The 72,089-nt window shown below is 34.4% G+C and overlaps 1 protein-coding gene across 2 annotated transcripts; it reads left to right on the top strand.

Moving 5' to 3' along the window:
• Window positions 1-12,936: 12,936 nt before the first annotated feature.
• LOC145681388 (uncharacterized) lies at window positions 12,937-66,380 on the top strand. Of its 2 annotated transcripts, XM_081753039.1 has the most exons (5): window positions 12,937-13,056; window positions 13,395-13,484; window positions 25,117-25,169; window positions 58,454-58,505; window positions 66,259-66,379. In XM_081753039.1, the coding sequence occupies exons 1-4, from the start codon at window positions 12,958-12,960 to the stop codon at window positions 58,473-58,475; spliced, it is 264 nt and encodes an 87-aa protein (XP_081609165.1). In that variant the 5' UTR covers window positions 12,937-12,957; the 3' UTR covers window positions 58,476-58,505; window positions 66,259-66,379. The 2 variants fall into 2 exon arrangements, with proteins under 2 accessions (XP_081609165.1, XP_081609164.1); XM_081753038.1 differs by lacking the exon at window positions 58,454-58,505 and having other exon boundaries at window positions 66,259-66,380.
• Window positions 66,381-72,089: the final 5,709 nt, after the last annotated feature.

Here is a 72,089-nt window from a genome sequence, read left to right as displayed (position 1 = left end):
TACCCTTTAGTAACATGACAGTGTATTTCAGTACTTTTTGGTAAGGGCATTAAGTAAGAAATTAGACACAATAGCTCCTAATTGAAGAATGGAACACATGTTTGAATAGCGTCTTGCAGCGCAAGACATACTTCGGATACACTGTTTCAACAGTATATATTGTGGTGGTACAGAACATATTATGGATACACTGTTTAAACAATTTATACCTTGGGTGGTACAGGACATATTATGGATATACTGTTTAAACAAATTATAGCGTTTGCAGCACAGAGCGTATTATTGATTTGATGTTTTATTACATTGCATATACCTATTGATACTTCTATTATATAGCCATGTTACAAACTAAAATCAACCAATTTTGTGCAACATGCTATAGGGAAAGTATACTTAGTTAGACAAGAGATGCATTTAGACAGTACATGAATTTACTTTATATATACGAAATTGGGAACTGCCATGGTTGGTGGATATGGATATAGAGTTATGACTCATTTTAGTAATAAAGATTTGTTATATTTAATGTTGAATATAGTATTTGGTAGTACAGATGCATATATTGCTAAAGCACACAGAACTTTTTTATTGAATATATATATATATATATATGCATACATAGTTTGATCATATTTTAATTATTAAACTTTATATTTACAACAGAGAATGCATTACAGAATGTGCGAAAGATATATGAACACAACTTTAATTTATTATGATTAATAATAGTTTAAATTTATTTATTTATTTGGTTGCATGAAATTAACATTAACAAATTTTTTATCGACAAACGTATATAGATGCACTTTTGAAAAACTAATTTCGTTTATTTATATAGGGAAATTTTATATATTTATGACTATTTGAAAAGTTTGATACTATACAGAGCAGAATAATTGATTATTGTAGGACAGTTATTGTTTGATATCTGAATAGTATACCAGCACAGAAGGAATAAATCACTTTTACAAAAATATTTACTTGCAGATAGCTTCATCAAGAATTAAAGATTGAATTTAATGTATCAGTACTAGAGTTGATCAATTAATAAAATTATTGAGTTTAGCGTTACAGGAACATGTTTAGGCGAAACGGAGGTGAATGATGATGGAATAAGTGTTGAAATGAAAAAAAATAAATAATCATAATATTGTCAGCTTCAAATTAACTTCGGAACTAACATTGAATTAGGGACCACATATGCAGCCGAATCGAGTGCTTACCACCCAATTATAAGTAAGAATAGAGAGTTTCAACTGCTGAAAAGAATTCAGTGAGAAACTAGTGATAATAGTATTTATCATTTTTATTTGGATGGATATAAACTACATTGACGGTAATTTTAGATATTTCCCTCAAGATTTTGTTATTGTAATCAAAATGTTTTGACTATGGCGCATTTTTTGACGATACAGATTGTTTAAATATTATGAAAATAAGAAACTTTATGAAATACTACTAAACACAAAATGCAGTAGTATTAGTACAACCAGTGTTACTATTTACGGAATGTCATATTGCGAATATGTATACATGGAACCAGACATTGGAGAGAACACAGTAAGCTTGTACCATAACATGTACTTTGAACATTTTTTTTTTTTGACAAACAAGCATTATTTTTTATACATTGTTTTTCCTAGAAAAATCCAAGAACATAGCTTCCTGGCAATGGTAAAGTTTTTTATTTAGATACTGCTAAGTCATTTTATAAATTCTGTTGACGGCATAATTTTATTGGTTACTACCCATTAACTCTAACTTGTGAAAGAACTAATTGAACTGTCATTGAATGAAGTATAATTTCAATAACATAGGACATTTTAATAACTCAGCGTTTTGTATTATGATATTTGAACACTTTATAGTTACCAGCATGCCTGTTCCCTGAAAACCTTTATTATACGTTTGAAGATTAGGTATGTGACGCATACAGTCCGAACTACTTTTGCAGGAAACAAGATATTGCAAATACCTTTAGAATGATGTTTTATGAAGTGTCATTCTTTAACAGGAACTTTTCATGGAAGATACACATGTCTATAAATATGACATATTTATACTATTTTATGACATCACAATTGTTTTACAATTTATCATTTCATTGATACTGTATATGATGGAAACCTTATGTGTTTTCACTTATTAATGTGATATTGAACAGAATCAGTCATTTATAATTACTGTTACTAAATTTATTAGGCAGTGTAATTGTATAGCGGAAACTTATCCACTTTATATGATAGACTGAGCTGTGGAATTAATTATAATAATTGAACTTTAAACTTAGAATGATTGCGGTAGTATGATTATTATTTTAGACATATATAATACCCATTGAATTTATAGAAAGGTTTGTGGTTATAGTTTATTGAGGATGAAAACATTGCCACAATTACGAATTAATATATCAAGGATATTTAAACATCTTCATAAGTATGACAAGATTTATTAGTTTTACAATTATTAGCTGTGCACATTACTTGAATATTTATTCTTATTATACTTACCAGTATTGTATTACATATGCTTGAGTACTTTTATAATCATTTAAAACGTTTTACTAGAATAACAACAGGTAAAATTGTATTTTGTTTGAAACAGTTATGATATTTGCTGCGATTGTTGGAAATGATATGCCATATGTTTGCTTGCATTGACACAAATCATAAGGGTTAATACTAAAGAGATTATAATTATGTTAGATAACTCATGCGTTTAGTTGAAATGAAGACAAAGATTGACATAGTAGGAAACATTATATAACAATTACCAGATTGAAGTAGTTTATTTATATATTTAAAGATTGGGTAATATAACATTTATAAACATATTATTTAGATTTGTGTGGGGGGGGAGGCATTACACCTAATTATTGTTAGCTACTAAGTTTGCGATTGGTACTTTGATACATTTTGGCAGTTAAACTTAGGACTTGACATCACGAAAGATATAGTAGAGAATTTTATTATTGATAGATGCAGCACATTATAATTAACAATAAACATTGATATTTTATGAAATATGGAAAGTTAATTGACATGCTAATGTGTTTGGGTTATAATAAGAATTATTTGATTTATAATACTACAGAACAATATATGATTGATATATTAGTGTTATTCATTTTGCAATAGATATAGCATATCATAGCTAGTATCAATAACTATATTATTTGAAATATGACAAGTACACATTATAATTACTAATTTAACTTCTATAATAAGATATGGTTTATGAATTCTTACAGATTAATATATGATTACTACAGTACAATTATGTATTAACATTAATTATGAAGCATCGCAACAAATGACAAATATTATCATATTTGAATTTTTTAATTGTATGATTGGCAGATTGAAATGTTTAGCTACATAAAAGTTATTTGTATTACATATTAAATAAGAAGTAAACAATATTATACAAACTTAACACAAAAAATGTAAAAACTGAAAATGAAAAAGTGCAAACTAAAATTAAAACTGTAACTTGAAAACAAAAAATGTAGAACTGAAATAAAAATGCAGAAACAAAATTTAAAGTACAAGTAAAAAAAAAAAAAAAACAAAAAAGTGTAAAGTGAAAATGAAAAAGTGCAGAAGTAAAATTAAAAAAGTGCAACTTGAAACCAAAAAATGTAATACTGAAAATGAAAAAGTGCAGAAGTAGAATTAAAAAAGTGCAACTTGAAACAAAGAAAAATGTAAAATTGAAAATGAAAAAACACAAACTAAAATTTAAAGTGCAACTGGAAATACAAAAAATGTAAACTGAAAATGAAAAAACACAAACTAAAATTAAAAGTGCAACTTGAAAACAAAAATACGTCAACTTGAAAATGAAAAACTGCAAACGAATATTTAAAAGTGCAGCGTGAAACAAAAACAAAAAATGTAAAAGTGAAAATGAGAAACGCAAACTAAAATTACAAGTGCAACTTGAGAAAACAAAAATGTAGAATTGAAAATTAAAAAAAATGCAGAAATAAATTAAAACTTTGAAAATCAAAAATGTAAAATTCGAAAATAAAAATTGAATCATTATTCAATATTGCAAGACGTGCATTTTGAATATTGTTTCAGTTTTTATTTCCGATTTTACATTTTTGATTTTCAAAGTTTTAATTTATTTCTGCATTTTTTTAAATTTTCAATTCTACATTTTTGTTTTCTCAAGTTGCACTTGTAATTTTAGTTTGCGTTTCTCATTTTCACTTTTACATTTTTTGTTTTTGTTTCACGCTGCACTTTTAAATATTCGTTTGCAGTTTTTCATTTTCAAGTTGACGTATTTTTGTTTTCAAGTTGCACTTTTAATTTTAGTTTGTGTTTTTTCATTTTCAGTTTACATTTTTTGTATTTCCAGTTGCACTTTAAATTTTAGTTTGTGTTTTTTCATTTTCAATTTTACATTTTTCTTTGTTTCAAGTTGCACTTTTTTAATTCTACTTCTGCACTTTTTCATTTTCAGTATTACATTTTTTGGTTTCAAGTTGCACTTTTTTAATTTTACTTCTGCACTTTTTCATTTTCACTTTACACTTTTTTGTTTTTTTTTTTTTTTACTTGTACTTTAAATTTTGTTTCTGCATTTTTATTTCAGTTCTACATTTTTTGTTTTCAAGTTACAGTTTTAATTTTAGTTTGCACTTTTTCATTTTCAGTTTTTACATTTTTTGTGTTAAGTTTGTATAATATTGTTTACTTCTTATTTAATATGTAATACAAATAACTTTTATGTAGCTAAACATTTCAATCTGCCAATCATACAATTAAAAAATTCAAATATGATAATATTTGTCATTTGTTGCGATGCTTCATAATTAATGTTAATACATAATTGTACTGTAGTAATCATATATTAATCTGTAAGAATTCATAAACCATATCTTATTATAGAAGTTAAATTAGTAATTATAATGTGTACTTGTCATATTTCAAATAATATAGTTATTGATACTAGCTATGATATGCTATATCTATTGCAAAATGAATAACACTAATATATCAATCATATATTGTTCTGTAGTATTATAAATCAAATAATTCTTATTATAACCCAAACACATTAGCATGTCAATTAACTTTCCATATTTCATAAAATATCAATGTTTATTGTTAATTATAATGTGCTGCATCTATCAATAATAAAATTCTCTACTATATCTTTCGTGATGTCAAGTCCTAAGTTTAACTGCCAAAATGTATCAAAGTACCAATCGCAAACTTAGTAGCTAACAATAATTAGGTGTAATGCCTCCCCCCCCACACAAATCTAAATAATATGTTTATAAATGTTATATTACCCAATCTTTAAATATATAAATAAACTACTTCAATCTGGTAATTGTTATATAATGTTTCCTACTATGTCAATCTTTGTCTTCATTTCAACTAAACGCATGAGTTATCTAACATAATTATAATCTCTTTAGTATTAACCCTTATGATTTGTGTCAATGCAAGCAAACATATGGCATATCATTTCCAACAATCGCAGCAAATATCATAACTGTTTCAAACAAAATACAATTTTACCTGTTGTTATTCTAGTAAAACGTTTTAAATGATTATAAAAGTACTCAAGCATATGTAATACAATACTGGTAAGTATAATAAGAATAAATATTCAAGTAATGTGCACAGCTAATAATTGTAAAACTAATAAATCTTGTCATACTTATGAAGATGTTTAAATATCCTTGATATATTAATTCGTAATTGTGGCAATGTTTTCATCCTCAATAAACTATAACCACAAACCTTTCTATAAATTCAATGGGTATTATATATGTCTAAAATAATAATCATACTACCGCAATCATTCTAAGTTTAAAGTTCAATTATTATAATTAATTCCACAGCTCAGTCTATCATATAAAGTGGATAAGTTTCCGCTATACAATTACACTGCCTAATAAATTTAGTAACAGTAATTATAAATGACTGATTCTGTTCAATATCACATTAATAAGTGAAAACACATAAGGTTTCCATCATATACAGTATCAATGAAATGATAAATTGTAAAACAATTGTGATGTCATAAAATAGTATAAATATGTCATATTTATAGACATGTGTATCTTCCATGAAAAGTTCCTGTTAAAGAATGACACTTCATAAAACATCATTCTAAAGGTATTTGCAATATCTTGTTTCCTGCAAAAGTAGTTCGGACTGTATGCGTCACATACCTAATCTTCAAACGTATAATAAAGGTTTTCAGGGAACAGGCATGCTGGTAACTATAAAGTGTTCAAATATCATAATACAAAACGCTGAGTTTTTAAAATGTCCTATGTTATTGAAATTATACTTCATTCAATGACAGTTCAATTAGTTCTTTCACAAGTTAGAGTTAATGGGTAGTAACCAATAAAATTATGCCGTCAACAGAATTTATAAAATGACTTAGCAGTATCTAAATAAAAAACTTTACCATTGCCAGGAAGCTATGTTCTTGGATTTTTCTAGGAAAAACAATGTATAAAAAATAATGCTTGTTTGTCAAAAAAAAAATGTTCAAAGTACATGTTATGGTACAAGCTTACTGTGTTCTCTCCAATGTCTGGTTCCATGTATACATATTCGCAATATGACATTCCGTAAATAGTAACACTGGTTGTACTAATACTACTGCATTTTGTGTTTAGTAGTATTTCATAAAGTTTCTTATTTTCATAATATTTAAACAATCTGTATCGTCAAAAAATGCGCCATAGTCAAAACATTTTGATTACAATAACAAAATCTTGAGGGAAATATCTAAAATTACCGTCAATGTAGTTTATATCCATCCAAATAAAAATGATAAATACTATTATCACTAGTTTCTCACTGAATTCTTTTCAGCAGTTGAAACTCTCTATTCTTACTTATAATTGGGTGGTAAGCACTCGATTCGGCTGCATATGTGGTCCCTAATTCAATGTTAGTTCCGAAGTTAATTTGAAGCTGACAATATTATGATTATTTATTTTTTTTCATTTCAACACTTATTCCATCATCATTCACCTCCGTTTCGCCTAAACATGTTCCTGTAACGCTAAACTCAATAATTTTATTAATTGATCAACTCTAGTACTGATACATTAAATTCAATCTTTAATTCTTGATGAAGCTATCTGCAAGTAAATATTTTTGTAAAAGTGATTTATTCCTTCTGTGCTGGTATACTATTCAGATATCAAACAATAACTGTCCTACAATAATCAATTATTCTGCTCTGTATAGTATCAAACTTTTCAAATAGTCATAAATATATAAAATTTCCCTATATAAATAAACGAAATTAGTTTTTCAAAAGTGCATCTATATACGTTTGTCGATAAAAAATTTGTTAATGTTAATTTCATGCAACCAAATAAATAAATAAATTTAAACTATTATTAATCATAATAAATTAAAGTTGTGTTCATATATCTTTCGCACATTCTGTAATGCATTCTCTGTTGTAAATATAAAGTTTAATAATTAAAATATGATCAAACTATGTATGCATATATATATATATATATATATATATATATATATATTCAATAAAAAAGTTCTGTGTGCTTTAGCAATATATGCATCTGTACTACCAAATACTATATTCAACATTAAATATAACAAATCTTTATTACTAAAATGAGTCATAACTCTATATCCATATCCACCAACCATGGCAGTTCCCAATTTCGTATATATAAAGTAAATTCATGTACTGTCTAAATGCATCTCTTGTCTAACTAAGTATACTTTCCCTATAGCATGTTGCACAAAATTGGTTGATTTTAGTTTGTAACATGGCTATATAATAGAAGTATCAATAGGTATATGCAATGTAATAAAACATCAAATCAATAATACGCTCTGTGCTGCAAACGCTATAATTTGTTTAAACAGTATATCCATAATATGTCCTGTACCACCCAAGGTATAAATTGTTTAAACAGTGTATCCATAATATGTTCTGTACCACCACAATATATACTGTTGAAACAGTGTATCCGAAGTATGTCTTGCGCTGCAAGACGCTATTCAAACATGTGTTCCATTCTTCAATTAGGAGCTATTGTGTCTAATTTCTTACTTAATGCCCTTACCAAAAAGTACTGAAATACACTGTCATGTTACTAAAGGGTATTTGTTCGTAGTCATAATCAACCTTCATTAGTTCTGTTTATTGTATGTTGGTAAAATATATCTCAATACATTTTTTATGTAAAATGTGGGTAAAATAAGTTTAACTAGTCAATTCTATGTGGTATAAATCCTCAAAGGTTCATAACATCATTCAGGAAAACTCTCCACTACCTACCATAATCAAATTAATGTAATTCCAAAATTTACCCTACTTAGTAAACTAAAATATAATGCAAACAGTAGTGGGTACTGGCTATCAATGTCTCATAACTAGGTATAAAAGTGTCAAAAAACAACCCATGGCAGTACTCAAAGTATTTACAAGTCAAAGTGCTTAGGTAATATTAACAAAAACAGAAAATGTATAAATAGGGGTTAGTCTGTTCATAAAATAATAACTATTGTAAAATCACCTGTTGTACTGTAATAGGCCTCCCAGAAAATAATATATATACACAATTTCACAGTAAAATCAATGTTTGCATCATGTTCATAGTTATTAATGTTAAGTGTGGTTTCAAATAATGAGCAATGTTACCCAAGTAACACGTCAGTATTAAATCTTCAATATGTCTAATCAAATAAAACTTTGAGTAAATAAAATTTCTATATATAATGAGTTATATTAGTTTAATAGACATCTTCAAATAATTTCAAGGTTTCTTCATTATATTATTAGTCAAATTAAAAGCATAATTATAGTTTCATAAATATATGTGCCTGAAATATGTGATGCTTTGAAATCTAAACAATTATTTGATAGTTGTTAATAAAAAATATCGCCTGAATCATATCATTGTAAATATCCAGAGTTCATTATCCATAGATATTACGGTTATTGTGTGCCAGCTACATGTACACTATATATAATTGTGTATTAAACAAAATACTGTCACCAGTAGTTGTAATATTTTCAGCTATTATCGAAATCTTATAAATTTCGCAAATTCTTATATCATAATTGTAATCCGAAATTATATATATCCGATAATTTAGTTTAGTTTAATATATAATAGAAATAATGAGTAACTCGTAGTTTTTATATAAAATAATATGGCTAAAACCAAATGTCTGTAAAAAAAAAAATCAATGCAAAATTCTTACATTCCGTACACCTATATAGACATTCGATGTTCATTTAAATCCAAATAAAAAATGTGGTAGTTCAATTAAATGCTTATTTCTAGTGTAAAGTATTTCTATATAAACATAATACTATAACCAAATACATATGTATATTCTCTGTAAGTAAGTAAAATAAGCATTGTATCTATATTGCAAACCATGTATTTCATATTGTACAATAAATAGCTCCATATATTTACATAAAAAAATCGTTATTACTATCGTTTCACCACAAATAATTAAAATATTATATCTAGTAATTCATAAGCAAAATAAAAAATAGTATCAGAAATTCTCTCTTGTAACTATACAGCAATTTTAAATAAGTAAAAAATAGTTCTGTCTACAATATTTTTTTGCGGTACGTTCTCATAGATCTCATATTTTAAGTATCTCCAAGTATGTCCAATATTAAAATCTATATTGTGTAAATCCATTCAAAATACTGATGCAAGTTTTCCTACGATCGTGCATTTCTGTTTTTCCACAACTAAAGCATGTGTAAGGTTCTTCTCTTTGACATATAAAAACTAAAAATAATTTAGTTTGTATTATTATTATTAAACTAAAATATGTACACATATATCCTAATAAAAAGATGTAAATCTTATATACTTTCACGTTGTAATACACGCGCCAGCATTATTTAAATCAATTCGATATGTGTTTCCAAATAAGTATAATACATGTAATATATACATAGATATATCTGACCATTTTCTATTCACCAGTTCAACAAGTTCTAATCCTGATATTATTTCGTTGTAAATCTCTTCATCATTACACTTCATACATAATATCTATAATTAATATATAGTAATGTATTACATAAATTATAAATACTAAAAGTCTCTATGTATTCTCTTGTTTAAACCATACAAATGATAAAAAAAAACCTTATATCTGCCAAAATGCGGCACATTTTTTAAATTCAGTAAAATGTATCAAAGATTTGTAATAATCAAGTATAGTACATGTACAACCATAAAAAAAATATATCCTAATAACCCATAGAAACCTTACCTGTAAAATTTTAGCTCTATATTATATTATTACCCTAAGCTCAATAAAAATTACTGCAACTAATTCCATACCGCTTAAATACACATAATATTCAAAGTGGTACGCACATTGTCGTATTCTGTCATACAATTATACCACATTATTTGTTTTCCTTGTACGATATATCCAATAGCATCTTCTTGTATACAATATTATTCCAAAAAATACGAAAAAATACAATCTTTCCATTATCTTAATCAACACCATGGTAAGAAACCTTATACCTGCTAAATATGCGGCACGATTTTAATTCAGTAAAATGTATCAAATTTTGTAATAAACAAGTATAGTACACGCACAGTTATAAAAATATATCTTAATAAGACACGCACCCATACCTGTAAGATTTTAGCTCTATATTATCACCCTAGGTTCAATAAAAAATACTGCAACTAATTCCATACCGATTAAATGCACATAATATTCAAACTGGTACTCATATTGTTCTATTCTGTCATACAATTACAGCACATTATTTGTTTTCCTTGTAGAATATATCCCATAGCATCTTCTTGTATACAATATTATTCCAAAAAAAAAAAAATACGAAAAAATGCGAGCTTTCCATTATCTTAATCAGCACCCTGGTAAGAAACCTTATACCTGATGAAAATGCGGCACAATTTTAATTCAGTAAAATGTATCAAAGATTTGTAATAAACAATTATAGTATATGCACAGTTATAAAAATATATCCTAGTAAAACGCCCAAACCTTACCTGTAAGATTTTAGCTCTATATTATCGCCTGAGTTCAATAAAAAATTACTGCAACTAATTCCATACCATTTAAATGCGGATAATATTCAAAGTGGTACGCACATTGTCCTATTTTGCCATACAATTACAGCACAATATTTGTTTTCCTTGTACAATATATCCAATAGCATCTTCTTGTATACAATATTATTCCAAAAAATACGAAAAAATACAATCTTTCCATTATCTTAATCAACAGCATGGTAAGAAACCTTATACCTGCTAAATATGCGGCACAATTTTAATTCAGTAAAATGTATCAAATTTTGTAATAAACAAGTATAGTACACGCACAGTTATAAAAATATATCTTAATAAGACACGCAACCATACCTGTAAGATTTTAGCTCTATATTATCACCCTAGGTTCAATAAAAAATACTGCAACTAATTCCATACCAATTAAATGCACATAATATTCAAACTGGTACTCATATTGTTCTATTCTGTCATACAATTACAGCACATTGGTTGTTTCTCTTGTAGAATATATCCAAAACACCTTCTTCTGTAAAATATTATTTCCTAAATAGCAAAATTTATCAAATAGTCCTTGTCGTGTTTCCATATGTAACATAAAGCATGTATTCCGTAACGTCTTTGTGTATTCGTTAATTTTTTCTAAAAATCGCAGGGTCTGTAATAAGACGCTATGGGGCCTACATTCATATATAACAATTCTATTTTACAAAAATAAATATTTTACATACATAAAACATTTTATACCCATTTCAATGCTTGCAAATACATCAAATATTTGTCAAATGTATTTGTTGTTGCTTCAAATTAAATCAATTCCCCCCACGAAAAAATCAATCAGCATATAACACTTCTCAGCACTTAAACCAAACATTATAAGTACTATATTCTTATAATCCAGCACACAATAAATGGTAGCTAATGCATTTATCTCTGGTACTTGTTAATTCCATAGTAGCAATTACATATATATTTTCCGGTTCTCAATTATAACAAATACAATATAGTTAAATATTATGCTTCATACCGTAATCCATTTTAAATATTTTCAAGCTATTATTTATCTAATTCTTTCAAATGGAAATCGTAGTGCCAATTAGCATAAAAACAATCTTCAGCATTTCGTCAATCTATGCGACATATATATTCATCAATGCAAAACCGTAGTACCAAAATCCTCCAACAGATACAATGTTGTAATACTCCGCCCGCTCCAAATCCATCATGTGCCGTTCCGCACATTCAAATACGCTAACGCAAACCAATACTAAAACTGCACCCTTGTATAAACATAGGTGCATCTATACAAATAAAGTATAAGTTTGTTCTATTTTTATAGCAATTCAATATACTTCTACAAACCATATTATTAAATAAAAATCCTAAATAAATAATAAACAACCCTACAGAGTACATACGTATCCAGTTAAACCTAATTTAATAACCTCATTGCAAACTACTATATTACGCTTAAATGTTGCTTCAATTCAATAAACAATAATATTTTCTCTATTTATTTTATTCTGTTCTCTTCCTTGTACATCTAAATCTCATGTAATTCACCTTAAGTCTCCCCCTTCATTCTGTATCAGTCTCCCATATAACGTGCCTGTTAAATGGAGTTGTAATTATTGCCAATAGATGGCAGCACAGTTGTACATATCGTAGTACTGTGGGGTTCCGCTTTCTTTATCAAAATGTATCGTTATCTATTATTATTATTTCAATTTTATAATAATTAAGCACACGATAAAACAAAATTTAATATAAATTAAACATATATTGTAGTAATGTAATAAACTATGCAACTTCGCCCATCCAAATTCGTCACAAATTTAATTAGCATCAATCTATACGGAAATGCAAGCAAAATGCGCGTATTCCCATTTCACACTCCTACTATGGAGGAACCTCTGTTCAACAATCACGCAACGCCGCCATATTGGAAAACCAAATCCATCCATCAAAAACCACAAGTGGCAAAGCTCAATTCTTCATACGTAAGTATATACATATGGTAAGTATTATAGGTTAATTAATATTGACCATTTTCAATTATATAAATAAAAAAGTGCAAGGTAAATTCATAATTAATCTAATAGATAGTAAAAGTATAATTCATAATTAGGGTTTGGTCTCATTACGTAAAAATATATTATAGGTAACTATACGTAGTCTAATCACTGTACGTAAAAGGAAACACTCAATAGCTTACATACAAATTATCGAAAATCTAGTTACCCTTTTTCGCTGCAACACTACAAAAAAAAATCCCTAAAAAAGGAAATTTTACCTATTTAGGGTAAAAAAAAAATCACTGTAATTATTCTCATTACAGACAACACTGCGATATGGCCATAAATTATATACAACTGCTACAGCAAACAACCAGGAAATATCCAGCAAAATAGTGGGCGTGTCATCAATGGTATGTAAACTTTCTCTTCTTACTTAAGTCACAATATTGTATAAATATACAAGTGTGCCAAAATACCATTAGTGTCCACAATTACCGAGCGGCATATATACAAAGCGGGCGGGCTGAAAAAACTCGCGACGGTAATGGCGCCAGTGCAAAGCTAACGTTCAATACAACGCGGCAGTCGATAATATACAAAGTGAACGGGCGGGGAAAGTATAAAGGAAAGTCGCGCTGCGGTCAGACAGTAATGGCGCCAGCGGCACCATCTGCCATGCGTTATCAATCCAAAATAATTACAGTCATTACTTCAATTGAAAAAACTAATTATCCTATATACATCATACTATATGATAAAATGTCGCCTTTTAACAAAAGTTCCGGCTTAATTTCACTTTAATCTCTTGGTTACTTAGCGTAATAAATACATAAATCACTGTAATCATAGTGTAATCCCTTAGCATACGTGGGCCAGGTAAAAAAGATAAACCATGCTTAATTCATGTAGTATACGTGGAAGGAGACGTTTGATGCATGTTCCTACTTTGTAGAATGATGATGCTTCTTACCTTCAGCACATAATCTTTACGTTAGAGAGTCAGACAGAGAAAAATCTTGGTTTTTCCTCCTCTATGACCACCCATCTTAAACCTCTACATATCATTGTTCGTCTCACAAAATTTCGGTGCTCCAAAAACATTCAAATAATAATAATAATAATAATAATAATAATAATAATAATAATAATAATAATAATAATAATCCTGAATATGCCATCCTTACATAATGTAGGATATCTTAGATTCTTAGTTTAAATCTTAAATATCTTAGTTTAAAATGCTTTCTTTAGTACTTATTTGAGCAACCATGTAGGAGGGGGTACGACTTTTTATTTTGCCCCTCTCATTTCAGTAGCCTTCCAACAGAAAGTAATTTTTGATAAGCAGGACAGACAAAATGAATAAGAAATATATTTACAGCATCCTCTCCCCTTTCATGATTGGAATATCACGTAATATTTTTTATTCTACGAAAGATGGCCCTGTGCTGTTAGGGGTAGGTAACTAAAAAAATACCTAATATATAGCGCCCCTTGATTGTAATATTACCGCTTCTTTATTTGTACGAGGGAGCCCCTACACAATCAAGGGTGACAAAAAGAATAGGAAGAGTGTCTATTGATTCCAGTGGTGGATCCAGCACGAACTCCTGGGGGAGGGGAAGGGAAGTGAAACATTCTTTTGATGATGTGAAGCTGTCACAAATTACCACTTAACTAAACTAAACAATAGTGGGGGGAACTGGAAACCAGTCAGTTTAAATTGATGTAAAAGTTTAATTTTTGGATTCATATTAAAGTTTTGGTTTCAAATGAGAATTTCAGTCCAAGTGGTCAATGATCAAATCTCGTGGGGCTCTTCAGTGTAGGCTAATACGGCCCCCTTATGAGAAAAGGCAAAATTATTAACATGTTTATAACTTTCGAATTTTTCGTCTATTTTAAAGAAATATTATGCTTCGTATTAAAGTGTTGGTTCCAAATGACAAACTCAGTCCGAGTGGACAATGATCAAATCTCCGGGGGGGTCTTCAGTATAGGGGGCTACGGCTCCCTTATGGGAAAAGGCAAAAATATGAAAATGCTTATAACTTCCGAATTTTCCGTCTATTTTAAAGAAATTATTAGCTTCATATTAAAGTCTTGGCTTCAAATGACAATTTCAGTCCGTGTGGACAATGATCAAATCTCGGAGGGCTCTTCGGTGTAGGGGTTTCGGCTTCTTTATGGGACAAGATTCACGTAGTTGATATTGCAAAATTGTTTTGTATATATAAGTGGAAACTTGCACCATTTGGTTAATTTTACCTCTTATGTTTTGCAGATTCATATTCCAAGCAATAGTTACTTCGCAGAGCTAAAAGAAGGCACTTACTAGTTTCATTAAAATGAAATGTCTTTTATGAGAGGAGCAGACGAACGAACAGGCACCCAAACGTTGGTTGAGTCGTACGGTTGAAACTCGTTAAGCTCGCTTCAATTATTATTATTATTATTATTATTAATATTATTATTATTATTATTAATAATAATAATAATAATAATAATAATAATAATAAAGAATTGCAGGGACCTTTGGTGCAGGGGGTCCGTGGCTCGATTCCACTTCGTGCCAAGTGAAATTTGAGGTGGACAAATACCGTGTGCATGGGTATGTGTTTTCTTGAGATTTTCCATTTTCCTCCCACTTTCTTCATTTCACCATTTCATTCATCATCATTCTCCCTTAGCGTAGGTGCATAATCGTCCAACGTTAAACTAGATATTGTAATTTCAATAATAATAATAATAAAAATTAATTCAACTGAAAGGACTGTAATTTATGTGGACAGCAATTATCATAAATATGCAACCATTATAAAAACAATGCTTTGAGTAGAAAGATAATCCTTCCCAAGTGTTAACGAATGCGCACGAGATAAGACATGTCTCGAGAAAGAGACAAGACGCGCTTTGTGACATCCAAGATAATACGAGGCAAATGTTTTGGACACGAGATAGCTTGTAAAATGTCTCGTCTTGTCTGGAATGTCTCGAAAACAAAAGTCTAAGTTTTAAAATTATTTTTCAAGATCTATTCTCTCAGAAGTAGTTCTCTGCCTTAAAATTAATAACGACATTTGTGATTTAAAAAAAGATAAACAATGCCTAAAGTTAATAGTTAACTTTTCGAAAAGAAGCTTCATTAAGGGTGAACCTGAAAGATGTCCACAAACTTCGGGAGGTGATTCGTGACATCAAAAGGAGACAAATGGTCCTCTTGCAGTTTTCGAATTCAGCTTCGTTGTCGAGATACAGGGTTGCCAACTAGTCGTGTTTGAGAAACTCACTGGGAATAAATTCAAGTCCAAGAATAAACTACTACTCATATATTTTTCAGGTCAATTGACTTATACCATGTTGTAAGGTCAAATATTTATTTATGAAGTGTGTACAAAATTCGCCAGGGTCTTTTCTGAGAAAATCGTCGAGAAAAAGTCACCTCCAAGAATAAACTACCCCTCGTAAATTTTTCTAAGATAAATATCTGATACTGCAATATAGGATTGTTAATTAAATATTGATTAATGAAAAATAAACAAAATTGTTAAAACCATTTTTGAGAAAATAGCGTTTTTCGATTTTCGGCTGTTTGTAAACCACACTTATTTTTAAGTGGTAGGAAAAAATGGAAAAGCTCCTGTAAGAATACTAAGTAAACCCTAAGTTTAAAATTTGGTGTAGATAAGTTGAACGGTATGGCCTCTAGGCGAGTGCATATAAAAGTGTGCCGAACGGACGGACCGGAAGGACGGGTGTCGAAAAGTCACATTTTCGGTATGTAGACGCCATGAAACATGTAAATCCGTTGAAATCTGAATTTGATATTATTTTCACAATCACTATATTTTCTTCTCTCTTTTGTCGCTCGAAAAAGAAAAGCCTGAGTTTACCACAAAAAGCTAGGGAGTTTCTCAAAAAATATTCAATTACAGGGCCACCGCACTAAACTTTTTCAATTCAATTTCTTAACTGTGTTAGGCCGCAGTTGTTACTGAAGTGTGTATTTGGATAATACGAATAAAATTATTGTATTATTCAAATACATCGAATGTCAGATTATCGAATAAAAAACTTCGATTGAAGAAAATCCATTATACAAAACTAACTCACACTTTGAGCACATTTTCATTAGACATATAATAGACCAATTAATGCAATCATTGTTTATGAAATATGAAAAAAATCAAATGAGTCACTTTGGGAAAGTCGTTCAAAAAGAACACGTCAGGAGTAACCTACCTCTTGTGAATTGTTTCGAACAATGAGTTAAGATATACTTTTGGTTATTAATGAAATATTTATTTGCGAAATTTGAACAAAATCGCCTGTCGTTCGAGAAAATTATCGGGGAAAAAACCTTGACCCCAAAAATAAATTATCCGTTGTAATTGTTTTTCATAGAAATGACATACTAAAATATAGGGTTATTAATGAAATACTTATTTATGAATTATCAATAAAATTGTCCGAGTAATTTTTGAGAAAATCGTGAGGGAAAAATAACTCCCCGAAGAAACTATCTCTTGAGGATTCTTTCAGGGTAAGCGAGTTATTCCATATTACTAGGTTTTTAATGAAATATTTATTTCTGAGTACGAACAAAATTGCTTGACTCATTTTTGAGAAAACCGTGGAGGAAAAACACCCCCAAGAGTAAACTACCCCTCGCATATTTTTTCAGGACAAACGAGTTTTGCCATATTGTTCGGTTATTAACGAAATATTTATTTTTGAAATATGAATAAACTCTTTTGAGTCGTTTTTGAGAAAATCGCCCAGACAACACTCCACCAAGAATAAACTACCCCTCGCATTTTTTTTAGGACAAACGAGTTATGCCATATTGATAAGTTATTAATGAAATCTTTATTTATGAAATATGAACGAAAGCATTTGAGTCCATTTTGAGAAAATCACTGAGAAAAAACTCACCCCCTTAGTATAAACTACCCCTTGTAGATTTTTCTCAGATAAATGCCTTATACCACAAAATAGGGTTGCTAATTAAATATTGATTTATAAAAAAAGAAAGAAAACAAGATCGTTAGAGCCAGTTATGAGAAAATATCTTTTTTTATTTTCATCGTACAGGAAACTACCCTTGTTTTGGGAGTAGGAGGGAAATAAAAAAAAACTATAGGAAATACTATGAAAATCTTAAACTAAAATTTGGTGCAGATAAGTTGAACATACCGTAAATTTTTCAACTAATTTACGGTATGTTCAAGTATGGCTTCTAGGCGAGGTATAGCTTCAGGTATGGCTTCTAGGCGAGTGCACAGAAAAGTGTAGCGAACGGACGGACGAACTGATGGACATGTATCGAAAAATAACTTTTTCGGTGTTAGGGGCTATAATACGTGTAATTCGTTGAAATCTCAAATTTGATTTTTTTTTCGAACACCATACTTTCTTCTCTCATTTGTCACTTCAAAGTAAAAGGAACTCAGAACTACAGATAAAAAACACCTACTTTTACACATAGACATTTATTGATTTAAAACTTTTTTAGTTTGTGTCATTTCACTTCCAATTGAAAGGTTTTACAATGATTAACGGCATACCAAAGACGAGACGGAACTTTTCAGGAAGTAAATGCATTCAGAAGTCTAGACTGCATTATAGCCTGTTTTTATTTCTGCAATTGTTAACAGCTGTAATTTCGTCCAAACGCTACATGAAATAATTTTTGGTTGACGTCATTGTATTACTATTTTAGTATTGTTCTCTTCAGACTTGGTTGAAGTTTTGTCTTAACGGTTATACATTATTTCTTTCTTATTTCATCGTTACACATAAGAACAAAATGTTATGGTGAGTGGATAGATTCGAACCTACGAACATTGAGTTTATATTCTTCCAACACTTTACAAATGGACCAAGCTTTGTCTTCACGTTAACGCCCGGTTACAGGGATTACTACGATTTAAATAAAATGGCTGGCTGTTAGAATTCCCTGCTCATATATTTCGATAAATAATTTTCATTGCTTCGAAGATACGTAGAGCAATGTTTAGATACACATTTTAGGAGAGTGAATTTTGGTGTATATAATAATTTCATGCCAGGTAAAAGCTAGATAAGTTTTGATAAAATGTTTCATATGTAGTTCTCAATAATAAGCTTGCTGTTCGGAGTGAAGTTCCAAGGTTCAGCATTGCCTAGCAGTTTTTGCTATTAATATCCCTTCTAACAATATTGGCAGTGGACAAAAGTTAGCCCGTGTTGAAGCTTTTTGCTCCTAATTTAGTTATTTTACTTATTTAAGGAATATATTGAAAATTGTCAGCAGGCACGTATGCAGTAATTTATTTCGGGAGAAGTCCGACTTCAATATTAGGATAAATTATAATAAAATTTAAAAGATAATCCTTAAATTTAGGCTAAATTTACAGAGAAGTTGGGATTTCAGAGGGGAGTCCGGACCACCTGAACCCACCCCTAAACGCATCCTTGTTTGTCAGTAACGTTTCCTCATTTTGAAACCCTCAAAAACTTCGGATATATAAAGGAAAACGAGTTATTTTCGATAAAATATCACTTCAGAAGACGCGACAGTTTTATTGCACATTGTGGTATCCCAAGTTCACAAGGGCAAGAATTCATTAATTTTGATTCTCTGTCATTGTGCTCTATCCAAAGGTTAGGTTTGTAACATATTACTCCTACGAACAAGCATGACTGGCAGATAGGAATACTGAACACAACTCCAGAGAAATGCATGCTGAACTTACGTTTATAGCTACGCTTTGGTGATTTGCCCTCAAGGTCAATCGAGTGGTAATTCAGTTCCGTCTCTGTTCTTAAGCCATGTTCGTATTACTTCGAACAGTTTTGATAATGAAAAGCATGCCTCTTAATATAACAGACTTCTTTCGCGTAAGAAATCGAAACTCAGTTGGTCAGAGCAACTAGTCTGTAAGAATTAGGTTGTTAGTTAGTTAAAAGCCCAGTACGAGTAAGGGTTTTTATTACTATTGTTTTTATCTTTTTTATGTGAGGAAAAATCAAATTGTGACATCGCGATATCAAATGTATTTGATTAGGTAGCTTTGTCTTAGCTAAACTTTAAACATCAGTAACCGTCGAAATTATTTCACCAACTGATCACTTACTGAACATTTCAAACACGTCAAACCACTGGCATAACATGAAGGTTAACCTCTCCTCCGCAGTCCTTAGTTATGCGTCCGTACTTTTAAGGGCGGACTAAGGGCCGGGTGACTGCCCGGGGCGCCAGAGAAAGAGGGGCACCAAAACGAGCCTCAAAAAGTAAATTTTATAATGTGCTTTCTACTGACGTTTTTGGTTTATATTCTTGTAAAGTAGTGGCAATTATATGATCTTTTTCCATTTCACTATGGAAGAAGAGAGTTTCATAGTACTAAGGGGGCTGTATCGAAAAATTGAGAGATGGCATGTAGAATAAAGAGTGCCGGAAATTAAGTATTGTTTGTTTGTTTGCTTGAGTTTAGCGTTCCACGGTTATGCCTTAATGGGCAAGGGAGATGTGGATACTAATTATAGTGGAATCCGAACCACTTTTATCGTTCAACAGTAATCCACCGGGAATTGGACCCGGTACCACAGAAGGCAGGCGTGCTAGCCACTAGACCAGGGGGGGTGGAGTTGGTATTGTTTATAGCGGGCCATATTCTTTGTGAACTTTTCCTAGGTAATGGATTTCTTTTTGAAAATGGGTTTAAAACAGGGGCGTCATTTAGGGAGGGCAGGGAGGGGCATTTGCCCCCCGTGAGTTTGAGATGTATATAGATTTTATCATTAGAATAGTAGTAAATCAGTGAAAAACGTGAAATTTTACTTATATCAAGAGGTCTTTCCCCCCCCCCCAAAGCAAAATCTGAAATGACGCTCCTGGTTTAAACTATTAAAAACACTATGATAAAATGTAAAATATAGGCTACTACTAGGGGAAGGGCGCCAAAAAGTCACTTTGCCCGTGTGAAAATTTGGCCTGCTCCGCCCCTGCGTACTTTCTGTATATTTTTTGGCCTTGCAGCTTGTGCGGTCCCCACGCCACATTGTTGCGGGGGCGCTATTTACGCCTACTCTTCGAACGTAATTCAATAACTGTTTAAGAAATTCTATCATCAGCGTGAAAACGGGAATATATTTTTCTAATAGTCTCATAGAACTTTCACTCAGAATGCCAGATGCAATTTTTCAGAGTGGGCTCTGGCTAAGTAGAAGGAAGATCTGTTTCCTAAGTAAGTTCCTTTCAGAAAGTTTGCTATTTCTTTAACAGTGTTGTAAATAAATATACTTATCGTTATTAGCTCGACACCAAACCATCCTGGACAAATCCCTCTAGAACAATGATCGGCAAAAGTTATTCTGCATAATTTTATAAGCGACTCAAGGGTGAAACACTTGTTAACGAAAGCAATGTCGTGTATATACTGCCTTGTTTCTGACAAAATATAAAGTCTTTTGTAATCTTTAGACACTTTTCCTATTCTTTTTGTCACCCTTGGTTGTGTAAGGAAGCCTCGAACAAATAAAGAAGAGGTAATATTACAGATAAGGGGCGCTATAAATATATTAGGTATTTCTTTTGTTACCTAACCATAACGGCCTAGGGTCGTCTTCAGTAGAATAAAAAATGCTACGTGATATTACATTCACGAAGAAGGAAAGGATGCTCTAAATATATTTCTTATTCATTTTGTTTGCCCTGCTTCTCAGAAATTATATACCTTCTGTTGGAGGGTGCTGAAAAGAAAGGAGGGGAAATAAATCGTCGTGCCCCCTCATACACTTTAAATTTTGTGACGTGGTTGCTCAAATTATTACTAAAGAAAGCACTTTAAACTAAGATGTGTAAAGTTACAACATTATGTAAGGGTGGCATATTCATTAATAATAATAATAATAATAATAATAATAATAATAATAATAATAATAATAATAATAATAATAATAATAATAATAATAAATATGAATGTCTTTGGAGAGCCGAAATTATGTGAGACGAACAATGATATGTAGAGGTTTAAGATGGGTGGTCATAGAGGAGGAAAAACCAGGATTTTTCTCTCTCTGACTCTCTAACGTTAAGATTATGTGCTGAAGGTAAGAAGCATCATCATTCTACAATAGGTTGCTTTTACGTAGAATATCTATTACTTGAGCTCCCCTCCTTCGGGCAACTTTGCTTATGTAGCAAATTCAAAACAATTTCAATTTAAGACAAATATTTATAGAGAAAATTAAACATTTAATAGGGAAATCTGTTATCAAAATATCCAAACACGTAGATAGAAGACTATGTAGTGAGAAACATTGTGAAACTATAAAATTCTCCAAATTAGAATTAACATTTACTGGAAAACATTCGTTATGCATCAGTGAGCACAGGGGAAATAATTACGAATCTGTTTGCAAACAAAAATTAGACACACTAATGCAAATGCGACGATATTTTCTTTCTTTTTTTTTTTTTTTTTTTTTTGGTATCGTCATGAGTTTTTCACATATGTTACAATTTGATTCTTTCCCAAATAAAAAATAAATAAAATAACCTTAGTGATAAAAATGACAACAGTACTTCCACGGGATTCGAACCGTCTACTTTCGGTATACAAACTCGTTGCTTTACCTAACTGCGCTATTTGCTCTCTTACGTAAGCTGAACCTGTTCTACAGTAAAGACGATTTTTCATTACGATTGGGCTAACAATTCCTCTTTTTCCATAGGTAATTTCCACTATTTGCACTATCTATACGTTAATACTTAGCATAGATTCATATATTTGGAGTTCGCTGATAATGCATATAATAAGACATACTAGAAATATTTCGTTAAAATTTTCGTTTGTAGATCTAATCCACGCTTCTCTCAATGACATAGATGTCGCTGCTTCGTGTTGAACTGCAGAATTCCCTCGCGTTCTTGAAAATTTCCCACTTTAGCAGAGTTGGTAATTCTCGAGATTTCTGTCGATTTAATGTTTTTTGTTTCTAATTTCTTTATTTTAAGCTAATATCTAACACAAATATTAAAAACGGGTTTGTTATTAACCTGTCCTGCTGGGGAAACCTTCCGAAATTTCGAACATATAAAGAAAACGGAGATATTTTCAAAAAACTTCAAAATAAAGAGACGCGTCATTTATTTTGCTCATGGTAGTACATCATTAATAAATTATCAGGACAAGAAACAAATAATTTCTACCTGTTTGATGAGATTACGAATGTAAAAAAGTATATTACTTCTGAAAAAAATAAAGAACAGGTCCCTGTTGAAGTGAGAAGAGATTTAAGATGTCGTGAATTACCCAAGCATTTTGAAGTAAATTCCGGTCCATATTCTTAAGTACGTGATATTATGGAGTTCAGTAAGTGCGTAACTACCACAAATGCTCCGAAAGGAGAGGGCATTTTCTATAATAAATAATGTATGAACTAATGAGAAATCTGAATTGAAAACTGAAATTTTTGAACATCTAATAATAATCAATTGTATCTATAATTGTACCTGTAATAAATTCCATGACGTGATTTTGCAAAACAGTAAGTTACTGCGCGCTGTTCATTCAAACGAAAAATGTCATCCAGCAATGTACTGATGTTAAATTGGTAAACAGATGTCACATATTAATGGAATTAATTTGTAAACATTTTTGGAAAAAGTTTTTCAAAGTAGTGGACAAATAACCGTTAAGATGAACCGCATTTTTATGTTTCATTAAAATTTTATGCTTCAATATACTTGTTTTCTTTTTCATTAAACTTACTCCTTTATGTTATTTTATCAAATTGTTTTAAATTGTTTCATCAATATTGTATTTATCATTCATGAAAGTATTTTGATTTGTGGTCAATATTTTTGTTGAGTACTTCAAAACGAATGATAAATTAAGGTTAACGGTAAATGAAATAAGAACATGCATATTGCCGCCATCATTTCCTTGTCCTAATTTTCGCTTGTCAGAATCTGGTCACCCTAGAATATAACCTCTTCTTTTTTTCTGTGAATCGTAAAAACATTTTTCTTTTTACAAATCTGGCAACCGTGGCCCCAGGCAACACAACGTTAGAATAATAAGACAGTCTAATAACTTATCATTAACGTTATGAATTTCAACGTAGTGGAAATGGCTGCTAATACAAGAGTCATCCAGAAAGTAAAGGACGCTTTTCTGGTATGGTTAAATGGAAACAAAAGATATCAACTCAAAACTTTATTTAGAAAGCCACAGGACCTTACTCTAATTTTTTATGTAATCGCCATAGTTGTCAAGACACTTGTTATAACGTGGGATCAGTTTTTCAATGTCGATGTTATACTCATATACCAAAAAAGATTTGAGACAGGCTGTTACTGCTTGCTTGAGTTCCTCATCGTTTTCGTTTATGTTTTCCATTCAAAAATTCCTTCTTAAGTTTCGGAAATAAGTGAAAATATATCATACTAGATATTTTCGGGAATTATTCTTAGACTTTTCGTTCAGTCCTTCCCTGACAAGTAATGGCCTCTCACTCTAATCTTCATCATGCACGTTGGTCCTTCCTTGATTAAACATAATTCACCATTTCCTCACTAATGACTCATTCATTGCGCTATCACCATAAGCATTCTTTATTTGCCTATAAATTTCAATAGATTTAACTTTTTGCGCGTTCAGAAAACGAATGACACTCTGTACTTCACATTTGGAGCTACTTTCGATTGGCGCCGCCATTTTGAATCGCTGCAAACAAAAACAAGTAGCGTGACCGCACAGCATTGAGACTCGGCTCACACCGAGGTGAAGGACGTAGCTAGCTGCCGAGTACGCGATCGTAATATTGGGAGGTCGGCACTGCTCGCAATCCATAATCGTTCTGTATTTTCTGGGCGGCCCTCGTATTTACAAAGAAAAACTGTATACAGTAGAGCTTGAAAACATGCAGATTTTTGATCTTATAGTTTTCGGTTTAAAAAGGAGATTGGATTAATTTCATTTATTGTCTGAAACGTAACACTGATGTTTGGATCCAAATCTATTTTTATACTTTATTATTTTCTCCTTTCAGAGTTCAAGAAAGAAGCATACTTCCGTGATACCGACTTCAGCGGTGCAGATCCTGTAAGTGAAGACTGGCATCTGGCTTGCTTGAAATTTTCTCTAGTGGTTTCAGAAGGAAATAATTTCTACACCAAACATAATGATGCAGTTTCTACTGAAACCGAACATACAATTGTTCTAGAAAATTACATCTTCAATGCATCAGCATCTAAGGACATGAAAGTCCATGAAAAATCGGTGGACGGTGAATAGCCCAAATCACAAAAGAAGCTGTTCTAGAAGTGTCCAATTTTCCCGTTTGCGTTGCGCGCATACAATTTGGTGTGGAAATAGGTCGTGGCCTTCACATATAAATAATGGTGGCCATAGCTCAGCGGGAACATGGTCAAAAATGGGTCAACAATACAATGGAAATGCCGATAAGACGCGCATTTGTTTGATATATTTTGTTTATATTGCCCAAAAGAGGGGGGGAGTTTCACCACAATCGAGCCTGCAGAACAGGGAAACAAATCGGGTCAAAGTCAGAGACGTACCATTTCCGATTCTCAGACTGGCTTGATATGAGGCAAACACCTTACCTTATTCGTGCATATATCCACTCAAGGGACAGTCGATCTTGCTCGAGAAGGGGACGATTGCATTATAGGATACGTTTGTCAATGTGCAAATGGAGCACGGATCGGTGGATATTGTGTTCATGTCATTCTCATTATTTGGTATTTAGGCATAGGCAAAGCAATTGCACCACGTATGAAGACATCTGCATTCTTGGATGATCTATTTTATTCACAAGAAAACGTATCTAGGCTCTTGGGCGATAACGATGAACCATTCCTGTCAGAGGATGAGAAAATCGACAATTGAACCATTTTCCATACTTATGTATAACACATTGCATTGTACATAATAATCACCTCAACTGCCTAAGCGGTACTGGGTGTAAGGGAAGCCTTGTAGTTCAGCTCAGATAACAAATCAATCATTTTGTACCTTTCTATACCATGTGTTACGCTAGTGCAATGATCAGTTTTTTTCTACGAACATCCCTGAAATCCTAGCTACCATTCAATTCCACTTATTTCATCTATAGCAATAGAACTCAGGGGAAATACGACACCCGGTTACGGCATTCTCTTCTGAGAGGTTTGCCTTATATCAAGTCAGTCTGAGAATGGAGATGGTACGTCCCTGACTTTGACCCGATTTGTTTCTCTGCTCCTGTGGCTCGAGTGCGATGAAACAAATAGTGCTTGTAGAGCTCAATGTGTAATCTCACTTTAATGAAACCTCAACGGAGCGCGCTCCCTCTTTTGGGCAATATAAACAAAATATATCAAACAAATGCGCGTCTTATGGGCATTTCCATTCTATTGTTGACCCATTTTTGACCATGTTTCCGCTGAGCTATAGCCACCATTATTTATACGTGAAGGCCTTAGGCCACGACCTATTTACACACCAAACTGTATGCGCGCGACGCAAACGAAAAAATTGGGCACTTCTGGAACAGCTCCTTTAAGTAGCAATTCTAGTATCCCAAATGGTGTGAGTTCATAAATAACCACATCGACGATTAGATTAAATATCAATTGATCAAATCTTCCTGAGTTCCAGCAAAATCTTATGAGTAATCCTATTCGGAAAAGATGAATAGAGTATCAGAAACGTACCGATACTTGTAACGTCCTCATTTACAATTGTATGAATGGGTCTCTACTCGCCGTTACGTGTTGGACTATTTTGTAATTACTGTCCCTAGTTCGTAGTATATCATGCTAGTGACAACCACGAAACAATGTAACTTACGATACGATTGTCACACAGTCGCTGAAATCTTTCAAAACATTTACAGAGGAAGATGGGGTTCTTCCAATAAACAATCAGAACCAGTACCATAGACAAAATGTTCAGGCCGGAGATGACTTTTTTGACATCCCTAAAAATCCGGAAAATAACATTATTTGCAGAATCAACCACTAACATTGAGTCAAAAATAAAAAGAAAGCATAGAGTTTTAAGCCAATTGCAGAAAGAATATTTTTAGACAAGATATCCCACTGAGAGATCAGAGAGACGACGGACGTTTGTTTCTAAAAGAAGACACTCATATTGATCAGAATTGTGAACGTGAGGTTTCCAACGACGGGAACTTGGGATCACTTCTACGGTTTCGAGTTAATTATGGCGACACAAAGATAGAAAGTCACCTGAAGACGAACCTCTTTCATGAGCTACTTATATATGTAAGACTACTCAGAGTGAATTTATTTCCATTTATAGAGAGAAAATAAATTAGGAAATTTCAAGATGTTTTGCAAAAGATAACATATATTCAGTCGGGTTTTACAAAACTTGAGCTGTTACGGGATTCCTCAAATCAACTTAGTTTTACCCTACATTTACCGTCAAGCTGTACGCGAAAACTTCATGCAATCCATCGGCATATTTGAGTGTCTTGCTGCAGCTAAGTAAGACAAAAAAAGTCCTATCTTTGCGATGAAGAAGAATATGAAGCCATTTGCAATGAGGTAATCAAAGCAAGAAAGATTAAAGACGTTTCAAAATGATAGCTGGTCTAATCAGCTTGATTATGAGTTGTCCCTAACTGGAAAAACTCCTGATCAAATTGTCTTGTGAAAACTTACGAAGATAAGGTTGCTAGCCGATAAATGCATTGACAACGGTGCCGATGAACTGCGCCGTTGTGGTTTCCAAACTACGAGGAATTCAAGGAAATTCACTTGGAGGCTCAAATGCATTTCGAACGCCATGTTTTAATCATTAGCTAAGACAATTTCCAATGTTCTTCAAACAAAGTACCCCAAATGAGAAATGGGTATCTATCGAGGCAGGCCCGTATCCAGGGAAATCTAGCCCACCCTAAATTTTTGCTGGCCCTCTTAAAATTTTCACGGTAGGGTTGCAAATGAAGTACCGTATAATATGGTGATGAACTATCATATTGACAACCTCCCTGGTTCGTTTCTAATTTGGGGATGATTTAAGTGAACTCACAGAAGTTACCTTCCACTCACTATCTGAAATAAGTGGGAATACAAATTATAACAAAGCGAGAGGTAAAATTCTACTCATGTCAATGCGGGGATTTCTGTGGTTAAATGAAAACTTGAAATTTCGAGTATGAACTAATGCTGTATTTTCTATGGCTTGTGTAAGAGTGTGTAAAATGTTGTGTATGAATTCGGGTATTTAGAAGTGCCAGTTCAAACTCTGCATATCCAAACATTGAGCCTTCGACAAATGTTTAAGAAAGTAGCACATACCTCTGGGTGTCCGGTTCTGCCTCTCCTAGAAATGCTGGTCCAATAGGTTCCTCCCAATGCCAAGTCACAGGCTGGATATTATCCCGCTGGCAGGTCACTCCAAGGGGTAGATTACAACAATGGTGTAGCTTGATGTCGCTGCAGTTATTCAAATGATCAGCAACATAATAATATCTCCACGGTACTACACTGTAAATCTCTAAGTCCGTATAACGAAGTGCTGACTCGCTCAAATAAAAGAAAAGTACCGTTTCTCTATCATAATCGAAGATCAACTTTTAAAGACTTTACTTGTTCGATCTTTGGTTTCGTTCTCTGGTTCGTCGTCGTTCTTCCTTCTCTCCAACTCTGTTCGACTCTCCGCGACTCTCCCTGTGACCTCTGGTCCTTTGGTTTTTGTTGAATTTCCTTGCAACCTGGAATTTGCCGCTTCTGCATGACGTCAGAGGCGTGTGCTCTTTCTCATCTAGGAAACGAGAAGGTTTCCTCATTGTAGCCGACGACTGGCAATCCTTGGTATGCCTAGACTCACAATTCCTGGCAATTCTAACATACCCGAGAAGAGTGTCTTGTGTTTACAAGCATCTTACAAATTTACTTACATAAAATTTTACCCATTCTTTCCAGTCATACATTAATTAAATTCTGATTCCAATTTCCTGTAATTAAAATAATTTGCTAATCAAGACGTACTAAATACCAACATTACATAATTGTTTCTACACTCGAGAGCAATGTCCCTTGTTTATGTAATTCGTTTTCTTGTATTATTATTTCCTAATATTTCACTGTCTTCTGTGATTCTAATAATCTTTATTAAAAATACGATCAACTGAAAATAAAACATAGATAAATAATAAAATATATAGGCTCTGCCACAATATGATCGGGCCCCCCTACATTTTTGGGCTGGCTACGGGCCTGTATCAAGGCTACAGAAGGTTTTTTGGGAAAGGAGAGAGAGAAACATTTCAAACGCTAAACTCTCCTGCTGTCGAACTTAGGTGCTCCTCTGACGTCTGTGTATAAACAAGGGTGGGTAGAGCCTCATAAAGCCGTGTATCAATTCGCTGAAGACATAGATGTAGTGATGGAAGTCTTAGACCAAATAGCCACTCGGAGAGACATATAGATGGTTAGCAAAGCATCGTGTTTACCTCTTACATTAACGGATTGTCAGTCAATAATACCGCTATTCTTTTTGGTTGAATTGTTATGTTTGTCGCTGCCTCTAAGTAAGGTGGTGGAAAAAAATCGAACGACCTGAACGTTGCTCGAGAGCTGTGTCGTCTTTCATCTCAATTCTGACTGCTAGACTCGAAAATGCAGAATTTTTTCCCAATGTATATGTAGCAGAGCAGAAAGAAAGGTTTTAACTCTCGGAGAGTTGTTATCACCCTTAACTCGTTGCTACAATCATCAGACTCAGAGGACCAACCATTCAACTGTACTGCTCATTTTTCCATGTCAGTATTTCCAAGTACAACGAGTATTGGCATGTCGAATCGAACTTGGACCTGCAAGATAGTGATTTATTGCAGATGATCCCCGAAGAGAAAGAAATTTTATTATTGTAAAATCCAAATACAACAGCCTAGGGAAAAACGCTTTATTTTATGCTCACTATTCCTCTACGATCCACTCTACTATAATTTGGTTAAAAGGTGAATCACAGAAATGAACACATTTTAAACGCTAACTACGTTCAGTTATCATCAGCATGAAACAGCAGTAGTAAGCAGTCAGCTCAAGAACAACAAAATCATTCATAAACCCAGTTAAATAAGTTTCAAACAAGATTACATTAAGCTATCCATACATAGGAACATCTTTTGAATATAATAGCTGTATTAACATGCACACAATGGTGTGGCAGCACAATGGTGTGTTCAGCTTTGGTGTGGCAACAGAAGCCTAATTACATTCAGTATCAATGCATCATTCTTTAATATAAATAAATAACAATGCTCATTCAATTTCATCATAGCATTTATAAAATCTTCATTATTTTATTTTATTTCTCTAGATCATTATATTTGTCAGTGAAACTCCGATTAACAAATAGGTAATTCGTTGATAGAAGCGAACGAGATAGCTTCAATATCTACCGACGTTTCTACTCTTGTACATATGAGTTGTCTGTGAGATATTCCTTCACAAAAATAACCCTATGTCTTGACATTATAGAATAATTTTTGGAGCAGGAATAACATAACAGATAGCACATTTAATTTCTAGACAGTATGAAGTAAAGCCAGCATTGATTTAGCGTAGACGGGACTTTGGAGTTGAGCTGGTCTTTATATTAGACCTCACGTCCATTGTTAACAATATTATTATAAACATTTACGCTTAGACATTTATAAGGTAATTTATTTGTTTTACCTATATATTACGCTAAACTATAGATTTTGAAGATTGAAGTTTTGCAGCTATTTTTTCCCCTTTCCTTTTAGTTTTTGGATCAGAGGCCACACAATTTTTGAACGGTCCCTAAATCGAGTTTTCGTATTTTCTACGGAATAAGTACATCATACTGAGTTAAGTGATAGTTTGGGTTTGGCTACACTAAGTTCTTCACATATAAGGACCACAAAAAAAGATTTGATTGAAATATATCAGATCTGTTGATCCAGAAACATTAAATGGCTGTGGATAGGTATTTTGTTTTAACTGTCAATCAACTTCAATTGCTCTAAGTATAATTAACTTATATTAATATCATTAAAGTTTGATAATGAACTATATGATACGCGGCCATTTACATAAAGATGTCAGTGATTCTTGAAAAATAAAGTTTTAAGTTATTCCTTACTATTAGTATTTTGTCGGCACGAACATAATGTCAAATCGCCTTGAAGTTAAGTAGATATAACAGTATCTGAGCGTGAATATAGATATAACAGTATCTGAGCGTGAATATAGATACAACAGTATCTGAGCGTGAATATAGATACAACAGTATCTGAGCGTGAATATAGATATAACGGTATCTGAGCGTGAATATAGATATAACAGTATCTGAGCGTGAATATAGATATAACAGTATCTGAGCGTGAATATAGATATAACGGTATCTGAGCGTGAATATAGATATAACAGTATCTGAGCGTGAATATAGATATAACAGTATCTGAGTGTGAATATAGATATAACGGTATCTGAGCGTGAATATAGATATAACAGTATCTGAGCGTGAATATAGATATAACAGTATCTGAGCGTGAATATAGATATAACGGTATCTGAGCGTGAATATAGATATAACAGTATCTGAGCGTGAATATAGATATAACAGTATCTATATTTTCTTCGACTTTAGTCCATTTTATATTTTTTTCGCATATAGTGATTAAATCAAACAAATGGTCTTCTTAAAACAACTTCCCTTTTTTATTATGAATAGTTTATTAGTACAACCTGTGATTGTAATTTTGCAGTTTCAAAAACCCGTGCTGGAAATAATAATAATAATAATAATAATAATAATAATTATTATTATTATTATTATTATTATTATTATTATTATTATTATTATTATTATTATTATTATTATTATTATTATTATTATATATGTAACATTTGTGCAGTCTATGAACGATAACTTATTAATGCTTCACATTTTGGAACAAGATTATCCATTCGCCTTTAGTATGTAAAGTCTGGCCCCACCAAGAAAAAGTCATTAGGCCCCACCAAGAAAAAAGTTTCTGTTCACACCCTAGCATTTGCTTACCTTCAATATTTTTTATTAGCTGTTTCGGTAGACGATCATTAGGAAAACCTACACGCAAATGGGGAGGGGGGACAATATTAGGATGGGTCTTACAGAAATAGGAATACAAAGTAGAAACTGGATCTAGTTGAGTAAGTACAGAAGTGAAAGGAGAGCGTTTGTGAACGTGGTAATTAAACCTCCGGGCTCAAAGGCCATGGAGTTAGTTAGTCAAAGGCCATGTTATTTGAATAAAATTTAGACGAGGGAGATTTTACTTAAAATTGCAGTAATAGTGGAATAATAACGTGGGTGATTGTTGAGTTTAGACTAGCTCAAGATTCTTGCCAGAAAAAGATTAAAAAAGGAAAAAAGTGATAACTAAACTTGCTAAGAATAACCGAGGAAAAAATAGAAAACGTTTAATTTGAATTTCGCTTTTTTAATTATGTCTCAAGATGAATTTATCCTGTTGGAAATCTTTTATTCTTATTGGTAGATAGTATTTACCCGGGAAAAAGATATAATAAATCGACATCTTATTTAGATTTCCTTGTGAACAGTTATACTACGTTTGGATATGATTGAGGTCTTTTGAAGGAAAGAGAGTTCAATTAATGTTTTTATTCTAGTATGAGTAGCACGTTAGCCGTCGTTTACATCTAATATTGGAGTTTCAAAACACAATCAATAACTAATTTTCTAGCTCTACAATTACCGAAGCAGTTCTGTTGCAAAATACAAGCTTTCTCTGTTCCAACATGCCAATTAGCACTTGTTCGTTAACAACTCTGTTCCAACATGCCAATTAGCACTTGTTCGTTAACAACTCTGTTCCAACATGCCAATTAGCACTTGTTCGTTAACAACTCTGTTCCAACATGCCAATTAGCACTTGTTCGTTAACAACTCTGTTCCAACATGCCAATTAGCACTTGTTCGTTAACAAACTGTATCATACAACAAAATGACCTAAAAACTTGTAAGTTATGAAATTGTACTTATATTACCAACGTGTTGGACGTTTTTTCGAGGCAGAATATATGATAACATTGTAAAATCTGTGATACAGATCAAAATTTAAATGTAATACATCGTAGAACTCTTAACTGAGATTTTGAAAACTGTGCCAGATTTATAGCTTATAAAGGAAAATTTTAAAAATCATGTAAATAACATATTTTTAGTTAACATCGAATAACCAGATATAATCTAATATCGTAAATTCTAACATTCTCTGGCATAGAAATCAGGGGCGTAAAGGACACCCCCTGAATGAGAGCATATGTAAGTTGCATGCGTAGTTTAATGCTAGAGGTCTGTGCGGATCTATACAATGTCATCCGCAACCGCGATATTTCTATCTGCACTCACATTCGCAAAATTTTGACTCCCATCTTCACTCGCTTCAGCAGGTAAGACTACAAATATCCAAGACGTTTCAAAACAACATCCACAACGTTTAGGAGGTGATTCCTGACGCCAAGATAAGGCAAAAAGTATAGACCAACCTGGGTGCACAGATGCTTCCTTTCGGAGTTATAGGCTGCCACAAACATGAAAAAATGAATTTTAAAGGTCCACTAGCGGCGTTCACCCCGCTTCGCTGCGGTCACCCCGGAACGCAATAAACTTTGTTACTTAGATAATTTTTACTTTTTCGCTTTCAAGTGATATGATAAAAACCATAGAAGATTGCAGTAAATGTTAACATTATATCGCCTGTCATTTATGTTAACCCGCCCCGCTTCGCTGCGGTCACCCCCGAACGCAATAAACTTTGTTACTTAGATAATTTTTACTTTTTCGCTTTCAAGTGATATAATAAAAACCATTATAACGCCTGTCATTTATGTTAACCCGCCGAGTGACACGGTCATGCGGGTTGCATATAAATACGTTTATTTTTATACCTATGATGAACTAACAAAGGATTTGTACGTAATGGACACCTGAATGGTCAATTATCTCAAGACACTGGTAATTGAAAATTAAAGTGATATGATAAAAACCATCTAGGGTCCAAATCCTAATAACCCCCCAAAAATAAAAGAAATTGGTTCAGCCGTATTAGCGTGATGAGCGGACAAAGGATTTGTACGTTCTCTTTTATATATATAGATAGCTCCAATACTTTGGGACCTATCATAGTCGGGTCAAGACTTCACTTGAGAACTAATATGTTCCCCATCCAAATATCCAAGTTTCAGAATCAGGTGGTATTTTAGCAACAAGTTTTATAGAGGTAGTTGGTGAGTACCTCAGATTATATGCCCGTAGCCAAACTTCCTCTTTAAAAAATGTTGCGTGAGTACCTTATGATTCTGAAACGTGGATATTTGGATAAGGCACATAGTAGTTCCTACGTAAAGTCTTGACCCGACTGCGGTAGGTCCCAAAGTTTTGGAGCTATGGGCCTTTAAAGTTAATTTTTTTATGTTCTCGACAGCTTATATTAAGGTAATCTAGAAAGTTATGTCGTATTTTGTGGTCCTCGCACCGTCGTGTGTACAGTTGGCCCTCGCACCATAAGTTTAATGAGAATGGAGATGAGGCGAAACTCAGTTCTTGGTGTGGGTATATCCAATATACTATTTGGTTGTGGCAGTTCAGTTACACTGTGAACTTACGTAAGGACAGCGTTCCTCCACATAAGGTCATGTATGCTGTACGAGTTCAAACTGGGGTCAAACGACGCTGCAGCGGGGCGAAAGGTATGTCAGGCCTTTGTGAGGGTGTCGTGACTACACGGACATTGCAGCGGTACTTTAACAAGTTTAAGGACGGTGACGAAACACTCAAAGACGTACTACGTGCCAGAAGATCAACACATGTACACAATGAATGTCTTCAGGCAGTAATTGAGACGAACAGTTGCCAGACATGTGAGGAATTGGGGCTACAATTCAGTGTGACTGGAGAAACTATTCGGCAGCACCTCTATCAACTTGGGAAGCACTACAAGTTGGTTCGATGGGTCCCGCATGATTTGACTCCGTTCCGGAAGGCAACGCAAGCAGATACCTGTCTTTCTTTGCTGTCTCGTCTGAGGAGAAGCCTTTTCTGGACAGGATGTTGACATGTGATGAGAAGTGGATCCTGTACATAGCTCCACGATGCCGTAACATTGGTTAGCATCCCATAAACCGGTTCCAAAGCAGCCGAAACCAGCACTGAACCAGAAGAAGGACCTCCTGTGTGTTTGGTGTACTGCTCGCAGCATCGTGCATCGTGAACTGGTACCAAATGGTCAGAGCATCAATGTAGCTGTGTGCTGTCCGCAGTTGCATCTACCATACTCCCTGTACATTGTGCTATCCAGTTATCACCTGTTTCATTCTTTGGACAATCACCTTAGTGGACGTCAGTTCAAATTCCTAGCAGAGGTGCAAAATGCACTTGATATCTTGTTCGCTTCATGGCTCACCAATTTCTACCGCGATTGAATCCATGCCCTTCCAGAACGTTGGTAGCATTTCGCCGATGCTGATTGGGAGAATGTGTTTAGTCTTCCAGGTACCTTCCAAGTGACATATCGATGTTCGAAAGTGGTGGGCGAAAAAGCGACAGGAGTTTGCTGATTGCTTTTATAACTCCGAAAGGGAGCATTTGTGCACGCAGGTTTTTTTGTCTTATCTTGATGTCAAGAATCACCTCCGAAACGTTGTCGGTTTTGTTTTGAAAACCCTGTATAAACCTTGTTTCTTCTATGACAATTACACTAATAAGTTTCTAGTATAAAAATTCTAAATACCTCCTTTATAGTTTTGAGAATCTTACTATATAATATCAATAAAATTCAAGCTACAGATGAAATACTATGTCTTCCTATTGTAAGTCAATTACATCGAATGAAATTCTTAAAAACAGAAATAAAAAAAATTGACGGAAAACATATCTGCTAAGTTAAAATTGCTTCAAATATAGATTTCTAACGACGAAATTATCAATTTTGCAATACCTTACTTGTCAAATACTTTTTCTTTGTTTTTCCTAACTGATAATACATAAGTGTTTTTGCTTAGGACGCACGTATAAAATGGAGATAAATGACCCCTCAGAAGTGAGAATAAGCCACCTCTCACCAAGGTATATAAAATAACAGGTAGCTCCAGTTGACGTTTATCATTTTGATTAACTCCTTGTCCATGATGTCATTTGCCCTTCTTGAAACAGCATACCAACTAGCGTAATTGCGTATGAAATGTTTCACTTGTTCTCTTGAACGACACCTCGCGATACTCAAAGATGTTATAAAATAGAGGATCTGCCCATATGTATCTTCATCCTATTAAATGAATGAAGCCAAAAAAAACCTAGTATTGGTACGTCTGATTGGCTACTCTCGTTTCCGCCATATATGTTGGCTCAAAACATTGCCATCTTTATATGCAGACATGTACACAGTGTCTGTCTTATTTTTATTTAAGTCATTGCTTCGGATTTAATTATACAATATTTACATGCTGCACGTATGGGTGTACAAACAGGAGTAAGAAGAAATTACCCGGAATAACCTTTCAAGGCAAGAAAATCACCAATCATAGGATACGTATGACTTCACGATTTTGTGGTATGGGCAGATCCTCTATTTTATAACATCTTTGGCGATACCTCTACGTGACGTCACCGATCGCAAAGTATCCTGGGAAAAATGAGAGCAGAAAGGCTGAATCGAGAGTCCCCTGACCTCTTACAAACTGCTATACAAGCAGATTAGCATGTCATATAACTGGCGTCTCTGGCATGTAAAATTTTGGGGGGAACATCAAAGAAAGTGATTTAAATGGTACTACCTAGCCCAACCCATTTATTAACTAAGATTCCATTTGTTACCTTTCTGCTTACCTTCACGGACCCCCTAAAGTATATCAAGAACTCGATTACATTCGTTTCATAGCCTGAATATTATATACCAAATAAATATTATTATTATTATTATTATTATTATTATTATTATTATTATTATTATTATTATTATTATTATTATTATTATTATTATTATTATTATTATTATTATTATTTATATGATATTCTGTCGTTGGTAAATAAATTAAATTAGAGTAAAATATTGAATATTTTGTACTTCAAAACATTGGGGGGACGCGTCCCCCTCCCGCCAGAGACGCCGTGTGTCATATTGAGTATAGAATTAGAAGCCTAGGAAAAGATAAAATAATTAAAGAAACTCAATTTTATTCTGGTGGTTGCTCGGAATGAGTAACTACACTTTATTACAAGATGTAAATGATTAATAGTGTTTAGAAAAACGATCACTAAAATTCTTGTCTTTTTGAGAACATCCGCATTTTTATCAGCCATTCCCACATGAAGTTTTAAAAAAATATATCTGCAAAAAGTTACAATGGTGCGGATATCCGCATTTGTGCAGAGCACTTATATCAGAATGCCACGAATGCATAATGTATATCGAGTTGGTTTTTCCGCTTATTGCACTCCGGGAAACGCACATAGAATCATGGTTCCGAAGAAAACACATTTGGAATGGCCAAATCCGAATTCTGGATAGTAAAATCGCAGAAATTTGAATTTAGGAGAAAATCTGGTTATTGGAAGAATCCACATTTCAGAGAAAAAAACTGATATCGAAGGAATGCGGACATTTGAGAGTAAAGTGTTAAATACTCGGTAGGGTTCCTTCTTGTCACAATCCTTACTCTTAATTTTAGTGTAAGTGAAGCCCACTATTATATGTACCTTTTTTACTTTTTTGTAATGAACAAATTATTTTGACATTTTTATGCAATTATAAGAAGAAAAGAATAACATATTTTAAACCATTAAGAAAAATCATGGTCGCCTAGCAAACTGAAAAGGGTGCTTTTTAATGGTTTATTAGTATCTTGTTTCTTCAATGAAAAGTTACCCTTTTTTCTTTCGGAGGTAAGGGGTCGTCACGGTGAATCTCTGATCTACATGTTAATTTATGATGCAAGTAAAGTGGTGTTTTATGTGAATTTATTTTGTATAGTAAACAACAGTACCGGAGATATCGTCTTCGGGGCATGGTTAGGATATTGTTTTCATTAAGTACCGGCAGAATATGCTTTTCTGTAATTGAGAGAAAAGCGTATAGAATAGTTCTGTATTTTCTGTATTGCCCTAGTATTTTGAGTGGAAAGAAAGCTACCATATATTGAATCTCAGTAGTCGAACAGAGGCAAAATGAGAGTGTTAACAAGATATAGTCTTGTTTCTTGCGACAAATAGCCTTTTCAATTTATAAAGCTGTCGTAAGATGCACTTAGCTTTAATATACTGTTCAGATGTGTGTTTATTCGAGCTAAGTCCTTGATCTATTATAAAGCAAAGATATTTTACAAAGGGAGAAAATGGAATATTGAAATCTACTACAGTTACTGTTAGGTCATCAGGGTTGACTGTTAGGTCATCAGGATTGACTAATGTGATGTTCGGAATACAGTGAAGATGCATTTTAATGGATTAAGTAAAAGACCATTCTTAAGGCACCAGTTGCTAACTGCTGAAAGATCCTTATTAAATAACTCTATGGTGTCGATAATATTTTCAGGCGTACTACTGATGAAGATCTGTGTATCATCTGCATAGAAGTGAACTGATGAATGTTTTATTACTTAGAAAGATCTGCAGAAAAGAGTGAAAATAATAGGGGGCCTAATACTGAACCTTGCGGAACTTCTGCCTTTATCGGGGATGGGGGAGATACCTGAGTCTTTTCTCCACGTAGTATTACTTGTTGCTTTCTACAAGAGAGATAGCTGTAGAACCATTTAATAACTGATTCTGAGAAGCTGTAATGTTTCATTTTGGAAAGTAGGAGTTTATGATTTACCAGATCGAAAGCCTTCGAAAGATCTAACAAGACCAAAACTGTTACCATTGAATTTTCTATTGAGTTTAAAATTGAATCTGTAATTTCTAAAAGGGCTGTGGTTGTGCTATGTTCTTTACGAAAGCCGGATTGAGTGACAGGCAATATTTCATTTTTGTTCATATAAGTTGTTAATTGCTGAAATGCTACCTTTCCTAGTACTTTGGAGATAATTGAGAGTATACTAATGGGACAAAATTCATCAAGCGATTGTACACCTGTCTTCTTGGGCAGTAGAACTACCTTCGCTTGCTTCCACAATTTTGGAAAACAACCTTGAATTAATTAGTAATTTACTGTGTGAGTAAGTGGAGTTATAATAAACGGAACAGACAGTCGAAGCATTTTTCCTGTTATTCCATCAAACGCACATGCGTTGGACTTGATACTGTATATTACAGTTTTAACTTTTGTTTCGTTACAGTGTGAAACTTGAAGTTTCAATATTGCTATTTAATTTACGCGATGCAAGCCAATGCGTTTGTTGATCAAGTACTTCAGTGCTTGTCTCAGACATTTTATATATACTTGTGAAATGTGAATTTATAGCTTCAATGTCATTTACATCATCCGGAAGAATGAAGCATGAATCGCTTTTACCTACACCAAGACCATGCAAAGTTTTCCATATGTTACGTGCATCATTGGTAGATCTCATACGATCAGAAAAATACGCAGTCTTTTCTTGTCGAACAACAGTAGTTGTGAAGTTATGAAAGCGTCTGTAATCCTCCCAATGCAACTGATTCTTCGTTCTTTTATATTTTCTGTAAGAACGGTCACGCAACTTCAATTAAAAGTTTTGTGTTACTTGAAATAAAGGGAAGCGTGTTCTTACTGGTTCTTCCTGGTTCAAATCTTCGTGGTTGCCTCGGAATCATAAAATAAAGGGTATCCCATAAAGAATGTAATTTTTAAAATGCCCGCCATTTCTGTTCTAGTAAGTTGGCAGACTTTCATTCCCTATAATCGGTTTGAAAATATCCTCTCATCTTACCTTCGCATTGAAATTCCCTAATACAATTTTCATATGGTATCATTGAAGTTAGGCAAATACCCGTTCTACTGCTTCTTCGTATAAAACTTCTTTTATGTCGTCATCCATATCTTCTCTTGGAGCATGCACATTTAAAACAATAATATTGCTCCACCGACCCTTAAAAGTAATGAAAGAACATCTATCATTAACAAATTCAACCCGTTTAATTGCTGATATTACAAGAATCGAAATTAAATGCTATTTGTGTGTGACCACACATACAGATTAAAATTACAGAAGTTTACAATTACATGGTATTACTGTACATTAATGCTGTCACTCATTTCGAATATTTTCGAACCACAATTGAAATTTCAGTTCTTCTCGATATTATAAAACGTAAATAGCTGTACATTTCCAACTATTCTCCAAGTAGATTGGCATACAACCAAAATTAGTTTAACAGAAAATCCAAAATAAACCTCTTGAAAACAGCTCTTATTTGTAACAATACATAGTGATCGCTTTTGACTATTGCAATGATCTGTCCAAAAAGCTTGATAAAAATTCAACGTAGCATAACAACAAAAGCTGCTTTTCTTATATGCAAGAAAAAAAAGAAAGAAAGAAAAAGAAAAAGAAAAGGAAAGGAAAAAGAAAGAAAAAAGAAAGAAAGGAAAAGCTTGGTATGGTGATTGTAGGGGGCGCCGAATTCTACTTCGCCCCGGGAACCGGAATCTCTAGGTACGGCTCTGCACACTGGTGCCGCACAGTGGAGTATTTGGCCTCGAAATCCGGACAAGAATATTCATCATTTAGTACCATAAAATAACCGATTAAATTAAATTGTTTTGTATTTACCTACATTTTTAAAGATATATTACCGCCAACTGGTTTGAATTTTTTTCCTTTGTCCCTTTAACTATAGTTTTCTCTTGTGATTTCCCTTATCACTGTTTAATAGGGATTTTGTAGGCTGTCAGTGTTTTATTTACGAATTTTCTAGAGGGGAGGGGAATCTTGAATCTTGGGCTAGCAGTTAACCACATAAGAATTGCAGCCCTCTCCCTCCCACGGCCGAGGGGAGCTCATCTCTCCAACTACTTGGGCGCAATTTCCCCCCGAATATACTATTTGCCCCCAAAACAGAATGCTTAAATTCTTAGTGAGATCCCTCCTCCCCAATGAGTTTCCTCACTGGTTTGCATGTCGAATACATTGCAGGCTATATCACTTACAAGTAAACCTTACGTTTGGGTGAATCGAGTTGCTGACTGAGACACATATGAGAAAGTAGTACTACATGTGGTCAGTATTTCAGTGAAGTTTTAGGTGCGAAGCTCCAGGGGTTTAGGAGATACAGCTACCAGAACATCACATAGAAGTACAGAATAGTCTTCATACAGTCTTCATGGAGGTTAAAGCTCTGTAAGTTCTCTTGTAACTACAAAAGGCGAATAACAAATATATGGGTACATATTAGGACTAGGGGGAAGTCATATAGTAAGGGTATACCTGACGGCGGCCATCTTGAAATCCGCCATTTTGAATTAAGGTTAAGTTTTTAAAATAGGAATAGGGTCATGTGATACATGATTTAAGGCGCAAATTTAATCAGAAGAACAATGGTGACGTTAATTTTGATTTACGCGCAATTGGTAAAAAGTTACAGGGAAATTAAATATTGTTGCAGCATATGTATTAGTCCTTTACCTCACCTTGTAAATTTTGTGTTAATGATAATAATTAAATAAAAAGCGGGTGGATAAATATTAGGTCTATGGTAAGAGTTGCCTTGATGGCGGCCATGTTCAAATCCGCCATTTTGAATCAGACAAAAGTTTTAAACAAAACGCATAACTGTGACACCTTATTAATAGCAAATTTTACCGTAACTCCAACGGTATAACCATTTTTGCTTTATCATTAACCAGCACAAAATTAAATGGATCGCTCCTTACGACTACTGCTTTGACGGAATTGCTAACGACAAATGTGTCAAGTGTAACTCGATTGCCTTTGTCAGGTGTGCTCACTGTGAGCAGAGCATTTGTGCAAGTCATGCACTCTTTTTTGAACTACATACTGATTGTACTAATTGGGGACTTTTCTGGAAGAAAGACCCAAGTTCACTTATGACTCAATTCCACTTTGATCATTTTTCCTTAAATTAGCAACTTGTTTATGCGATAACAAATGCTGGTTAATGATAAAGCAAAAATGGTTATATCGTTGGATTTATGGTAAAATTTGCTATTAATAAGGTGTCACTGTTATGCGTTTTGTTTAAAAGTTTTGTCTGATTCAAAATGGCGGATTTGAACATGGCCGCCATCAAGGCAACTCTTATCATAGACCTAATATTTATCCACCAGCTTTTTATTTAATTATTATCATTAACACAAAATTTACAAGGTGAGGTAAAGGACTAATACATATGCTGCCACAATATTTAATTTCCCTGTAACTTTTTACCAATTGCGCGTAAATCAAAATTAACGTCACCATTGTTCTTCTGATTAAATTTGCGCCTTAAATCATGTATCACATGATCCTATTCCTATTTTAAAAACTTAACCTTAATTCAAAATGGCGGATTTCAAGATGGCCTCCGTCAGGTATACCCTTACTATATGACTTCCCCCTAGTCCTAATATGTACCCATATATTTGTTATTCACCTTTTGTCGTTACAAGAGGTCTTACAGAGCTTTTACCTCCAACTGTATGAAGACTATTCTGTACTTCCATGTGATGTTCTGGTAGCTGTATCTCCTAAACCCCTGGAGCTTCGCACCTAAAACTTCACTGAAATACTGACCACATGTAGTACTACTTTCCCATATGTGTCTCAGTCAGCAACTCGATTCACCCAAACGTAAGGTTTACTTGTTAGTAGCCCTTGTAAATTCTTTATAAACAGGATCAGGGTCTACAGTATTTTCTTCCACCTTCCGTCATAAATTTATCCTTTCAAGCCACAGAGAATACATTCATTCGTCTTCACAGTTGCCATTCTTAAAAGGAAAATTATAGTATAATTAAAAGTGCGATTCTGTCATTTTGAAAGAAAATATATCCTTCCCTCCCCCAAAAATGTCTAACGGGTGCAAATAACGTCCTAAAACCAGCCTGTGGGCACCCTGTCTGCTCCAAATAGAAAATAGAATTTACATATTTTTTGGGCGAGTATTTGAGAGACATTATTACATCTTGATAAGTATATAGAATTTCATATACATATACTATTATTATTATTATTATTATTATTATTATTATTATTATTATTATTATTATTATTATTATTATTATTATTATTATTATTATTATTATTATTATTGAACTTTGACATTTTGGGGGGCCGCGGTGGCTCAGTGGTAGAGCGTTCACCACTGGTGCGTAGGGTCCGGGTTCGATCCCAGCCCCCGCCAAGTAGACTTTGTGGTGAACAAACAATGTGTGCGTGGGTTTTCTCAGGGTTCTTCCGTTTCCTCCCACTTTCTTCATTCCACTATTTCATCCATTATTTCATCATCACCGTCTCCTTTGGCCTAACCGGCGTAACCATGGGACGTTAAACTCAAAGATTTCATTTAGAATGAAGGGTTACGAAAGATGACAACTATTCATAGATGCCTAAACAGATTCCAAAACCTACTTCTCGCTAGTTCTTACTTTTTTGCAATATGTATTGAATCCACAAGTTGTAATGAACTTCTATCATTTCCGATTTCGGTGGAAAAATAAGGGTGTTTGGTATTCAATACAGGTATTCTTGGATATTCTTGGGGTGTTTAATTAATTGCAAAATAAATAAATAAAAACGTTTATCTCTATTACAGTTTCTACTTTATAGTGATCAACGTTAGAACCGGACATGGTTATTTTTTTTTCTGCCATTTTCAGTTTGAATTGAAGGTTAAGAGGGAATGTGAGAACTTTTCTTAGAAAACTAAATTGATTCTTTTTTTTTAAAAAAAACTCACTATCTTTTATTTTTTTAATAGTTTTTGATCTATCTAGATCAATACTGAGACTGGAAGTTGTAGTAAATTTATATCACTTCCGATTTTAGTACATTGTTAAAGATGGAGATGAAAGGTCTTCTTGGAACACTGGATCAATTGCAAGAAACCATGTCTCGCTATATATTACTGTCTTTGCTCTATAGAAATCAATGTTAAACCGAAAATGGCTCATTTCTACTTCTACCCATAAGTAAATCATCTTCATTAACAAACTTTTCGAAATAATTATTTTAGTTATCGATTCCAGGAGACGAAATTCAATAATTCACTTGCATTTAGTAGTTCGCGTGTGAAGCAAAAGTCGTACTGGAGTACGAACTAATATTACAATATTGTAAATCCCACTTGGGTAATCCTGATAAATCGACGTGTGTTTGTCATATTTGCTTGTATTAGGATAGTACTCCTTTGGAACAGAGAACGTTGAAGTATTGAAAGTCTAGGTCGTGTTATATGAATAGTTTTCGTTATGTCGAGAAAGGGGTATCGGTATACCTTGATATTGAAAACAAGAAAACATCGACAACTAGCCAAATACTGAAAACTATCGAAAAATCGACATTATGCAATTCCTGAAAACAATTAAAAACAAACTTTGAAAATATCATAATAAAACTTCTACTTACATGCACCCGGTAACACTGCTATTCATTTCTATGGGGCATGGTGGAAAGACTACAAGGTGGATGTAATGCAGTAGAGACCTGCACGGGCCGGGCTTGGGCGGGCTGACTCTGCTATTTCTTTGGACCGGGCCGGGCTTGGGCTAGCCGACACTGATTTCTCTTCAGGTCGGGCCGGGCTGGGGCCGATCAATTGCAATTCTTTAATAATTGGAATAAAGCCAAACGTTGAAGAAGCGTGTCCGTGAAAAATGTTACAAAGAATGCAATAGCTATTTACAGTTTGTGTTGCTTAGCGGCTCCACTTTCACTATAGAGGATTGCAGGCATTATGCGGTAAATTGAGCTCTGACCTTGACCTTTACTGAACTCAAAATATAAAAAGAAGAGGTGGGAATGTTTTGCCTGTCGCTAAATAATATTGCCATCTTCACTTATGCTAAAAATCAATTAAGTTAGATTTTTGTTACAGGGAATGGAGTTTCTGTTCTCTCGATGACAGGCAAAGTTCTAGGAGGCAATGGTACCATTCGGGAGGCAAGCGTCAGGTTGTGAACCAGACTTTAGAAAATGTTTCTGAGGGTTAGATCAAATTTAGTACTAAATTTTGAGAAAGATTGGGGCTCGAGCTAATTTTTTAAAAAACTATCGGGCCGGGGTCGGGCCAAAAACTTTTAAAATTTATCGGGCCCGGGCTCGGACCGAAAATCTCCAAAACTTTTCGGGCCCGGTCTGGGCCGGGCCTAGGTACGTTCGGGCTGGATTGGGCTCGGGCCGAAAAATTCGACCCGTGCAGGTATCTACAATGCAGTGCTACATTCTTGTCGCTCTGGCGCATGACGTCATTTTGGTCGCAGACGTGGCCAGCGAGAGTCAGATGAACTTTTAACAAGCGCTTGCTCGCTGGTATCTTACACGCAAACTTCTCTTCTATTTATAGTGATCTTTTAAATTTTAGTACAAACAATAATTATATAAACGTAATGTAATCAATGCTTATGCTAAGTGAATTCAAAGGAAGATATTTACAATAGCAAAAGAAACAGCAATATCAGTTCATATTAAACAACTTTGAAGCTTGAACAAGCCAATATTACTCACTACATTTTCTGTTTCCTTTCTTTCTTTCTTTTCTTTTTTAAACATCTGAAGTAATTCACTCGAGTATGTATAGGCCTGAATTATCTATAACACAGTGTGTCGTTAATGCACTTCATTATTATATATTTATGTATGCTCAAGTATATTTTCGTAACACATTGATCGGTTTTGATTTACTATTATTATTATTTTGCTTGAAAGAGAATTCTTTACTGATGACCCCATATAAATTTTCAGAATATCTCAAGGGAGAATTCATGGTTTTCGTAAACAGAAATGCACGTACGTATATTCTCATTATGCTTGGACAGTTTCTTTTTCTTTTTTTTTTTTTTTAAAAAAAAAAAAAGAGGTTGCTCCATGTGTTTCGTCAGAATCTCAGGGGAGGTTAAAAACTTTATTGAGCAGGGACGCACGTTTTTAAGATTTTAAACATCGTTTTTATTTTTGATTTATAAAAAAAAAATCATCTTATTTGAAATCGCTTATTTATAGAATTTGTATCTGAAACTGAGATACAAACCCGTAGTTTGGGTGAAACTGAGATTTGTTTGGTGAAACTGACAGTTCTCTGAATATTAGTGTCAAGATTTACGCCATAACAAACTGTATTATTAAACATTTGTACGAAATAAAACGTTACATATAGTATTGTGTTCTAAAAATATATAGAAATAAATATTTATTTACAAAGCACCTTAAACAAAGAAATTGCAACTTGACTATTTCAAGCAAGAAACAAAGTACTAGGCGTAGGTGAAGACGATGTAGGGGTTACAGCTAGACTAGAAAACATATAAAACATAAAATTACATAATTTTCTTAATTTTCTTGATAAGTTTTCTCTTTTCTGTCCCGTGGACTAAAGAAAACATAAGATAAATTCAAGTGAATGATTATGTGGAATTTGGTGGAATGAGAATGCGGGAGTACCCCGAGAAACTCACGGACACGATGTTGTCCACCACAAACTCACTTGACCGAGAAGCGGACCAGTATCCCTTGCACTAGTGGTGAGCCTTCTGCCACTGAGCCACCGTGCTTCCTTGATTAGTTGAGAATCTACCATATTTTTAAATTTACTGAAGTCATTCTTAATTTTGTAATTCTGGAGGGAACCCCTAAATATGTATCCAAAGTTATGATTAAAATGAACAAAAATTTCAAAATCTGAGTGTAAAAATGTCCCGACAATGTCACCCTGACATGGTAGGTGGATACTTTATTCTCTTGATCTAATACATTGTTATATATCTTTGTAACCGTTAATCGTTATTACGAACCTTTCATTCTTTAGTTAATTTGAAGTGCAACGTCCCGTTTTAGCACCGAGGCTACAGGGAATGCAGACCTCCAGAATGAAATGGAACCTGAACTACTTTAACGCGTTCAATGCTCTCCATTTGCGTAACTCGAGGGAGGTAAGCCTCCTAGATCATCGTGCCTCCCTTCTCGAGTTGCATGCCTGCCTCTGTGGGGAAAATTTTATCTCAATATCTTATGTAGAAGGAAATGATGATAGAAATTATCACCTCTGTCGGTTCCCCTCCCTCATGATTTCGAATCCGGGTCTTGCCCCAAAGTTCGTCTTTTAAATCGCACTATTGGATTTCTGTATGCAGAATCAACACAAGCTACTGTAATTCTATATATTATTATTACATACTATTAATACTAAAAGAAACTACATAATGAAATCGTTTTTTTATAATTTCATTTAACATTGCATTTATTTATTACTTTTATGTAAAACTTACCATATTTTAGGTTTATTTTGTCCTGTCGCCTGCAAGCTAAAATCCATTTCTGGAGACATTCCCCCTCTTTTTGAGGAAAAATAAAGTATTTTATATTAGTTCCCTTAGCTTTTATATAATAATTACTACAGCCGAACACTGCAGTTAGGCATTCTCGATATCATTTAAAAGAACTAAGTAACAAAGAATTTCCACTTGTCACTTAAAGCCGCGCCGTTTCCCGTTGTCTCTTGCAAACCAGATGACGTCACAGCCACGACAGCGCTCCAGACGACATGCGCTAGCAACCACCTTGTAGTCTTTCCACCATGCTATGGGGCTAGTTAAAGTAAGATGTATACAAGAACAATTCTCGAACTATTCAATACCTGGAAACGAACATTCGCAGTGAGATTGAGAACCTTAACACTTCTAATCTTCGTAAAGTTCCTACCAACCTGGTGAAACGTTTGAACCAATATTTGAATCAAAACAGGGGACACTCCCAGCATCCGCTGTAGAGCTGGTAACTCATTTCTGATAGTAGCAGTGTTGTCGGGTGCATGTAAATAAACGTTTTATCATGATAATTTCAAAGTTTGTTTTTCATTGTTTTCAAGAATTGCATAATTTAGACAGATTCTTAACACACCTCTTGATGCACTGAAACTTCAGCTAAGTTGCCAATTCAGAGTGTTAATTTATGAAAACTACGATTTCCATAGTTCCCCCTTACAGAGGTCTCATCCGATTAGTTATCGGTGGAAATGAAAAATTCCTTTTTCTGCTCCATAGTTTCCAAGCTACTCCAACTAAACAAACTGAAAATTAACGACAGAACATCCATACGTATGAGTTATGAATCAATTTACATGTTTTGCAAACAAATTTATATACACCTTCGGTTACATCTGGCAAGACTGTGTGGTTCCTAGTGTACTTCAATCGTTGCTTCCTAGTTTAAAAATATATGCATGAACAATGCTTCATTTTGGTATAGCCATTATTCGTGTATCACTTCAGGTTCAAAAGTTCTACTATCCCAAACTCCGGGTTGCATTGTATATTGGACACCCTGTATATCATGCAGGTATCTAAACTTTGAGCTCCGATAATGGTACCCAAATATGTAAAAGGTCTTTTCAGGAAAGTTCATTTAATTGCAAATTTCCTCAAATTCATGGATACCGTATACATGCGTATGGTATAATTCCAAAGATTGGTTTATTCAAATAGAATGACGTGCAAACCATGATTCTAAGATAATTAGGATACGTGGAGGAACTTTCTAAGCGAAAGGCTACAATTTCATTTAGAAACTATTGATCTTAAATGGATTTATAATAATAATAGTTAATTCAAGGAAAATTACAGTTAATTCATACATTGTTTTTAGGAAGATAATCTGATTTGATTATGGCTTTTCTTTATAATTACTATTTTTTTCTTTTTAATTGGCGTGACATTTAATGTTTCTCACGTACTATTCTAGATTCTGTGTTATTGGCTATTTTTTAAAACAATTTTCAACATTAATATTTATTGAGAAATCCATTCTATTTAACAAGTTAGTATAAAAGAAATAACTAACTTTTAATGTTACATTTATTGTTTTATTAAACATACATGAAATTTTACTTGAAAATTAAACGCTGTTCACTTTAGTGAGTTTCCTTGTCATGAACAAATAATAATTGTAAAGAATTTGTGAATATTTTTGCTCTATTGTTTGTAATGTTCAACATTTTTAACTTTTTTTTCTTGCTTGAGCAAGAAGGATTTTTGTGCTATTTTCGTTCTTCTTCTGTTTTTCTTACTCTTTCTACTTTTAATGGCAGCTATTTTTAGAAATATCTCGGTTTTTTTAAAACATTTCTTTAGTTCTATATTGTGATATTATTTGCCGTGTATTACGTCACTGTCAATTGTGTTTTAATTTGTCAAGAACATTTTATTTCTGCTAATTCAATATTTTATGTGTGTGAAAATGCCAATACTTTCTGCTAATTCAATTGTTTTCTGCGGTAGAAGTTAATGATGTTTTAAATGCTTGGAAAATGAAACGAGGGTTGCGTGTGTTAATCTTTCTGTTGGTTTTATCCGTTCCATTTCCCAGTGTATTGGCATGTAAGATTCGTCCTTTATATATTCAAATTGCTTCTCTACAATTAATTTTAGAGCACCTCATATTTTAATAGAAATTAACATTGTGGATTAACTATATAGTACATTTAGTGCTTTTGTTCAAAAAATCTTTACAATTACTTTTATTGTACATTTTAAAAAAAAATATTTTAAATTTGAAAAACTCAAGAGCACAAGTCACGCATTTCATGATTTGTTACTTCTGCACCTGTTCCGTTTTAGTTATAAACGACCATAAATACCTAGTCTTACCATAATATTGTCTCAAGCACTGTTTCCTGGTACCTTTTGACTGATGTTTTGACCCTCTTTACGAGTTCCGTTGTGCCCTCATAGCTCACATCCCACCACATCCTGACTGAGGCAGGATGCTGACCTGTCTGGATCCTTGGAGCCTTTTCACCAGCTTCTCCAGAGAATGTGGCATATATCTTGTAATTTTGGGCATTGAAAATCTCTTCAACACTGAAAATCTTTTCATCAGTAAGAAGGATTCAACGGTGCCCACTTGCTGCATAACGCTTAAGTAAGCGCTTTGCTTTTAGGATTCACTGGCGCTTTATTCATTTGACAGGATATGTCCTCTTCGTTGTTTCTAAGCATGGAGTCCCAGGTGCCTACTTAACGTGCGAAACATAGACATTTTCGATACCTTGAGCTCACGAACCATAACTGACTGTTTGCTAACGGGATTTCGTCGGACACGCGCCGCCAATGTTTTCTTAAAGGAGCAGTTCGACTTAGAAATGCATTTTTTACAATTTATTTCCATTTGTAGAGTTGAAAATTCAAAAAGGAATGGTGTTTGTTTGATCGCGATACGTTCAGTCGTTAGCGAGTAACAGAGGAAGAAAGATTTTGTGATGACGTCATAGGTGGGCAAAGAGCGAGAGCAGGCTTACATACTACACAGTGCCAAGCATTTCGTTTGTGAGAGGTGCGGTGGCACGTTCTAAGTGTGATTTCCTTTTCCAGAACTGATTGCAAAGACTTACAAATATAATCTTCATGTAGAAAATGATATTTGATGGTGGGCTGTACAAATGTTTTTATAATATTATAAAACGTATCTTATGAAGCATGAGTTCAGAGTTTCAAAAAAAAAAAAAAATCGAAACCAATATGTAAATAGATGGCGGACGAGATTGCTGCAACACCTAAGTACCTTTTCTTTAATCATGCTTCCGATTCCCAAACATAAGTATGTTCATTTTCACATTTTGTTGCAATTTTTAACGCTGACCCTATAATTTTGTGCTTCAAGGTATGTACACGAGCCCAACACATGAGGCAAAAATGAAATAACATCTGAAAAGTTTGCCAGAATACGAAAAACACTTCACCGGTTAAATTTCTTTTATTCGCATAGCTGTCCCCGGAACAACTCTCATCATCCGTTTCATCATCATTGTCACATGATACAGAGAAATTAAACGATGGATCAATGTCTTGAGGAACAGTCATCGTCACTGATTCCTTCTACAAGCCGGTATATTTCACTCCATAATTCACATTGCATAGCTTATTTCTAAAGCAGTATCTACAGAATCCTGAGTGATATCATCTCTATTACCCTCTAATGCCTCGTCTTGACTACAACCATCAATTGCGTCTTGTACGATATTTGTACGTAGGTAACTGGACATAGATCGGTGCTTGTTCAATGGCTCGGATTTTAAACCTTTCAATAATATACTTGAAACAGTAGTCTTTCTCAGTTTGCGTGTAAATAATTCTACTGGCATTAGCCAGAAGTGGATCTAGACGGTAAAACTCAGGAAGAGGGGGAGTCAGAACCCAGACTATGATAGGTATATCATGTTTACTAAAAACTTTCAAAAATATCTAAATACTAGCTTAAATCAATTTTGTCACTCAAAAACTGGGGTGCCTAGGTCCCCGTTCCCAGCCTAGATCCGCCACTGGCATTAAGTTTTCTTTCAGTAAACTTGACTTCTCGAAGGCAGGCTCTTCAAGATGTTTGGAACACGAGTGATTTTATTTGGTACATTTTTTTCCATTGATTTTCTTGGGCCATAATTTATATCGATCTAGTGATTTCTCACGACTTAGAAACGTAAGAAAAGATACTTTACGTCCTCAGTTTCAATTGCACAAGAATTACAATCGAAAAGACAGCAGGTGTTAAGCATTTCTACTTCACTTCACACACACAGCACGCGCTGTACTAACACGTGTTTTCTACTTCACACTAGTGTTTCTTTCAGAAAAAAAATCCGGGGGGGGGGCACTTAGTATTCGGAGAGGCACATTATTTTTACACAGTACTATTATATTTATTACAATATAGACGTATTATTTTGGTCTCCTCCGGGGGAATCTCTCAGAGCTCCGGGAGACAGTGCCACCCTAAAAACATGTCTGGAAGAAACACTGTTTCGCACAACAAACGTAATTACTGCTCTCTCTCTCTCTATTCTTTTTTATACTAATGCTATAGGAAAACCAACTAACAAAAACTTCCCTCAAGAATTCAACACAGCAAGACTGCTAACAAATCCAAAACACAATCTATTAAATCCAATGCACTATTAAAGGTTTATCAGCTGCGTACAAGGGAGTGGTTGCTGACTCACATTGAGTTTCTCACGTATCCCACCCATGACGTCACAATTTACGATTCATCAAAAACAAATGCCTGTAGAAGCTGAACGAGACGGCCAATCAAGATATAAAAAAATACGGGTCTCTTATTTTTTGTTTCTCTTTCTATTGCACCAAACTTGTTTTTAACTCGAACTGCTCCTTTAAGTTCCGATGTTCGTACTGTGTGTGGTCTTCTTTCGTTTAGTCGTAGGATCGAGCCGAAGGCACGTGAGACCCCATCTGCTTTATTATTTTCGCTCTCTACATAGGTAATACGTACAATAATTATTCAACAAGTACACAAGATGAGCAATTGGCAAAAGGTAAAAGACACGACAAACTTTGCGTTGAAAGCAGTAAATAACTGCCATATTATCACTGTATATATGAACCTTATTTCGAAAATACAACAATGCTGCAAATGCAGCTGCAAGAAATTCAGTGACAAAAATTGGAAGTGGACTAATATTGGTCCATTAGAAAACAATTTCACCAATATCTACAATCGCAATCGATGTGGGAGTTTCGTCGACATGACAAGAGAAAGGAAAGTCGTGAACCTGCCAGATCGGTTGCGCTCGAGATTGAACAGCAAGTAACACAGCACAAATAAAATGAAGATATTTACGATGAATCACAGAGAATGCAATCGGATAGGTGAGATTAGTGACCGGAGCACACCACGTTATATATCCCGTTAAAACCTACCTTGCTCGTCTTGAGCGATAAAGTAGCGAGAGTGGACATGAGCGGACTATATTGAGGTAACGCTCATCAATGGTAAATGAGTTATTGTCCAAATCAACCCAAATACAACAACCTCTTGGCGGGATAAAGCACATATTGCTGAATATTAATAGCCCATGTAGTATCAGTTCCAGTATCAAGAAAGCTCTGGATAGTGCAGTAAATGATTTTTTTTAACTAATTTGCAGCTTCTGAGGGGTTTTGAAAATCTTCCCTGGTGATTTGCCTATCCTGTGCAACGCTATTACGGCCACACGATTTTCATACTTGTTCCATTGCCTCTCGAACAGTAGCTTAACGCAAAAATGTCGGGCCCACCCGCAGGATTATTTTTGGGTCCCCCTTCCCTTGCCAATTAACTTCCCACTATATTGTTCCCTGTAGAAGACAATGGTTAATACATCTACGGAATATAATAAAATCACAGTTAAAATTAATACTCACCGAAAAAGGCAAAAATTATTTTCCCTTGACCTTCGAGTACTAACTAGTAAGATGATTTTTTAAACTGATGCTAGAATGGATGAATTTTCACGCAGAGCAGATTTTTCTTTTCTAAAGTAAGTAATGTTGTTCAGGGAAATGGATATTCCGTATTCAGCTCACTTTTTGTAGCCTAAAGTTCTTGGTATTTGCTTCGCGGTGGGCCCCCAAACTCTTCGCCCCACAGCCCCGCACTGCAAACCCTGCGGGCTCCACAGTTACGCCATTGCTCTTGAACATTTACAAGTGACACCTTTACACTTCTTCAGCTTATCCAGCAATGACTCATACTTAACGATTCCGCGTTTGACGTCACTCGCTTGTACGGGTGAAAGTACAGTCACCCTCAAAGCTGGAACAGTATTTATGGTAAAACTACGTATAACCACATGTAACTGAATAACGCTGATTCCTTGCTGGATTACTAATGCGTGAACATTTACACAAAATTATTTATCAATAGAAGGATAATTTTGCCGAAAATTCAAATGAAACAAAGACACAAGAATGAGAGACAATATCAAAATAGAAACTACTAATATAATACTATAATACTATAACTGTATACACTTAGTAAATTAGAATTAATAGAAATATTGTAAGGATACACAATGATATAGACTTCTTTGTGATTCCAGTTCAACTGTGTTCTCCTTCTGTTTTTAATTTAGTAAAATGAGTGAATCTCTTGATGGTGCAACAAAAATTAGGGATGTCTGAATGCCCTAATTCTAAACTCATTGATTATTATAATCATTGGTTACTCAGGAAATTAAAAAAAAAAGAAAACTAAAGATTATTTTACAAAAAAAAGAAAAAGAAAGAAAAGAAACGCATCCAGTTTGCTGTTGCTTCTGCTCTACATTGCCCGACTCGTCAGAAAACAATTTTTAATTTTCTCACCCTCCAAGCCCGTATCCACGGGGGCAACGGAGAGTCTGTCTCCTAAATCTTTACTGCTCCCCCTAAAATTTTCACGGTAGGTTTGCAAATGAACTGTAATATGGTGATGAATTATAATATGGTTGGATCGGGCGCTCCCTAACTTCAACCGCCCCCTCAACATTTTTGGGCTGGCTATGGGAATGTCTCCATCTGTTAGCGTGGATGTGAACTTTCAGTAGCCAATCAGGCCTTTGAATAGCGGAAGGATATAAATGGCAGTATATATAAAAGAATAGAAATAAGAGAATATGAAGATAATCCCAAATGATTCCCAGACAACTCTATTAGAAAGGCACCAACTCACTGGTTACAATTTTATTCTTATTTATTTTATTTATTATTTTTTAGTTTTCTTTATTTTTCTCTCTTTATTTATTTATTTATTTATTGTCTAACGGTGAGTAACATCAGTGGTGCCCACCCCCTCATGTCCATGACGCACCCCCCCTCAATTGTCTATCCGTAGGTGTTCTTCCATGAAAAAGAAATCTTTTCGATTAATTTTACCCCCCCTCAAACATATTTATATGGATTTTTAACCCCCCAAATATTTCAATGACGCAATTTGCGTCATAGCCCCCCTTGTGGGCACCCCTGGTAACATATTCCTTTACGCACATAATATTTGCAAAAGCAAACATGAAAGGTAGACCTACTTTCTGAGACAGGAATTGAAATCAGTTTCTGGCGCAGTATCATTCTTCATGCTAATTACAGAAGCTGAATTACGCGACTGTTTCTAAGAAACAGTTAAAATCTTAAAACTATTATTGGCTGGCATCATTGTGTAATACATTGTCACATATTGATTTTTTAACTCTGAAAAGTTTTTTTTTTTAAGAAACAAACTAAAGTATCTGTAAATCTGATATATATTTTAAATATTTTTTCTTTTTTTTCTTTTCTGTTGTTGTTTCCTATATACCGTACTTTATTACGTTGTTCCAACGTAAAATAAACATAGCTCTGTATCGGAAACATTTATAAATAAATAAATAAAATCGTTGTTAACTGTACTGGCGACTATGTCAGAAGCAGGGAAGTGTTTCTCGACGGTGAACATAATTAGAACTTTTCTAAAGGATAACCATGAAGTTTGAAATATAAACATTATCTCATGACAATATTTTTGGTGGTGCAAGAGATTGGTGGTTCAATCCCACGCCATATAAGTTTATATTGCACAATATTGTGTTTGTGAGTTTTCTCGGAGTTCTAAAGATTTAATTCAACACTAATATCGCTCGTTTTCTTATTATTTTTAAATATCACCCCATACGTGACATTCGAGTGGTGTAAGGGGTGACTTATCCCAGTATTTTTTCGCAGACTGTAAGTCACATTTGTGTGTCCACCTGTTTTAAAATATACGGAAGCTTGCTCCAGTATGGGACACCTAAGCATTTTTCTATTTGCTTAAAAAGCCATTCAACAAATCGATACAAGAAAACTCACTAACAATAATCACATCATTAATAATGATATAGTATAACAAGTATCAGGATGTGCCATATGCTTATTATGTATATGTGGCTATGCACATGTAATGTTGCACCTGTTTGGAATATTACATAATATACGTGTTATATATGGTCAACTTATATATTGTCAAGTATGTTTACTTTTGCACAATAAATGTAAATCAAGTATAACAAGAACATTTTATTATAAGATTTGAACATTAAATTTTTCGATTTTCTAAAATGCTTAAAATGGGGTTGGTGAAAACTGTTCCCTGTACCGGACAGATTACTATAAATAACAAACCGAGGAATGATTGTGAATATGCAAGCAAATGTTATGATGTAGTTGTCAAATACAATTTATTTGATATGTTAATAATATTACATTATCCAGTTCTTAAAATGTTAGCTGACAAGATGTGCTATATTAGTACTTTCAGTCTAAAAGTATGAAAAATGAGAAGATTTTTAAAAAAGCAACATAAAATAGTGCTTCACCGCAATAATGCTTCTCTCCCTCCTAAATTTTACACAAAAGTGACTATTGTTATAACCGTTTGTACAAGCAACATATTTTTAACTTCTGCAATAATAACAAAAATAAGACTACAATAACAATAATGTGTAGGAAATTAAAGCCAAAAAGATATTTCAAATTAAGTGCTTCATCTCAGTAAGCTCACTGCTTACAATTTTCACAAATGAGGTAATCAATATTTTCACTGTCGACACACGTAACATGTGACCACACTCGACAACTGCAGCTCTGTACCCAATCCTCACCAAAACATTCTCCACAAATAAGACACCCCGTGAGAGTATTTTCCTCTGTTTTCTCCAGCAGCTCTCCGAACACTACAATTCCCACTAACACACTATCCACAGCTTTCTTCATACATTCTTCACCTCATTTCCCTTTCTTGTACGTAGCCATCTTTATACAAAGTAACTAGAAATAAATTCCACTCTAAATTTCTTCTCAACTAAGACTAATTAGGTATTTTTTTCTGTCCGGTACTGGGACCACACGATCTATTAGATAAAAAATATTAACAACTAAAGACTATGGAAATTTTAGTTTATGCTTCCACACTGTACGCTTCTTTAATTATTAAGGATTATTGTGAGAGTAAGATAAATTTACTTCATTTACCTTAGGAAGGTGAAAATCTTTTGTAAAATTTATATACGTAATGCAAGACAGCAGTGAGGATCAATTTTCAGTGATTTACTTCAGATTGGCGAGCACGACAGACAAGTGGCGCCAAACACTTACCCTGTTCATAAATGCTACAGATGCATGTAGAACAGATACTGCTCTCTAACGCCGGAATGCTAAAACTATTACTTTCCAGTATTGAGAACAGTCCGGTAATGGGGCAAGCTCCGCTATGAGTTGACACACAGAGTTCCAAAGACTAGAATATACAGACCGCAAACTCAGCGAAAAACTGGAAACTTGGCGACAGTAGCGCCTCTAACATACAACGACGGAACTAACCAGTCGATCTGAAGTCACGTGGAAATTTCGAAAGTAACCATAGAGTAGATTATTTTTCTTATTATTTTATTTTTCCATTTTGTTATACAATCGTAATATTGGATAATAGTATTTCGATTATTTTAAGGTTAAACGGTTTAATTTCACTGTTATATCTGATAACTGGAGAGAATAATCGAGTGTATGTCACATTAAATATACGTTATACAGGATGAAATCAGTTATTTCCTCCATTTAGTATGTAAATCTATCAGTGGTGTTTTGTTTTGTAATCTCTCCTTTCAAAGTGAACTCTTTTAAACGGAAGAAAAGTCTATTAATGTAAAAAGGCTGGAAAGGAACATTAAGTCCAGAGACAGTACAAGAAAAAGTGAACATTAGCTTATCTGATCTTTCTGCACTACATCTAACACTGAGATGCGAAGCAGACGAAAACAATCCGCCGGTTACTATGACAACCCATGGCGTCACGTTCCAAGACCGATGACAGCGCCATCCACACACTACGATACTGATCCCGCCCACCGGGAGCGTTGATTGGATCTTTAGCTGTGCAGATGATCCAAACTTATTTCAATAGCGCATATAGGAGGTTGATCGTCTGTATGTATTCTAGTCTGTGCCGAGTTCCGTCTTCCTAGCACAAGGGACTCGTGAGATACTTTATTTCTAGCATAAATTTTTAACTCCTCTCCCCAGTTGGGATACACATTAAAGAATTTTAAGTAGTCTCTTACAGGCTTTCGTTTCTTCTATACAGTTACTTACAACTATGCACAGTGAATGCTGTTGATTTATAAACCGGACAAACATCCAAAAAAGGAACATTCATTTATTTTTATACATCAAGATTTACTAGTTTTCTCATTCTACATTATCATTCAAATTTAAAAGGCAATAAACAACTTAACATACCAATCATGATACACAGAGTTGTATACTCGGGGTTGCCTTATATTTCCTGTAAAGTATGGTAATCAACTTTATATCTCCCAGTATACCTATAATGAGACAATGAAGTCATGGTATGAGTACATGAAACCACGTTATGTGTTGTGCAAAAGACTATTATCTTGTGCTAATATTATTTTAAAAATACCATATCTTTCAGCTCCTTTACCAGAGGAAAGTAAAGGTGGTGGATTTTTGACAAATTTATTAGGGTAAGTTGTGTTACTTAATACTTTTATCTTCATCGACACCATTTTGATGAAATGATTAAATACTTGTGTGTGTTCGCCATAACACTTACTGACTCGTCCTTTGATGCGAGCAGTCCCGGGTTAGATCCCCTGTGGGGCCACTCAGTCGAAAAAGTGTAAAAAGCTTTTTCAGGCCAGTCATCCTGAATGAGGTTTTCCTGGGTTTTCCTCATTCACACCAGGCAAATACCGGGGATGGTACTTAACATACAGGTCCCAGGCCGATTCCTTCCTTCCTTTCTCAATCGTTTCTTGCACCACACTTTCAATATAATTTACGCTGTAGTTATAGTCTACCTCTAGCATTAACATTTGGCAAGACAGATAAGCAGATAAGAATACCGCTCCAGCATGAACAACAGTATGGGTATTCAAATTTAGAACTCTTTCACCTTAAAGTTCCACATCGCTTAGGCATATGCCCTTTAGGCTAAGTTATAGTCTACCTCTAGCATCAACATTTGGCAAGACAGATAAGCAGATAAGAATACCGCTCCAGCATGAACAACAGTATGGGTATTCAAATTTAGAACTCTTTCACCTTAAAGTTCCACATCGCTTAGGCATATGCCCTTTAGGCTAAGTTATAGTCTACCTCTAGCATCAACATTTGGCAAGACAGATAAGCAGATAAGAATACCGCTCCAGCATGAACAACAGTATGGGTATTCAAATTTAGAACTCTTTCACCTTAAAGTTCCACATCGCTTAGGCATATGCCCTTTAGGCTAAGTTATAGTCTACCTCTAGCATCAACATTTGGCAAGACAGATAAGCAGATAAGAATACCGCTCCAGCATGAACAACAGTATGGGTATTCAAATTTAGAACTCTTTCACCTTAAAGTTCCACATCGCTTAGGCATATGCCTTTTAGGCTAAGTTAGACGATGAGTAAAGCAAGTGAATGATGATGGAAGAATTGGTGGAATGAGAAAACAGAAGGAAACGGAAGTAATTCCCCCTAGAAAACCCACGGACACGATGTTGTCCACCTGAAACTTACTTCGCCAGGGATCGCACTCACCAGAGGTAACAGTTCTACCACTAAGCCACCATGGCCCCAAAATATTCACGTTCAGAGAACAATTAAGTGACCAATCACATTGTAATGGTGCGGTGGTAAAATACTTCTCTCTGACAACCGTCAGAGGTTAATACTGCGTAAGTGAGGAGTATTTTGTGCAGTTGATGAAGTATACGTGGTAATATTATCTTAGTTTCAAACATAAACTAAATCCGCAGTTGAGGCTAAGGCGGAATGGTTTTACTACTATACGGATACTCCATAAAAAAGCGAAATGTTTTCGTGTGAAACACAAGTGACAAATGTTGTGTGCATATCTGTTCGCCAAACAGGTTCAAGTACTTATAATAGTACGAATCCAGTGTTTCTATAACGGTCGATGTACTATCTGTCAAACAAATTGATGCATGTTTTCCGCGGGATAATATCTTGCTGCTTGCTGCTCTGAAAATAAAATACTACATATCATTTCGCCAGTAGCTTCCTATTTGATGATCAGTTAAAATAGTATTCCTGGATATCGTAGTGAAAAAACTTTATTTGTTTCTTCATGTATTGTACGAAAAAAATAAAGAGTAGACGCAATAAAAACGAAAAAAGGAAAAAATAGAATGCGATAACTGCTTGGACTCTTTCCACAAATCACTCAATTTATCGCTTTCCTTCTAAACAGGTATTGATGACGTAATAGGTAACAACATAAAATCAAGTTCTTGGAGCACTGAGATTGATTCCCGCTGAAGACATGCTTTATTTTCTTTAAAATAATGGAAGTTCTTTTTAATTATCCAGTTACACGAAAAAAGGAAATTATGTAGAAACACAACATTTCATATTGCTATTCACGTTGTAGCGAAGAAATATTATCATTTCTTGCAGTTCAAATCGTGGACAGTAAGTTAGTGAATTTCCTTTTATTTTCGGTCTTTTTATAAACAATGTCCAGTGTGTTGTCGGCGGCCAAGCTCTACACTGTAGATCTTAAAGTCGCAAGTTTCTGACAAACTCAGTGTATTTAATATTATTACTAGAACGACAAAATAAGAATGAAAAAAGCTACATAGTCGAAGCTATTGATAATAATAGAAGAGATATACTTTATATCACATGTTTCTTAGGGTTACACATGAATGTAAAAATAGGCTATTATTACATTTATGGATTGACAGATAGGACTAGTAAAACAAGAAATGGAGCATAAATATTTGTTAGCTGGTAGCAGTAATGAATTTTGTTTCGCCTTTCTTCTAGATAAGTTGAGTTGATTTTGAGTTTAATGTCCCTTTCAGCAGCGACGCTATATGAGACGGGACATACTGATTACCGTTGAATTCGAACCACATGAGGTCCCGCCGGGAATCGAACCGGGTCTTCTTCTAGATATGAAGCTGAGGTGACACCTTGAATAAAATCGTTTTTGTAACTAGAGTTGTAAGTTCGATCACTATTTGTAATTTGTGTCGTTCCTTTAATGCTTTATGAATTTTGCATGTAGAGTTAAAGCTAATAATAACATATTGGCGAAATTACGAGTAAAATTTGAAGACCGAGTCAGTTCTGTAAATTCGGACACGGTTCGAATTATCAAATCCAGAGTAATGTGTGTATGTCCCTTAAACAAATAAATAAGTTTCTCTGCTCTGGCTATCGTCCCTCGTAGAGTATTCCATATGAAAATAGTCTGAAGATCTTGTGTTCCAAGGATCGATTTCCGCGCTCGCCGAATCGTTTTTATTTCTTTAGCACAAGTAGAAAAGGCCAAAAAAGAAAACAAATCGAGACACATAAAGTCTTGAGCTAACAAGGAAAAAGCAGACTTTAGTAAATGGACTTCGGGACCATCTTTCACGAGGTAGTAGTGCACATTTAAAGTGTTAATATTACATACTAAGAGAGGCAGTAGCCAAAGAATAGCGGGGGAAAAGCGTCTTAAAGTTTCCGACTCGCCACAGGTATGATACAACTAGTAAGTTACCAAGTGATGGTGTGGCAGAGTAAGGAGTATCTACGTCTTACGTGCAAATTGCTCTGGGTTCGATTCCTGCTGGGGGCATTTTTGTTCTTTATTTGCTTTAACCAATAAAGTAACCATTTTTAACTACAAATAAAATATTAAGTCACTATATATTTATAATGAATAAAATAATAAAAATGTTCAAATCAGTTGTAAACCCTTTCAATGTTCCTTGTTAACTAGAAACAGACTAACCTACACCGTGCATATATTAATATCATGAGTTATATTATTGTTACTACAGTCATTGTGTAAAAAATATTATTGACGCTTCGTGTCTATATCTATATACACTGTGCGAATTACAAAAGGGATGAGGGGGGAAATTTCCTTTGGTTATAGTATTCATCCAGTATTGCCAAAGGGAATTTCCCCCTCATAAGACAACGACTCAACTGCTGGAATCAAACATGCACGTCCCTCAAAGAAAACTATTCTAACACAAGGCAAGGCGTCTAGAATGGCCTCAGTTGCATGCGAATACTCCCCAAACATATAGGAATCTATTCATCAGGTCCGACGAGAGGGTATTCCGTTCACGGAAGAGTAATACTATACCGATCACGTGGAACACGATATCACTTGGAGCACGTAGTTCGAACTTTGCACTCTGACCGAGTCTCAGCTTAATTTTCGGGTTATATCATAGTTGCAGGTCCTGATGAGCTAGTGCCTGTTCCTAGGAGGATGACTAGTGCCAACTATATTCAATTATTAGAGAACACTCTACTGCCATCCCTTCATACACATTTTCCAGACAGAAGGAATTCATTTTTATGCACGGCAATAGTGCTGTTCATGCCTCAATATAGACGACAGAATGGTTGGATGATCATCCTGAACTGATCTTTGTAGACTGGCCTCCCAAATCTCCTGATCTTAACACCACAGAACACCTTTGGGGTTCTATGGTTCAAGATTGGGAAATATGTCGACAAGACTGGGACCAGAAACTTCTTCAGGGTCACATGATGAAATTGAGTGATCATTTACGAGAGCACCTGGCAATGTGTTCCAATCTGGTAGTCAATATGAGGAAACATCTGACTGATGTCATTACCTCAAACATTGATTATACCAAGTTTTAATGTCTCCACCAAACATGTCGTTACTTCTATACTTCTTTTCGTTTTCGGGATAGTCATAGGGGCACAGTGGATCAGTCATAGAGCGCTCACCACTGGTTCCAAGGGTTCCGTCATATGAGTTTGTGGTACACAACACCGTGCTCGTGGGTTTTCTCAGGGTTCTCCCGTTTCTTCCCACGTTATATATTCCACCAATTCTGTCATAAATTATTTACATAATCCTTCATCGCCTCTGTACCTTACCCAGCACAACTTTGAAGAACTAAAGTTTGCTACTGTAGTCATATGCGACAATTTTAATTCGTTCATTTTTTTCTTTATGTTGTTTCTTTTAAAGCTCTCAGGCAAATTAAATTCTGGGTTATGCTTATTATAATAAATTCCACTAGAAATTCTGGTAAGAGGGAAGAAATATCTTTCGTTGATTTTTTAAATATAGAAAACAATTTTTTACTTATTTGCCATTCATGTGTTGTTTTGATATTTTAATAGTTAAGTAACTATTGCCTCAATATATCAAAGAGGGAAGTTTTAACTTATTTCATTATTTTCTGTTGATGTTTCTAAACGAGATAGAAAAGTTGTCTCTCACGCTCAAACAAATTCAAAGATTTTACTTTTATTTAATGTATTTTTATATTTTATATCTATTTTTAATAAGATTGAGCGCAATCCTCTTGTTTTCGAACAGAACAAACCTATTATAGTTTCTTCTTTTATTTACACTCCATTCCTAGACACAGACAGCACATCTTTCTTCCATTTTTATTGTTTCTTTAAACAAGTCACGTAATTGCCCATACCTTTGGTTAGGTCCTACTTGCTAGCTCTGGACTTCATGTGTCTCTTTTTTGCCTTTTCTACTTCTCCTAAATAAATAAAAATTGTTCGGCGTGCTCAGGAATCGATGCATTGACCACAAGATCTTCAGACTAACGTGCTATCAAATACCATACGAGGGACGATAATCAGATCAGAGAACCTTATTTATTTGTTCAAGAGACATACGCACATTACTCTGGCTTCGTTAGTTCGATCCGTGTCCGAATTTACACAACTGACTCGGTCCTCAAATTTTATTCGTAATTTCGCCAATAACTTATTATTAGCTTTAAAGCTACATGCAAGATTCATAAAGCACTAGAGGATGATACAAATTACAAATAGTAATCGAACTTACAACTCTAGTTACAAAAACGATTTTATTCAAGGTGTCACCTCACCTTCCTATCTAGAAGACAAGAGTTCGATTCCCGGCGGGAGCTTATGCGGTTCGGATTCAACGGTAATCAGTGTGTCCCGTCTCATATAGCATCGCTGCTGAAAGGGACGTTAAACTCAAAATCAACTCAACCTATCTAGAAGAAAGGCGAAACAAAATTCATTACTGCTACCAGCTAACAAATATTTATGCTCCATTCCTTGTTTTCGTAAAATAATAGTTCTATCTGTCAATCCATAAATGTAATAATAGCCTATTTTTACGTTCATGTGTAAACCTAAGAAGCGTGTGACATAAAGTATGTCTCTTCTATTATTACAATAGCTTCGACTATGTGGCTTTTTCCATTCTTATTTTGTCGTTCTAGTAATAATAAATACACTGAGTTTGTCAGAAACTTGCGACTTTAAGATCTACAGTGTAGAGCTTGGCCGACGACAACACAATGGAAATTGCTTATGAAAAGACCGAAACACGTTATTCACTAACTTACTGCCCACGGTTTGAACTGCAAGAAATGATAATATTTCTTCGCTACAACGTGAATACCAATGTGAAATGTTGTGTTTCTACACAAATTCCTTTGTTCATGTGACTGGATAACTAAAAAGAACTTCCATTGTTGTAAAGAAAATAAAACATATGTCTTCAGCGGGAATCGATCTCAGAACTCCATAAACTTGATTCTACGTTGTTACCTATTACGTCATCAATACCTGCTTAGAAGGAAAGCGATAAATTGAGTGATTTGTGGAAAGATTCCAAGCAGTTATCGCATTCTATTTTTTCCTTGTTTCGTTTTTAATGCGTTCTCTCTTTGTGTTTTTCGTATAATGCATGAGAACAAATATATTTTTTTTCGCTACGATGTGCAGGAATACTGTTTTAACTGATCAGTAAATAGGAAGCTACCGGCGAAATGATATGGTATAATATGTAGTATTTTAGTTTCATAGCAACAAGAGGGAAAATACTGCCACGCGGAAAACATGCATAAATTTGTTTGAGAGATAGTACTTAATTGTATCGTATATATTCAGCGATATACGACAGCATCTTTGATTTCATCATCAGTGAGAAACTGTTTTCCGGAAAGAAAAAGCATTGAACTGCATCATACAGTATACTCCACTTACATAATTGCACAGAGTTTGAACCAAGCAGTGAAAAGGTACAGATACAAGCACAAATATTATTGAGTTATAAGCTTTGAACGTGAGACACAAAATTTGGAATTCTGCCAGCTGTGAAAAAAGTGAAATGAAATCTTTAAGTTTTATGTCCCATGGTTTTGCCGGTTAGGCTAAAGTAGACGGTGATGATGAGAGATCAGTGAAATGGTGTAATGAAGAAAGTGGGAAGAAACGGGAAAACCCGGAGGAAACCCACGAACATAGTGTTTGTCCACCACAAAGTCCACACGGCGCGAGCTGAGATCGAACCAGTTACCCCAAGCACCGGAGGTGAACACATTACCACTGAGCCACCGCGCCCCTCTGCCACCTGTGGAAGGCGGTAGTTAAACTTACATTGAAGTCGCACGATCCGGTTGTGACGTAATGTGACGTGCTAATTGTTCCACTTTGCATGCACAACTTTATTGATAAAAAAAAGTGATTTACGTACGTTACGAAACATAGCTGAGCGAGCGTCAGCGTGCAAAGGGTGTTAGAAGTTCCGCAGGGCTCGTTTCATTTCCCCCATGATAATACCACTTCACGCTCGGATGATGCAACTTTGACGTAAATCTAACCTCACCTGCTGTAAAATGCATCACCTGATATTGTGTCTATTTTCCACTTGTTGTGGAAGTTTAAAGACTATATATCCGGAATGTAATTTCCTGCTCTTGATGAAGTCGAGAAAGCTGCCATACATACTTGAATACACTCACGACAATAGAATTTATCCAATTTAGAAAAAACTGATATTACACTATGATCAGTGGTTCAATGTTTATAGCAAATGTTGGTTGATTGATATTTTATTGTTCCTTGCAGCATCGAGGCTATATCAGACATGGATCTACAGATTAACACAGTATCCAAACTGTTTTCTTTTGGGTGATTCTCGTACTTATTTTAAATGTATTGAAAATCAGTGGCGGATCTAACGGGGCCGGGGGGGCCTAGGCCCCCCAGTATTTTGAGTGACGAAAATAGTTTAAGCTAATATGTATATATTTTTAAAGTTTATAGTGAATTCATATTATACCTATCATAGTCTGTTCTGGTATTTACTTTCTAGATCCGTCACTGTTGAAAAAAATACATTTTTTTCTTGATCTTTGTTAAGATACAAAGTGTATTTAGTCAAAATAAACTAATTATTATAATTGTATCATTTTAATGTTTTCTTTTGCAGAAACATCGGCTTTTCAGTTGACCAAATCATGCAAATGGTTAGAGGCCTCCCTATATTTGAAAAACTTGCGAAGGGTTAATATCAAATAGATCATACATGTTTCTAAGTTGTGTATCACGTACTTTTATTAATTTAAAAATAAAAACAAAATAAATTCAGAAACTGTTTCGTTCAATCCCTTCAATATACCATTCAGATATTCCAATTCCCACACTTTACTTCTTACTTTAACAGAAACAATTACTTTCCCGCTGGTACTTTTTTTTAAATAATTCACAAATTTCTCGGTTGCAGTTGCCTCCAGCGATTGTAAAATAACTCTCCTAGACACCTCTTATCACAACTCCTTTAGTTAATGCAATATATGCGCTTCTATTTGTAAAAATTGCAACACCAAAAAGGACTCACATACGGGTAATAAGTATACAGCATTGATTCGTTACATGATTCTGTAGAAACTATTGTAATATCAGAATATTGGTTTGATGATGAGTTATTTACAGCAGAAGTCAGATTGTCCTCATTGAGAACCACAGCAGAATCACAGGCAACGGTTACCAACAGCGTCAGAACATCGACCAGAGACGAAAGATAACAGTAGCAAGTCAATTGCGAGCATCATATATTAATAAAAGCGTACAGCGTCCCGTGGCTGAATGGATAAATCATGGTTCGCTAGCTGAGACGTTCGTGGTTCGAAACTTGTCTCGGAAACTAAAGATTTTTAAAATATTAATCCCCCAGATTTTAAGATCTTTCACTCCCTTAGTAATAATTTAATGGTCTAAAAACAATTCTTCACCTTAATTCGGCAACTATCCAGGCACGTAGCCAAGGGAGGGATCCGGACCCCCCTTCGAGACCAGAAATGAAAAAAAATAAGGAAGGATAAAACGAAATGAAGAAAAGAAGAATCGGCGTTATAAATAAAAACTACAGAAAGCTTTTGGTTACTCTTTCTTATGAGGAGATTAGTATTACTTGTAATACCTTGGGGAGGTCCGTTACCCCCCTCCCCCACATTCAAATAGTAGAATATTTTGTAGTCAGCTGTTATGTGCGTCTTATGTGCGCTTATGTGCGCCGAGTTTCACCTTATGTGCGCACATATTTACACACGAAAATGATGATAGAAAAGCGCACTCCAGGGTAACGCCTGAGTGCAACATTCGAATTCAGACTTCAAATTTCTGTACCAAGTAGTATTCCATATGTGCGCTTATGTGCGCATAAAATTTCCATTTGTGCGCGCACATGGACGAAGAAAATCCGTAGACAAAAATGTACAGAAAATTCATGACTTTCTCTAAATCAAAGAATAACAACTTGAGATTTCTGCAGCAAGTAATACTCCATATGTGCGCCTAAGTGCACATAATATTTTTAGTGTGCGCACAAACAAACGCAAGATGTATCTTATTAAAAATTGTAAATCAGTGAAGTTCAAAGAGCGCACTTAAAGCAATGAAATAAGATAACAACTTCCAACAACATTTGTTCTTTTGTGCGTCATATTTGCCTTTATGTGCGCTCAATATCATTTTCTGTGCGCACATACTAACACATGAAAACGACGATAAAAGTGTACACCATCAGGAAAACGCATAAGTATGATATTGGAATTACGACTTCATGTTTAGTTGTCAAGTAGTATTCCATATGTGCGCTTATGTGCGCATAATATTTCCATTTGTGCGCGCACAGGAACGAAGAAAATCCGTAGACAAAAATGTACAGAAAATTCATGACTTTCTCTAAATCAAAGAATAACAACTTGAGATTTCTGCAGCAAGTAATACTCCATATGTGCGCCTAAGTGCACATAATATTTTTAGTGTGCGCACAAACAAACGCAAGATGTATCGTATTGAAAATTGTAAATCAGTCAAGTTCAAAGAGCGCACTTAAAGCAATGAAATAAGATAACAACTTCCAACAACATTTGTTCTTTTGTGCGTCATATTTGCCTTTATGTGCGCTCAATATCATTTTCTGTGCGCACATACTAACACATGAAAACGACGATAAAAGTGTACACCATCAGGGAAACGCATAAGTATGATATTAGAATTACGACTTCATGTTTAGTTGTCAAGTAGTATTCCATATGTGCGCTTATGTGCGCATAAAATTTCCATTTGAGCGCGCACAGGAACGAAGAAAATCCGTATACCAAAATGTACAGAAAGAAATAAGGAAGCACGTCTTAGTACGTAAGTTCAAACACATCCAATCCACGGAAGTCGCTTCACAAGTAAAAAGTTAGACATCTGTAGGATGTGACCTGAATACACAATACCAAATTCTAATAGGAAGATTTGTCGCAACACCCTCTCGATTCACATGAACTTGACATGATTTAATACACAAGATTCAGAGGTCGTCTGCACCTGGTCAGTTCCTAAAATCTCAAAGTTACGAACAATGCAGGATGCTTGAGGTCCAGTCGTTCCAGTCTGTCTGACGTCTAACAACTTGAATCCAACCCAGCTGAGTCAAGTAGGTTTTATTATTGTGGGTAAAAATAACGCTAAAAGTGGTACTCACAATCTTTTATTGCACCTAACAACTACCACGAATATCCGGTGTCTAGTCTACTCGGGGATCTGGGTTTCAGTATGTTGATCCGGCTTTTGGTTCAAAAGCTTTTAAGGGGTGCCGATAGATGGATAGAACACTCGCAGTAGCTCTAAGATTTTTCAATATGTCGCCAAAAATTAACTTATAATTACTATTATTAACCCTTTCGAGACCAGGCATTTTTTTCGCGTTTTCGTCGACTTTAAGTTAAAGAATGATAACTCAAAGACTATTTACCCGACTGATTTACATTTATAATACAAAGTTCAAGAAACCAAGAAGGTTTATTTTATTTGAAAAATAAAAAGTAACCTTTTCTGGGAGGGGCGATCGGGGCAATTGCTCCTCTGGATCCGCGCCTGGATGAAGCACATTAGTGTATGCAGCTCACCGGTTGCGGAACACTGGGCTTGTGTTGACGACTTCGGAAGCTTCAGAATTGACTAAGCAACATACTGGTATAATTCTAAATAAGTACTAAAGTCATTATCAAAACTCTTTTTAGTAAGAACGTTAATAATTATTCCTGAAATTAGCATATTAATAACATGTGATTTCCTGTCCCCGATCCCCCGCTCGAAAAATGTTTATGATGTAACAGTCAGAGGCGAAGCCAGGATTTCATTTCTGGGAGGGTCCAGGTCCCTTCCAAGAAAATATTTGGCAATGTGTAAACAGAAAACACAGTTTTTTGCTATATTTTAAGGATCCTTGCGAATTCGAGGGGTCCGGGGATCCTGCCCCATTTTGTGGGGGGCAATAAGTAGACTGCATATGCAATTTAATCCTTATTTTAACAACTTTTCAAAGTTTTGAGGATGTCCAGATCCCCCGGACCCTCCCCCTGGCTACGTCATTGGTAACAGTCTTTAGTTCCCCAAAGTTGATTGTCTAAATAAAACATTTCAAATTTCAAGTTAAGTTTATGCTGTACAATTCAGAGTAAAGTTCATCAGACAAAAGAAATAATACATTAGATTATCTTAAGCAAAGTTATTTGGAGGGCTCTACTCCCATATCTTTAAGATTGGGGTGACTCAGTACTCATCATTAACATTGGAGGAATCTCGGGCACCCCCAAGCCCCATGAAGTCGGCGCCTATGCTTTGGCTCAACCATATTTGGCATAGAAACAATCTTCCAAATATCTTAATTAATGTTCACACAGGAGAGGATTAAATACGCGCCAGGTCGGTCTCGTAAGGGTTAAGGCAATAAAAAATATATATATAAATCGCAGAGTCTACTTATCTCATATAAAAAAGCAGCACCTTTGTACGGTAAATTGAAAGTCAAGTGAAATAAGTTGTTACAATTCAAACACAGGAACAACAAAATTTTCGACAGCAATGGGATCTTTATCTTGGAATAACTTATGTTTTTAGACTTATTGTGTAGCAGAGCAGACAACTACAAGACCAGCACTAGCCAATATATATAACTTTCTGAAGAGCGAACTTACGAGTTGCATAAACATACTGCAGAAAGGCGCCAATAACACTGCTCAACAAATTTTCACTTTTTATTTTTTACAGAAACGAAAGTAGCCAATCTTTATAGATTTCGAGGCGCTGAACACGAATATCACACTTAAAATTAGCTGGTAGATCAGGGTTGCCAGTAAATGTGGAATTTACCTTTAAATAATTCATGTTTTTCACATTTATTTTGTTAGGTTTTACTCAGGAACGTATAATTACGTCCCTATTTATCGTTGCGGAATGTGTTATACCTTTTTCTATTCATCGATGACAGTACTTTCTGAAAATTTAACAATCGTTCCGGTAACCGGTACCGTTGGGAAATTATATACCCATATATTCGAAAATATTCCTTTTCTAGAGCAAACTCCGATTTTTATTTTTACTGGCAACCCTGCAATAGTAAAATTATAATTTATATTTGAAAAACAACCTGTCAATATTGGGAATGTTTCCTGCAAATGTCGTCATGATCGAAGCGAGCCGAACTGTGAAAAAAAATATTATCCCTTCTACCGAAATGCCGAAATTTTCCCTACCTGTACAACATGTACATTAAAAATGTAATATTGACTTCCGTATGCCGAACAGAACTATAGGACAATACATTCTGACAATGTAACTATCATTTCGGTATTCTGTACTGGGATGGGGGATTTTATGTACTGAAATATTGCATGAAAAATTCCCTTTCTGCAAAATTCCGTCTTTTTCTGCCTACAGCTGGCAATCCTGCAATAAATAACTGGATAGAATACTGGAAAAGTTATTCTAAGACTGGTAACATTATGTGCCATCAAGAAGACCAAACAGAGAATAAATATTATCCTTTGAACTGAAATACCGCAAATTTCCCCTGTCTACTACATTTTTGTGTTTTCAGTTTACACATTGCCAAATATTTTCTTGGAAGGGACCTGGAACCTCCCAGAAATGAAATCCTGGCTTCGCCTCTGACTGTTACATCATAAACATTTTTCGAGCGGGGGATCGGGGACAGGAAATCACATGTTATTAATATGCTAAGTTCAGGAATAATTATTAACGTTCTTACTAAAAAGAGTTTTGATAATGACTTTAGTACTTATTTAGAATTATACCAGTATGTTGCTTAGTCAATTCTGAAGCTTCCGAAGTCGTCAACACAAGCCCAGTGTTCCGCAACCGGTGAGCGGCATACACTAATGTGCGTCATCCAGGTGCGGATCCAGAGGAGCAATTGCCCCGATCGCCCCTCCCAGAAAAGGTTACTTTTTATTTTTCAAATAAAATAAACCTTCTTGGTTTCTTGAACTTTGTATTATAAATGTAAATCAGTCGGGTAAATAGTCTTTGAGTTATCATTCTTTAACTTAAAGTCGACGAAAACGCGAAAAAAATGCCTGGTCTCGAAAGGGTTAATAATAGTAATTATAAGTTAATTTTTGGCGACATATTGAAAAATCTTAGAGCTACTGCGAGTGTTCTATCCATCTATCGGCACCCCTTAAAAGCTTTTGAACCAAAAGCCGGATCAACATACTGAAACCCAGATCCCCGAGTAGACTAGACACCGGATATTCGTGGTAGTTGTTAGGTGCAATAAAAGATTGTGAGTACCACTTTTAGCGTTATTTTTACCCACAATGATAAAACCTACTTGACTCAGCTGGGTTGGACTCAAGTTGTTAGACGTCAGACAGACTGGAACAACTGGACCTCAAGCATCCTGCATTGTTCGTAACTTTGAGATTTTAGGAACTGACCAGGTGCAGACGGCCTCTGAATCTT

The sequence above is a fragment of the Thermobia domestica genome, chromosome 3, assembly GCF_964235325.1.
Source record: "Thermobia domestica chromosome 3, izTheDome1.hap1.1, whole genome shotgun sequence".
Lineage (NCBI taxonomy): Eukaryota > Metazoa > Arthropoda > Insecta > Zygentoma > Lepismatidae > Thermobia > Thermobia domestica.
This window is presented reverse-complemented; position numbering and strand designations above follow the sequence as displayed.

Excerpts from the sequence above, each read along its gene's own strand:
- LOC145681388 (XM_081753038.1), top strand. The coding sequence starts at position 12,958 with ATGGAGGAACCTCTGTTCAACAATCACGCAACGCCGCCATATTGGAAA. Across the intron at positions 13,057-13,394 it reads CAAAGCTCAATTCTTCATAC|ACAACACTGCGATATGGCCA; the intron begins GTAAGTATATAC and ends TTCTCATTACAG. Across the intron at positions 13,485-25,116 it reads TAGTGGGCGTGTCATCAATG|AGTTCAAGAAAGAAGCATAC; the intron begins GTATGTAAACTT and ends TTCTCCTTTCAG.